The following is a 72089-nucleotide window of genomic DNA, read 5'->3' on the forward strand; positions in this document are numbered from 1 at the left end:
ACGGTGGTGTGTCCCCTCAGGATGGAGTGAACCAGCCCTGCAGAGTCAGTTTAGGTCTGGTCTGTCTCATAATTTAAAAGATCTATTAGTCAGTTATCAAATTACAGAGACCTTAGAGGAGATGATGACCCTAGTTGTCCGACTTGACCGACGAGTTAGAGAGAGACGACAAGAACGACAGTTCTGTTCTCAGATGGTGGTCCAGCCAGAGGCCTTTTCCAGGGACAACACTGAGGTCTCCACCGAGGAACCCATGCAGGTTGGCATGACCCGGGGTAATCATCGCAGACGTGGAGAGTACTTCTAATGTGGAGATCCTGGCCAATGGATCAACAAGTGTCCTAAAAGGGTCCTCTCTGACAAGTCTCCTAAAGCAAGACAACCTAAAGACCAGGTTACACCCTGATTTTTCTAAATGTAAGCTTTTGGTACCCATAACAATTTCTCTGCGGGTTAATAAGTGGAGGATTTGCTCCCCTATATATATATGCACAAGTGCATGTGGGTTTGAGCACCTCCTGCTAATACCACGCCATTCTTTTCAGTTTGTATATATAGAGATGCCTGGAGGTGTATAAACTCCAATTTAAATGTGCCTGTTTTCCATCTACAGGCTACATTTAGCTGCACCTGTGAGGCCTGGGCCATATCAGCCAGTCTTGAGTGGGACTCGCAGACTCCTCCCTCCTCCCATTGTTAGCATGGTTACATGCTGGAGGTAACTGGTGAGTTGTTTGTGAGTCGGCCTCATGCTCCTGTAATTTGCCCACTGGCTCCTGGTATTGCCCATACGGCTCAGGTAGGTGAGTGTTAGGTCCCGGGCTACTTGAGAAAACTTGGCGCGGTGCTCCTTCTCAGACATGTCCTACACTGTAGGACATGTTGGCTAATCTCTCAATTTTAAAATCAGTTTGAGGGTTTAGTAAGAAAGCAGAATGCACCTATCTTTGTTATTATTTTGTTATATTGATTATCACATCCACATAATTGCTATCTTGTGTAGGATGTCTATTGTGGTACTTGTGGTTCGCTGCGGGCATCCTTCACCGTATGCATTTTTGCTGGGGATCGTCATTAGCAACGGGTCACAAGTGCAGGATTTGCTTCCCTATACAGGGAGTGCAGAATTATTAGGCAAGTTGTATTTTTGAGGATTAATTTTATTATTGAACAACAACCATGTTCTCAATGAACCCCAAAAACTCATTAATATCAAAGCTGAATATTTTTGGAAGTAGTTTTTAGTTTGGTTTTAGTTTTAGCTATTTTAGGGGGATATCTGTGTGTGCAGGTGAGTATTACTGTGCATAATTATTAGGCAACTTAACAAAAAACAAATATATACCCATTTCAATTATTTATTTTTACCAGTGAAACCAATATAACATCTCAACATTCACAAATATACATTTCTGACATTCAAAAACAAAACAAAAACAAATCAGTGACCAATATAGCCACCTTTCTTTGCAAGGACACTCAAAAGATTGCCATCCATGGATTCTGTCAGTGTTTTGATCTGTTCACCATCAACATTGCGTGCAGCAGCAACCACAGCCTCCCAGACACTGTTCAGAGAGGTGTACTGTTTTCCCTCCTTGTAAATCTCACATTTGATGATGGACCACAGGTTCTCAATGGGGTTCAGATCAGGTGAAAAATGAGGCCATGTCATTAGATTTTCTTCTTTTATACCCTTTCTTGCCAGCCACGCTGTGGAGTACTTGGACGCGTGTGATGGAGCATTGTCCTGCATGAAAATCATGTTTTTCTTGAAGGATGCAGACTTGTTCCTGTACCACTGCTTGAAGAAGGTGTCTTCCAGAAACTGGCAGTAGGACTGGGAGTTGAGCTTGACTCCATCCTCAACCCGAAAAGGCCCCACAAGCTCATCTTTGATGATACCAGCCCAAACCAGTACTCCACCTCCACCTTGCTGGCGTCTGAGTCGGACTGGAGCTCTCTGCCCTTTACCAATCCAGCCACGGGCCCATCCATCTGGCCCATCAAGACTCACTCATTTCATCAGTCCATAAAACCTTAGAAAAATCAGTCTTGAGATATTTCTTGGCCCAGTCTTGACGTTTCAGCTTGTGTGTCTTGTTCAGTGGTGGTCGTCTTTCAGCCTTTCTTACCTTGGCCATGTCTCTGAGTATTGCACACCTTGTGCTTTTGGGCACTCCAGTGATGTTGCAGCTCTGAAATATGGCCAAACTGGTGGCAAGTGGCATCTTGGCAGCTGCACGCTTGACTTTTCTCAGTTCATGGGCAGTTATTTTGCGCCTTGGTTTTTCCACACGCTTCTTGCGACCCTGTTGACTATTTTGAATGAAACGCTTGATTGTTCGATGATCACGCTTCAGAAGCTTTGCAATTTTAAGAGTGCTGCATCCCTCTGCAAGATATCTCACTATTTTTGACTTTTCTGAGCCTGTCAAGTCCTTCTTTTGACCCATTTTGCCAAAGGAAAGGAAGTTGCCTAATAATTATGCACACCTGATATAGGGTGTTGATGTCATTAGACCACACCCCTTCTCATTACAGAGATGCACATCACCTAATATGCTTAATTGGTAGTAGGCTTTCGAGCCTATACAGCTTGGAGTAAGACAACATGCATAAAGAGGATGATGTGGTCAAAATACTAATTTGCCTAATAATTCTGCACTCCCTGTATATATGCACAACTGCATGTGGGTTTGAGCACCTCCTGCTAATACCACGCCATTTTTTTCAGTTTGTATATATAGAGATGGCCGGGTAAGGCCTTTATTGATTCCGGTTCAGCGGCCAGCTTTATTGACTTTGAATATGCTAGTAAATTGGGTATTCCAATGTTTGCTTTGCCTACACCTATCCATGTTATGGCTATTGATGCTACTCCCCTGATTGGTGGTACGGTGAGGTCATGTACCTCTGAAATTTCTCTAACCGTGGGTGTGTGCCACTCTGAGAGATGTTCTCTTTTAGTCCTGGAGAACCTACCAGTTGAGGTGGTGCTAGGGTTGCCTTGGCTCCGTTTACATAACCCCACAATAGATTGGTCCAAAGGAGAGTTGGTGAAATGGGGACCTAAGTGTGACTCATGCTTATCCGTGGTCCAGGCTGGGGTTTCAGTAAGGTCTAATACATTACCCTCAGTTATTAAGGAATATTCTGATGTATTCTCATCCTCTACTCCAGTGGTTCTACCCCCCCCCCCCCCCATAGACCTTATGATTGCGCCATAGAGCTAATAGAGGGTGGCAAATTTCCTAAAGGGCGAATTTATAATCTTTCTAAGCCCAAAAGCAAGGCTATGGAAGATTATATTAAGGAGAGCCTTGCTAAAGGGCATATTAGACCTTCAGTCTCTCCTATGGGAGCAGGGTTTTTGTTTGTTAAGAAGAAGGATGGTGGTCTTAGGCCTTGTATTGATTACCGGAGATTAAATAAAATCACTGTCCAAAATAGATACTCTCTCCCATTGATTCCGGATTTATTTAACCAGGTTCTGGGGGCAACCTGGTTTTACAAGATTGACCTGAAAGGGGCATACAATCTAATCCAAATCAAGGAGGGAGACTAATGGAAGGCAGCGTTCATTACTCCGATAGGACACTTTGAATATCAGGTGATGCCTTTTGGACTCAGCAATGCCCCAGCTGTGTTCCAAAACTTAATGAACGATATTCTTAGGGAGTTCTTAGGTAAATGTATTATTGTCTATCTTGACGACATTTTGATATTCTCTCCTGATTTCGAATCCTATGTGTCTTATGTCAAACAAGTATTAGAGACGTTGAGGGAGAATCAGCTATCCGCTAAGCAAGAGAAATGTGTCTTTGGTGTACAGGAGATACTGTTTCTAGGGCATGTTCTGACTCCTCACGCCTTTAAGATGGATCCTGGTAAGGTTTTGGCATTTAAGAAATGGGTAAGGCCTTCATCCTTAAAGGCCTTACAACGGTTTTTGGGTTTCGCCAATTACTATCGTAAATTTATCATGAATTTTTCTGTAATTGCTAAACCATTGACCGACCTTATTAAGAAACGGGCAGATTTGGAGAATTGGTCTACCAAGGCCATTTCTTCATTTGAAACATTAAAAAAGGCATTTAGTAGTGCTCCCATTCTGATCCAGCCTGATCAGGAGAGATCCTTTATTGTGGAGGTGGATGCGTCCGAGGACGGCGCAGGAGCAGTCCTTTCACAAGGTCCTGCTAGCCTCACTAACCGGAGACCGTGTGCCTTCTTCTCCAGGAAATTCTCTCCCACAGAGAGAAACTACGACATGGGGAATAGGGAGCTGCTGGCTATTAAATGGGCATTTGAGGAGTGGAGGCATTTTTTGGAGGGGGCAAGGCATCGGGTAACTGTTGTCACTGACCATAAAAACCTAATGTTTCTCGAGTCTGCTAAGAGGCTGAATCCCCGGCAAGCCTGACAGGCTCTGTTTTTTACCCGTTTTGATTTCTCTATTACGTTCAGGCCGGGAAGTAAAAATCTGAAGGCAGACGCATTATCTCGGAGCTTCCATGCTTTTCAACCCACTGAGGCACCGCCTGAATCCATCCTACCAGCAAACATCTTCTTAGCAGCTCTAACCCAAGATATCTTGGCTCGCATTAAGGCTGAACAACATCTGGCACCGGCATCCACCCCAACAGATAAGTTGTTTGTTCCCGTACAATTTCATCTCCAGCTGTTGGGTGAGTGTCACGATTCTGCCTTTTGTGGACATCCGGGTTTTGAGGGCACTAAGGATCTGGTTTCTAGATCTTATTGGTGGCCCACTCTGACCAGGGATGTCAAGTCCTACATGTCAGCCTGTGAGGTTTGTGCCAGGTCTAAGACACCTAGGACTCGCCCTGCTGGTAACCTACGACCCCTACCCATTCCTAGTAGACCCTGGTCCCATATATCGATGGACTTTGTAACTGACCTACCGCTGGCGGAGGGTAAGACTGTAGTTTGGGTAGTGGTCGATAGGTTTAGCAAGATGGTTCATTTTATTCCCCTGTCTAAACTTCCGAATGCAAAAACCCTGGCGTCTATTTTTGTGAGAGAGATTGTTTGTTTACATGGCATCCCAGAAAATATTGTTTCTGACAGGGGTATGCAGTTTGTGTCCAAATTCTGGAGGGCCTTCTGTCAAAGATGTAAAATTTCATTGTCTTTTTCTTCCGCCTATCATCCTGAGAGTAATGGGCAGACTGAACGCCTTAATTAGTCTGTGGAACAATTCTTGAGGTTGTATGTTGCTGATGACCAGCAATTATGGGTCAAATTCCTTCCGTTGGCTGAATTTGCTTTGAATAACCGTGTCAATTCTTCTGCTGGGGTCTCCCCTTTCTTTTGTAACCATGGTTTTCATCCCCGTTTTCATTCTGGGTTAACCGTCTCCTCCTCTAACCCTGAAGCGGATAAACTCTCCTCCGAACTGTGTACAGTTTGGGTCCGGGTTCAATCGAACCTAGAAAAGGCTCAAAGTTCTCAAAAACTCAAGGCCGATAGGAGACGTTCCAAGGGGGTGAACTTTCAGGTTTTCAGGTAAAGTATGGTTGTCCTCCAAGAATCTATCTCTCAAGGTAGCTTCTAGAAAATTTGCTCCTCGTTTTATTGGACCGTATAAGATCATGGAGGTGATTAACCCGATATCGTTTAAGTTGGAGCTGCCCGAGTCGTTCCACATTCATAATGTATTTCATAAATCTCTACTTAAAAAGTATTTTGAACCTGTTGTACTGTTGAAAGCCTCGCCTCCGCCGGTTCTTGTTAGTGATGCTGTCGAGTATGTGGTGTCTAAGATAGTGGATGTCAGGAGAGTGCGTAATTCCTTCCAGTACCTGATTCACTGGAAGGGGTATGGACCCTAAGAGAGTTCTTGGGTTCCCGCCAGGGAGGTTCATGCTCCTAGACTTGTTCGAAAATTTCATTTAGAACACCCTGAAAGGCCATCGCCTGAAGTCTTGGGTCCGGTGGCCCCTCGTAAAAGTGGGGGATACTGTCACGGGGAGCCAAAGGTGCACTCAGTCTCCCATCAGCCGCAGACCTGCTGCTTAGCTTCGGGAGCGAGGATTTTATACTTGCAAACATTATGGGGGCATTATAGGGATATTAACTCAACAGGGGGCACTAAGAGGGGGATTTTTTTGTACTGGCACACAGAACGGGAGCATTTTTGAACTAGTGCACATTATTAGGGGGGCATTTTTTGTACGGGGGCACATTACAAGGGACATTCTTTGTACTTGTGCTCATTTTAAGTGGCCAATTTGCCCCCCACAGTAATACTGCTCCAAAGTTTCACCAATAGTAATAATTCTCTGCCAGAGTGCACTTAGTAGTAATAATGTCCCCACTGTGCCCCAGAAGAAATAATTCTGCCATAGTACCCATAATAATAACAACCATGTTCCCCATAGTCTCCCAGTAGTAACAGGCGGACATAATGTTTTACACTTTTAGTGTCAGGGGTACTATTTCCTGGGCGCAGTTATTTGCAGGGCAGTGCCTGTGTGGTACTAGTGTTATCAGGGGGTGTATCTGTTTCTGCTGGTTAGTATTGGGGAGCACAGCGGGCACAGTACTGGGGGCACTATCTGTGTGGTACTGCCATTTTCAGGTGTCCAGTTTCTGTAATATAGTATTGGCGAGCACAGCGGGCACAGTATTAAATGAGGCAGGATGAGTTGTTCAGAAGGTAGGAGGATGGAAAAGTAGTAACCTAAGATGTCTTTTTGTCAAACTGCAAAGACGAGTGATGGGTGAAAAATTATCATGGCGGTCTGGTCTGAAAGGAGAAGATGAGGAAAGAGAACATCTACATCAGAGAAGAAGTCACTGGATGTAAGAGGTATGTGGTGCTGTATTGTGGATAGCACTGAATATAATCTGCATGCAAATATGTCTTTAGTGCTAGGTACAAATGTGTATGGAGTAGGTAAATCTACTGTAAGTGCACCCTATATGGGTGTATATTGTATATGTGATTATGTGAGTGTTGTGTCTCTATAGTCTGTTTAGATATGCATACCTACCAACCATCCCAGATCTGGCATAACTACTGTGTGGGGGGAACAATGGAGACTAGGCAGATAGACATTATGTGGAGTTAGAGGTGTGGGCCAGCGCTTTAAAAAATTTGTTGTGACGAGCGTTGCACGCCTCTGATAGTTTAGCTCCTTGGGCTTTTTGAAAGTTGGGTGGTATGTGTGTGTAGTGTATATATGGTGTATTTATGTATGTGTATCATTTATATGGTGTATTTATTTATGTGTATGTCTGTTGCATATACAGGTGAAACTCGAAAAATTAGAATATCGTGCAAAAGTCCATTTATTTCAGTAATGCAAATTAAAAGGAATTGCATTAATGCAGCTTAAAATTAGAATTTTGTGAAAAGGTTAAATATTCTAGGCTCAAAGTGTCACACTCTAGTCAGCTAATTAATCCATATCCCCTGAGCAAAGGGTACCTCAAAATTGTGACTTTGGGGTTTCATAAGCTATAAACCATAATCATCCAAATTATAGCAAATAAAGGCTTGAAATATCTTGCTTTGCATGAGTCTCTCATATGTTAGTTTCACCTTTTAAGTTGGATTATTGAAATAAATGAACTTTGCACCATATTCAAATTTTTCGAGTTTCACCTGTATATTGTGTATTTGTATATAAACATGTGTCGTGGTGCCGTATGCCTGCCGTTGAGTAGGGAACCTGTTGTTAAAAATGTTAATCCCACCCCTGGACATACCCCAAAAGACTTGCTGCTGTAGTTGCAGAGTGGCTGAATACAAATGCATGCCACAGTTTCCAAATTTATTTATTTTTTTGAAAACCATGCATCATTTTCTTTTTATTTCACACATACGTACTACTTTGTGTTGGTCTATCTCATATAATCCCAATGAAATACCGTGAAAAAATGTGGAAAAGTTCAAGGGGTATGAATATTTATTCAAGGTACCGTATACACATACATACAGCATTAGTAAACTTTGCAATCTATATATTCAATGTTTGCAGAGTCCTGTTGCATTGAATTTGGCACTACAAAGAGTTGCATTTTTCTGGTCGCTTTGATATATTTATTACAGGCTAAAGGTGTCAGTTGGCATTAATGGTTTGTTTTCTTTTCCTTTTTACTTTATTGGTGTTCTTTTTTTTCCCTACACAATAATTAGTGTCAACAGATATGAGGAACGCTGGGGTTAAATGCGGAATAATGTAATATAAATGTAATGTGAAGCTATGGTAACATACTAAACATTTGAAATTACATTTACAATTACAATATAGATTTAGGATTATGAGGAAGTTCAATGGCACTGTAGGGAGTATGTCTATGCTCCTGTGGAGCTTCAGCCATATCCTTTGTATTACCAGTTAGTGGCACATTTAAATGCCAAGTATTCAACACTTCCCTAATGGGCAGCTCCCAGAGATAGATTTAGTTAAGACAACCCAGAGGAAATTAAATATGGGATACAGGAAACGTATAGTTTCCCTGAAGAAGAGTTTATCTAATGCAACTCAGAAACCTATTTATTCCTTGTCTACGTCTGACAAATCAAGGATCTGGAGTTCCATACGGGGAGTCTCCAGCATCACTGTAATGAATGCAAATATTGATGTTACAGGACCTGCACAGCTATATATGTTGTCCTCTACCTCTTCCAGATACTGGCAACACAGGTATGGGAAGCATTATGTACTGCTCAAACAAATGAAGTATCCATAATAAATAGCCTGAACAAGAGCAATATGTGTAATGTTTGTTTACACAGTCATATAGCATTAAATAACATTAATCATAAGAATAGTAATATGCATAACCATTATTTTTATAGGCATGACCTACTCAGAGGCACTTTACAAGGGATACAAAATAAGTACCAAAAAAGCAACAAATAGTGAGCAATACTTCTACAAACATTGACCCTAAATTTACAGTATATATATATATATTTTTTTTTGTAATTGCCAGATGATAAGAGTTAAAAAGTACAGTAACATACAGATAGTCATCTACTTGTCACTAGTTTTATAGAATGCTATATACTATTGATTTTGTTTTACAACTGAGGATTATTATACAGTCAGTGGCCTGCCTACTTGTAATTGTATTTTTTTATGAGTATATTGACTTATTATGCTTTTTATGTCATAGCTTACAGAGGTCAAACTGTGTCAGCTTTCTTGCTTATGCAATGCTATCAAGGCTATGATGATCAATATGCCTGCACAGTAGTATTGCTCTCCACGCTACGAGCCAGGAGGTAGGGCATATTATTTTATGATATCTTAAAGGGAACCTGTCACCTGGATTTTGGGTATAGAGCTGAGGACAGGGGTTGCTAGATGGCTGCTAGCACATCCGCAATACCCAGTCCCCATAGCTCTGTGTGCTTTTAGTGTGTAAAAAATAATTTTATACATATGCAAATCAGAATACAACAGTATAGATGATTATTAGAGACCACCTGGATCAAACAGAAATTATAAAATAAGTGATCAATTATTAAAACTTAACATTTAATATGGTAAACATAGAAAATTGGCCCCACGATAATTGGATACAATAGATACAAAGAAGGAAACAATGCGGAGGTTCACCACGTCGGTAATAAATGGTACTAGCAACCAAAACACATTAATGAAACAAGAGGTGCTCGGCGGCACCAAAAGGTAACCATGTGGTCCTACCGCTCTGATGAGATGCTCCTTGGTACAACGAATGCCGAGCCGGTGTTAATAGATGTGCACACCGTTGCTGAAGGCAGTTGTGAAACACAGGGTTAAGGGTGCTAGGTTTGCTGGCCCTAGTAATGCCCTAGGGACCTACAATGACCTAAGTGACCTGACCACGGATCCCCGTGACCAGTCACACACAGAAACCTAACCCTGGAATTTGTGCGCCCTAGAAAGCCCTCGCCTGCCTGATCCCTACACGCATGTTTCGCTGAAAGGATGAGTAAAAAGCTCATCAGGGGAAACACGGGAGCTTGGGCTAAAGCTGTGCAGGGTACACTGACAATAATATCTAATGTGTGCTCTGCACAGAGGCAAAGTGTGACCACGATCCTGATGTGGAAAGGGTGGCCAAACTAACTGTAGGATAATAGGGGGGAAAAACTGATGCTAAGCCCCTCTCCTACTAACAAACTCATGGCGCATGGGCTGATGTAGTTTTTCCCCCCTATTATCCTACAGTTAGTTTGGCCACCCTTTTCCACATCAGGATAGTGGTCACACTTTGCCTCTGTGCAGAGCACACATCTGATATTATTGTCAGTGCACCCTGCACAGCTTTAGCCCAAGCTCCCGTGTTTCCCCATATGAGCTTTTTACTCATCCTTTCAGCGAAACATGCGTGTAGGGATCAGGCAGGCGAGGGCTTTCTAGGGCGCACAAATTCCAGGGTTAGGTTCCTGTGTGTGACTGGTCACGGGGATCCGTGGTCAGGTCACTTAGGTCATTGTAGGTCCCTAGGGCATTACTAGGGCCAGCCAACCTAGCACCCTTAACCCTGTGTTTCACAACTGCCTTCAGCAACGGTGTGCACATCTATTAACACTGGCTAGGCATTCGTTGTACCAAGGAGCATCTCATCAGAGCGGTAGGACCACATGGTTACCTTTTGGTGCCGCCGAGCACCTCTTGTTTCATTAATGTGTTTTGGTTGCTAGTACCATTATTACCGACGTGGTGAACCTCCGCAGTTTCCTTCTTTGTATCTATTGTATCCAATTATTGTGGGGGCCAATTTTCTATGTTTACCATATTAAATGTTAAGTTTTAATAATTGATCACTTACTTTATAATTTACATATGCAAATCAACCTGAGATGAGTCCTGTCCCTGACTCATCTCACGTACAGGACTCATCTCAGGTTAATTTGCATATGTATAAAATCTTATTTTTTTTTTACACAATAAAAGCACACAAAGCTATGGTGACTGGGTATTGCGGATGTGCTAGCGGCCATCTAGCAACCCATGTCCTCAGATCTATACACAAAATCCCAGTGACAGGTTCCCTTTAACACTATACATTAGATCCCATATTACATAGGGACAATCTCCAACATACAGCATGGCACTATACAGTAGTATGCAAAATATGTATGCCTCCGTAATACAAAGCCACGGGTCTGAGACCTTAGGCTCCACTCCTGGATTTAGAAGTAAATTATTGTAGCAAAACCACATTTTGAGAACATTGCCTACCTGCAACTACCTGCATCCCTTTGCAATAACATCTTTTCTTATGACTTGATATTGTGTTATTCCTTTATTATTCCTGCTAGAAGTTATGAATGAATTGACAGTCTGCAATAAAGTTTCCTCTGGTTGTTACCAGTTGGTAGTGTGTCCCTGTACAGTCTGACACTATCCAATCATTTCTGCCAGTGACAGACTGTGCAGGGACACATCCCAAACTGGTAACACCCATCAGGAATAATAGACATGTCATTAGAGGTTACAGGTCCTCTTTATCTGTCCTTAAGATGACTAAAGACTTGAAACTATTGCCCATGGCTCTCCTCTATGTCTATTGCTTGGAAGACATTGGATATGTTGGATTTCAACCATTTGTATACTAGTATTTTGTGCTAAGGCCACTGCAAACACCTGGTAGCTACTTATCTTGTTCTCCATATAGTTTGGCCATTTTTGGCCATCAGCACCTTGATATTCCACACCTGTGAGGTGGGATGGATTATCTCGGCAAAGGAGAAGTGCTCACTAATACAGATTTAGACAGATTTGTGAACAATATTTGAGAGTAATGGGTCTTTTGTGTATGTAAAAAATGTTTCAGATCTTTGAGTTCAGCTCATGAAAAATGGGAGCAAAACCGAAAGTGTTGTTTATATTTTTGTTCAGTGTATATCAGGGGTCAGTACAGAGATCTCGCCCATCATCTATTTATCCCCGTGACTGTGATGAGGGAACATCCTCTGCGTATAGAGGAAAGAAGATTTGAACACTCTGTAGTGCTTCCATGGGGTACCGTGCCTCCGTTACGCACCGCAGCTCCAGATTACGGACCCATTCAAGTGAATGGGTCCGCATCCGTGATGCGGGTAGCACACAACCAGCTGTTTGCGGGCCGCATCACAGGCCACGACCGGTAACGGCCGTGCGCATGAGGCCTTAAAGAGGGGCCTGGATGTATTTCTGGTGTGTAATAATATTACAAGCTATAGCTACTAGAGATGGGTTGTTGATCCAGGGAGTTAGGCTACATGCACACGACCATATGTGTTTTGCGGTCTGCAAATTGCGGATCCACAAAAAAAAACAATGACATCCGTATGCCACCCGTTTTTTTGTGTGGAACCATTGTAACAATGCCTAAAATGGGCAAGAATAGGACCTGTTCAATTTTTTTTGCGCGGCTACGGAACGGACATACTGATGCGGACAGCACATTTTTTGCGGACCCATTGAAATTAATACGTCCGCATCCCCCAAAAAATAGAACGACCACAGAAAAAAACAATGTTCGTGTGCATGTAGCCTTATGCTGATTGCCTGATTAGGGAAAAAAAATCCTTCCCATCCCCAAAGTGAGGAAAATTGGCTTCTACCTCACAGGGGTCTTTTTGCCTTCATCTGGATCAACTTGCAGGATAACAGGCCAAACTAAATAGACAGATATATTTTTTAGGGTGGGTTCACACTAGCGTTAGGGATTCCGTTATGGCTTTCCGTTATAACAGGGTTATAATGGAACATAACGGAATCCATAGAATGGAATGCAAAACGGAAGCCTTTAAGAGGCATTCCGTTTTGCTCTGTCCTAATAGAAGTCTATGGGAAAACATAACCGATCCGTCTGGGTCCCGTTATGCAAGAAAGAAAACAAAGTCTTTGGAATGCCTTTTAAAGGCATCCGTTTTGCATTCCGTCATAATGCAAGTCTATGGGCAGCAAAACGGATCCGCCCTTCCATCTTATGGATTCTGTTATAACCCTGTTATATTAGAAAGCCATAACGGAATCCCTAACGCCTGTGTGAACCCACCCTTACTATGTTACAAACTGCATTGTCATCCTCCGGACGATGATGGAGAAAAATACATCTACAGTAAATCGCTGATTCACCACTTTTTTGTCACTTCACTCCCCCCCCAAAATTTAATAAAAAGTGATACACACTTCAACATGGTCTCAATAAAAATTGGCCTGCAAAAAAAGGAGCCCTCACACTGCTCTGTAGGCATAATAATAAAACAAGTTACTGCAGTCTTAATATGGTGGTGCAAAAAACAACAACTTTTTTTCCCGTTATTAAAATGCAAAAAAAACTATGCAAATGTGGTATCATTGTAATCATACTGACCTGGAAAATGAAGGTAGCAGGTCAGTTTTGCCACATAGGAAACGCTGTAAAAACAAAACCCACAAAACTGTGGCGGAATTGTGTGTTTTATTTTTATAATTCCACCCAATTTGTAATGTATGCAACTGTAAATGGTGACATTAGAAATCCACCCCTCATATGCAGAGGTGTAGCTAGGTTTTCCAGCACCCAGGGCAAGGGTTCAGCATTGCGCATCCAACGATCCTCTCCCCCCCCCCACACACACACACTCTCTGTTGCAACAGAAATTTACACAAGGAACGAAGAGTTCAGCGGCTACACTAAGCCGCTCCTCTAACTTCACCAAATGCATAACTATACTCACCCAGTCCCACTTACCTAATGAAATATATCATAGGGTACACAGCGGTACCAATACACCTTGCAATAAATGAAAGAACCAACTGGTCCTACCACATCCAGGGTGTCGCTGGTGTGTTGGCGTGATGTCCACTGGATCCGGAACAAGGTCCCTGTGGTAATAAACGAAAAAGAATAATCACATAAGGAAGGCATGGTAACTGTCCATGTTAAGTACCTAGGAGGGGGCGCTGTGCTGTTCCTGTAAGACTGAGCCATCCCAATACTATAACAGAGTAATCTAGGACATTCCTTTCCCCTTAGTGCTACCACACAGTACTAATGCCCACATTGTGCCCCCTCACAGTAGTTATGTCCTCCTTGTGGCCCCTTTTCAGTAGTTATTCCCGCCTTTGTGCCCCTTCACAGTAGTTATGTCCTTGTTGCTGTCCCTTCACAGTAGTTATGCTCATCTTGTGGCCCCTTCACAGTAGTTTTGTCAACCTTTGTACCCCATCACAGTAGTTATGCCCACCTTTGTGCCCCTTCACAGTAGTTATGCCCACCTTTGCGCCCTTTCACAGTAGTTATGTCCTACTTATGCCCCCATGTGCGCTCTCCAGCTTCATTTAAAAAAAAAACACACAAATACTTACCTGTTTCCCAGATGATCAGACACATCTGGCGTTCCAAGCATTAGCAGCAGGATGTGGTCACAAATACACTTTGCACTGCTAGCTGTGCAGAAGGCTGATTCCCAGGCTTTCACTAGCAGCCAGAAGTGCGACGTGCAGCCTGCTGAGAGCGCCGAAGATCAGCTGAAAGGTGAAGCAGGGAGCGGATGGCTCCCTGCTTCACCTTGGAAATAAACCGCCCGGTGGGGGAGCCCCCCACCCTAGCCTCTGCCCCCAGGGCAATTGCTTCGTCTGCCCCTTCCTCGCTACACCCCTGCTCATATGGCTACATGAATAGAAAAAAAAAAAAGCTATGGCTCTGGAAAGGATAGGAGTAAAAAAAAAAAAAAAAAAAAAAAATGGCCCAGTCCTTAAAGGGGTTATGCGAGTTATTTTTTTGTTCTTTCTATGTTCCTAACTAAGCAAATGTAACAGCTTTCCAATTCACTCACTTTATCTCCAGTGGCTGGTTTCTCAGATTTCACTGAGGGTCACATGACCTGTGATGTCAGCTTCTCTCCCTGCTCTGATAAAGGTTGTTTACTAGCCTGTAAACAAGAAGTCACTGTGCTGGCCACGCCCCCCTTCACTGCTGTCTGCTCTCCCTCCTAAGATTCTTAACCCCTTCAGCTGCACATACTGGCTAGCTGCAGCAGTGACAATTCTGGGCGCAGCATCTGACAGACTAGAGAGAACATTGCACAAGAAGGTAGGGGGGGTCATCCTGTGTGTATTAGCAGTGTCATTATACAGCTGGGACTTGTAGTTCTACACTTACAAGTTGCTGTTGATTCCCCCAACACTCAGGTCAGCTCTTATATCCACTCCCTTAGCAGTGTCATTATACAGCTTGGACTTGTAGTCCTACACATAAAACATGCTGCTGAGTCGCCGGCAGACATGTCACTCAGGGCAGATCTTGTATCCACTCCCTTAGCAGTGTCATTATACAGCTTGGACTTGTAGTTCTATACATACAACATGCAGCAGAGTCTCCCAGCAGGCAGACATGTCACTCAGGGCAGCTCTTGTATTCACTCCCTTAGCAGAGCAGGGGGAGGGGCAGAGTTAGTTTTTATTGCATGTAAACAAAGGGCCAGAAAAGAACCTGGGAAATGAGAATATATATATTTTTTTTGCATAAAACTTGCTTAGCTTAGTTATATATTGCTGCCCATCAGATTTTCAGTGCTATATTTTTTTTCTTTCATAACTCGGACAACCCCTTTAAGGGGTTAAAAAAAAGAAGAAAAATTGTATCTGTCCTTTATACTTTCTTTTCTTTTATGATTCACTCTTGATTTTTAGTTCCAAAACTGTATCAGGAAACCTGACCAGGTGGCTGCACCCTAAGGCTTTTTTTTGTGCGTTTTAAAAGTTCTGAAGAAATGTATCATTCATCTTTTCAAAGTGATTGTCCTCCCATTAGAAAATTTATATGTAAATATATTTGGGCGGAGGCAATACTTTGTGCTGGAAGCATGCACTTTTGTATGTATATTGTTCTAAAAGGGGTATTGTAGTACAAGAAGTGAATGCACAAATCCTGTATCGTCCTCATAAAAAGTTCATATGAGCATGTCCACACCCTGCAACGAGCAGATCACGCTCAAAAGTGCACTTAAAACCGACTTTCTGTTACAACTTAATAGTTGTAGCCGGAAAAAAAAAAAAAATGTAAGCATGTTCTGCATTTACTAGAGCTTAACACCCACCAGCCTCCATTCTGACTCACCAGACATAAAAGTCTTCTTCTCTCATCTCGGTTGTGTTTCTCAGTCATTCAGACTGGTTTCCTGAACATGAAGACAATTTTTAACCTGCATGGAGAGGAGTGTTTGTCTATAACAATGGCCCTATCTAAGCATGTTTCATTAAAGGCTTAGCCGTGTGTCAGGCTTCTGTCATTTCTCTCTAAGAATGTGGTCATCCACACTAGACTAATGCTATTAAAACAACGTCCTTTATACACCCAGAAAATGTCTTTATATAGTAAATGTCTAATTTCTCTGACTGAAACTACTGTTAACCGACTATATTCTCTTACACATATAGCACACACGTGCTAACCTACACTGTGCACAGGAGATTGCTCACCATGTTGTTGAACGTTGCAAGGGTTGTCTCACAGCAAATGGCATTTATCGTGTAGAGAAAGTAAATACAAGGCACTTACTAATGTATTGTTACTGTTGTCAGAAGATGTGGATACAAGGACCATGCATGAGCAGGCAGTCCTCTGCTGGGTTTCTACCACCACCAATTTCAGTTTGAGCTTGGTTCACACCACATCCATGCATATCTCACATTCAATTGTGGTGAAAAGTCAGCTGTGATCAATACAAGTGCATGCCTCCCAACCTTTGGAAAACACAAAGAAAGACAATATGTGCTGCAATTTTTTTCATATTAGGCCACGCCTCTAATGCCGTAAAAAATATAACTATACACACCCAGTTCACTTAATGCCCCCACATAGTAATTATTCTTCCTTTGTGCCAGCACACAGTAGTAATGCACACATTATGCCCCCTTCACAGTAGCTATGCCCACATGTTCCCAGTAGTTACGCCCACATGTGCCCCCTTCACAGTAGTAATGCTCACATGTGCCCATTCACAGTAGTAATGCTCACATGTGCCCCCTCACAATAGCTATGCCCAGATGTGCCCCCTCACAGTAGCTATGCCCAGATGTGACCCTTCACAGAAGTCATGCCAGATATCTGCCCACTCACAGTAGTTATGCCGAATAATGAATATGCCCCTCACAGTAGTTATAGCCAGATATGTGCCCCTTCAGTGTTTACAGCCAGATATGTGCTCCCTCAGTTTCTATGCCCAGATATGTGCCCTCTCACAGTAGTTATGCCAGATATGTGACCCTTCACAGTAGTTATGCCAAATATGTCCACCTCACTGTAGTTATGCCAGATTATGTATACCACTCACAGTAGTTATACCAGATATTTGTCCCCCTCACAGTAGTTATGCCCAGATATGTGTCTCCTTCACAAGTTCCTCCAATGATCACAGCTCAGCGACTGGCGCTCCCTAGCAGACAGGATACTGTTACACATTGCGCTGCTGTGTAGGAGGAGCAGAGGCTGATTCCACCTATCCTCCTATACAGACCAGTAGAGTGATGTGGCAGGGCATAGTGTTGCTGCTGGGGAGCGCCGGCAACAGAATGGTGAAGCGGGGAGCGAACAGCTCTCTACTTCACCATTACAAGCAACTGTATTTGCACCCTCCCTATGGACACAGAGACAGCTGACTGCGGGACATACCTTAGCTGTTCTGGGACCGCAGGACAGCCACTGAAATCCAGTACTATCCTGCTGGATGAGGGACGGTTGGGAGGTATGCACGTGTATGCAAATTAAAAAAAACAACAATAAACTGCATTGTATATATTTGGAACCCTTTTGGGACCAGGCTATTTTATTATATTTTTTTAGTTTCATTCATGCGTTTTCTTCCTCACCATCCAAGAGCCATGACTTTTTTACTTTTCCGTTCACATAGCTGTGTGAGGGCTTGATTTTTTGCGGGATAAGCTGTACTTTTTTAATGGCACCCTTTTATTTATAATATTTTATAATAAGAATCGGGAAAACATTTCCTTTGGAGGTGGAATTAAAAAGTAAAATGCAATTTTGCCAAAGTTTTTATTTTTTTACTACTTTCAATGTGTTCTAAAAATTACATGGTGACCTCATTCTGCAGGTCAGTATGATTAGAGTGATACCAAAAAAATACAGTTTTTGCATTGCCATATTCTGACAACTACTTTATTGTTGTTGGCTTGTTTTATGTGGGGCGATTTGTAGTTTTCATTGTTACTATTTTGTGGAATATATGACTTTTTATCACTTATTTATTTTTTCCAGGGAGCAAAGTGATAAAAGACAAGATTTGACTATTTTGATATTTTTTTCTTTATAGCTTTCACTGTTCAAAATAAATTCATTTATATTTTAACAGTTTGGACATTTTTGGATGCAACAATGACAATTATGCTATCATTTTATTGTTTCAAATCTGCTGGGGATCGGCCGAACAGAAAACGATGTGCACAGAGGTTTTTCTCCTGTCAATTCTTGGCATCTTTTCCAGGTTGCAGCCGGATCTCTTTAATGCTAGTGTGAAACTAGCCTAAGAATTGCAGGGCTTGGCACACACAATGTCACCGCAGGAGGGGGGCAATTGGAGGTTTGAAGGAGCCCCCTTCCCCTGACTAACCTCTCAGATGCTACAGTCATTATTGACCACGGCATCTAAAGGGTTGAATAACCAGGGTCAGAGTTATCTCCGATCCTGGCCACTGCAGATGGGTATCAGCTGTATTACATAGCAAGTGCCTGCCGCATATGGAGTGGGTTTGGATTGTGAACTCACTCCGTAAACTCCTTCTGTATCTCAGTCGGACAGTTACAATCTAGTGCACAAAGGGCACAATGGGAGACATATACAGACATTTGATTTTTGGTTGGTGGCCTAGCGGACTATTTTAAACTGTCACCTCTTCTGACATGTTTGCTTTAGGCCTCTTTCACATGACCGTATGGCTTTTTCAGTATTTTCACAGTCTGTTTTTCGTGGGATCCGCTGTTTTATTTTTTGTTTCCGTTTCGTTTTTCCATATGGCATATACAGTATAAAGTGATTAAATAGAAAAAATTGGGCTGGGCATAACATTTTCAATGGATGGTCCCGCAAAAACTGAACTGATGCGGAAGACATACGGAGTACATTCCGTATATGTTCCTTTTTTTTTTGCGGACCCATTGACTTGAATGGAGCCACGGAACGTGATTTGTGGGCAATAATAGGACATCTATCTTTCAACGGAACGGAAAAACGGAAATTGAATGCATACGGAGTACATTTCATTTTCTTTGTGGAACTATTGAAATGAATGGTTCCGTATACGGAACGAAAAAAAAAAAAAGGTCCTGTGAAAGAGGCCTTAGTAACACCTTGCATTTCCTATGCAATAACTACGGTATTCTGGAGCATATTTTTTTATAACTCCGCATTGTGTCATTACTCAATTACCCATGTAAATATATGGATAAATTGTCTTGTCAAAGCAGTGTGTCCCTACAGTCTGCCACTATCAGCACTGATTGGACAATGTCAGACCGTGCAGGGACACCCCCCCCAGCTAGTGACACCCAGTTGGCAATTCATTCATAAGCGTCTAGCAGAACTTACAGAGGAGTGGAATAACAAAGTGTCCTAAGGGTACTTTCACACTAGCGTTTTTGTTTTCCGGTATTGAGATCCGTCATTGGGGCTCAATACAGGAAAAAAACTGATCAGTTTTAGGCTACATGCATATGACCGTATGTGTCTTGCGGCCCGCAAATTGCGGATCCGCAAAAAAAAAAACGAATGACATCCGTATGCCATCCGTATTTAGTTTTTTTTTTGCGGATCCATAGTAGCAATGCCTAAAACGGACAAAAATAGGACATGATCCGGCATTAATTTCCAGTTAAATGCATTAATGCCGGATCTGGTTTTGCGGTCTGCGCATGCGCAGACCTTTAAAGATGTAATACAAATAAATACTGGATCCATCTTTCCGGATGACAACCGGAAAGACAGATCCGGTATTGCAATGCATTTGTGAGACGGATCCGCATCCGGATCCGTCTAACAAATGCATCCGTTTGCGTTCGGATTGCTGGATCCTGCCGGAATCCTCTGCCGCAAGTATGAAAGTGCCCTAAGAAAAGATGCTCCAGAATTGATTGATCGATTTCATGAATGCTAAAACCAGAATGCTAGGAGAGCATACAGGTCCTTTCTTAGTATACTGTATGTGAAAAGTCATTTTAATAGTAAATGTTGATAGCACAAAGCATTAGTTGAGAGAATATGTCTCAGTAATGCCACCAGGATATTGTAAGTATTTTATTTTTAATATCTTTTATTTTTAAATTATTTGAGTTTTACATTATTTTCTAAAATCGAATCTGATGTATATTTACTTCAGATTTGACACCACAAATACTTGAAAAATGTAGGTCTAGTAGTTGTACCATATAAGGCATATAAGCACTTCCTGCCAACTCTATAAGTAGATGGCTTTGTTCCTGAACAGTTTTTTTGAAGGCTTATTAACCCCTTCCTGACTAGCGCCATAGATGTGTGGTACTGCAGGAAACGAGTTTCCGACCAGCATCATAAGAGTACGGCAGGCTGATTGAGCAGGCATAGGAGCTGTGCTTGCCCAATCAGTGGCAGGGACCCAGCTGTTACTGACAGCTGGGCCCTTGCTGTACCCGCTGGCATGGTTAAAACTCCAATGCCGGAGGATTCATTTCTTAGATACTATGGTCAGCATTGATGGTCAGTTCGCAGTGTTCGCCAGCGAACACATGTGGGCTGCCATCTTTAGTAAGGTAGACTCAGCCGTCCGGCGATGCACAGGTAAGCCCGTACCTGTGCCGGGAGCCGGTCTGAAATCAAATGCAGTAACCTGGAGCAAGCAGTTCTGAGAACAGCCGCCGGGGGCCTTCATTGAGCTGTTCTCGGAACTGCCTGCTCCCGGTGACTGCATTTTATTTCAGACCGGCTCCCGGCACAGGCACAGGTAAGGGCTTACCTGTGCATTGCCGGACGGGTGAGTCTACCTTACTAAAGATGGCAGCCCGCATGTGTTCGCTGATAATGCAATTGCAAGGTGCTGATTGCTGCTATGGCAGCTTGAGGCCTTACAAAGAGCTTGGGGCCTGTCAGCTACGGAAGCCTATGAAACTGACAGTTCCAATACGGTGCAAAACAATATTGCACTGCATTCGAGAAGGGATCAGACCCTGGAAAGTCCCCTAATAGAAAAAAATACAAAGTAAAAAAATTGTTTTATAAAAATAAAAAATTAAGATTTTAATTTAAAAAAAAGCCCCTTTCTCCTAATCTAGCAACTTTCAATTGAAATAAAAAAAAAAAAGCCAAAAGGCGATGTTTTCCTTCTGAACTCTGCAGCGTGCCCAAACAGCAGTTAACATCCACATTTATGGCATTTCAGTACCCAGAAGAACACGCCTAACAACTTAAATTAAAGGTGTGTCTCAGATGGCAAACGCTGGGCAGAACATATTGTGCACTGAAATGTGCGGAAAACTTGCAATTTTCACTTTGCACATTTCACTGCGCCCTAATTTCTGTAAAATACCTTGTGGCGTCAAAGTGCTCACTCTACCCCTTAATACCTTGATGGGCGGAGTTCACAAAAGGGGGTCTCTTCCTGGGGGTTCCATTAATTATTTCACCCCACAGCCTCTACAGTTGTCAGGACAAGATGTGTAAGTAACCACATTGAGCATCTAATGCGTATGGTGCTCTTTTACTTGGACCGCATGTACAGTGTTTCTATAACCAGGAAGCACAGTATAATGAGAAGAAGGCTACCTTTTCACACTGGCAAACGATGGGCACAACATATTGGGCACTGAAATGGCATTTTTGTGTAAACATTGCAATTTTTAATTTGCACCATCTGCTGTGAATTACCAGTAATTTTTCCAAAACACTTGTGGGATGAAGAAAGCTCACTACACCCCTTGGTAAATTCTGAAGGATGTGGTTTCTAAAATGGATTCACTTCTTGGGGGTTTCTTTTTTTGTTTAATCTCAGAGCCTCTTCACTTGTTGATTTCTGCAAAGGGTGAAGTCCACAGTGGGAATTTACAGTGTACACTGACATATTTGAAATCCACAGGTCAGTTTACATTGTGTATTTTTTTAATTTCGTGTGAAATTAGATTTAATAAAGCACAATAAAATGTGTATATTTGCCGCACATCTACAGCGGCAAATCCACAGTGTTCATGCCTTGTCTGAACATACCCTTAGGATTAATAGGTGGCATGGCAATTTTATTCTAACATATAACAGTGCTCCTTTCACTTTTAATTATACACTTTATTTGGCTTATAACATGTGAAGAAAAGTAATTTCTTAGCCCTTTATTTCTGCCTAATAGCAGAATAAAGCTGACAAACAGGTAGAGTGGAGCAGGCAGGATACACAAACAGTGGGTGAAGCCATCTGGAAAAAATGCTTACATAATGCGAGCCTACAGCTCCCTTAGTCAGAGCGGATTCTTTGCTACACTGTATATGTAATTAAAGTTTTGAGGTGGAGTCCACATATGAATACTGGATTCAGCATACACCTCCTCCGCTCTGGTTGTTTATGGTGGAATCACTCTCCTTTTTTTAAATAGCTATTTCCATTATTAGAGCCAATGATTGATGACAATAGATAAACTTTAAAGAAATGTGTTCCTTCTCAGGCCCAAAAGTGCTGATTTACTACACTTACAACAACCAAAAATGTGAAACTAAGAATAAATCAAGAAAGGCATCAGTAATTGCTTTTTTCAGGGTGAACGCAGATGAGGTATTTAACCTATGATCCCTTGCTAAAAATACAGTAAACTGTGTCTTCAGATCAGATCAGAACACTTAAAATCGATAGCTTGTCAGGAAAAAGTAATAATAGCAACATTGTCTCTTTAAGAAGTGTATTTTCAGTGAGTTTTGCTATATTTTATGCTGTTATATTATGTGTTGCTTAGATGTGTACTCAGTAGCACATACGCACTGTGGAGCTTCCATTTCTTCCTTTTCCCCTGTGAGAATGTTATATTGGAAAACAAAACAAGACCCTCTTAAACCAGAGGGTATTTACAAAGCTCACTTCCACCCATTTATGTAGCTCACTTTAATCCCCTTTCTGGGGTTGTCAGAGGAGGCATACACTTTCCCTCCCCCAGGACAATAATACACCCAGGAGTACTAGAGTTATAGCAGTACAGCAAATAGACAGAACCATCTATTTCAATTCACAGTACACGCAGCTGTTGCCTGCAACCTATTGAATCCATGGTTTTCTGTGTAAAGAGATTCCTAAAAGGAAATTTGGAAACATTTCATTATCATCAGTTTATGAGAGGCTTAACCCTTAGGCCTCTTTCACACGGGCATCGCGTGTGAGGGCTGGATAAGAAGCGGGTGCGTCGCGGGAAACCACGATTTTTTTCGCGTGAGTGCAAAGCGTTTTAATGCATTTTGCACGTGCGTGAAAAAAATCGGCATGTTTGGCACCCAGACCCGAACCCGGACTTCTTCACAGAAATTCGGGTTTGGGTTAGGTGTTGTGTAGATTTTATTATTTTTATAAGGGAAAATAATAGCATTCTTAATACAGAATGCTTAGTAAAATAGTGATGGAGGGGTTAAAAAAAATAAATAAATTTAACTCACCTTAATCCACTTGTTCGCGCAGCCCGGCTTCTCATCTTTCTTCTTTGAGGAAAATGACCTGTGGTGACATCACTGCGCTCATCACATGGTCCGTCACATTATTCATCACCATGGTGATGGGTCATGTGACAGACCATGTGATGAGCGTTGTGACATCACCACAGGTCCTTTTCCTCCTGATCATCAAAAAAGAAGACAGAAGAGAAGTTAATGAGGTGAGTTAAAAAAAAATATATTTTTTTTTTAACCCCTCCATCACTATTTTAATAAGCATTCTGTATTAAGAATGCTATTATTTTCCCTTATAACAATGTTATAAGGCAAAATAATAAAGATCAGGTCCCCATCCCGATCGTCTCCTAGCAACCATGTGTGAAAATCGCACCGCATCCGCACTTGCTTGCGGATGCTTGCGATTTTCACGCAGCCCCATTCACTTCTATGGGGCCTGCATTGCGTGAAAAATGCACAATATAGTGCTTGCTACGATTTTCACGCAACGCACAAGTGATGCGTGAAAATCCCCACTCATGTGCACAGCCCCATAGAAATAAATGGGTCCAGATTCAGTAAGGGTGCAATGCGTTCATGTCACGCATTGCACCCGTGCGGAAAACTCGCCCGTGTGCAAGAGGCCTTAGAAATGCAATAAAGGGAAATGGAAGAAAAATAAGAAATCTTATAATTCTTGGCATAAATAAAGTTTACTTTATTCTATGGGTCATTAAAGAGTTTGTCAAACTTTTGTCAGACCCCCACAAAGTGGATGGAACCGCAGTGGTGATCATACTTACCTGGTTCCCGATGCTGGGTTCCAGCTCCACTGCTCCACTACCAGCTCTGCAGCTCTGGGGTGCACTCACTTCAAAACCCTGTCACATGTTGTATGATCACCATCATGGGTACAACCACTCTGTGGGGTCTGAAAAAAAGTTGGACCCCCTTAAGAATATGACAATACTAAATATTGAGGTTTTTTTATGCGTTAGTACTTTCGCTCAATAAAATCATTTTATGGGGGAAAAAAGAGTTTTATGTCGCCACCTTCAAAGAACCTTTTTCCAGGATACATATATGTTTTTGTTTCTTTTTATTACATTTTTTAAGGGAATGGAGCAAGGCAAAAACAATAAATCTGCCACCCAAGTTTAGGATTTCTTTTTACAACATTTCTCATGCAGTATAAATAAATTGTATTAAACAGGTCATTACAATTGTGGCATTACAAATATCTATACAAAAATAGCAAATATGTTTTAATAGTTTACTATTTTTAATAATACATTTGTTTGAAAAACATGTTTTTTTAAATTATGGAAATATATTTATTTGTTAAAAAACTTTATTTGAATTAGTCCCACTAGGGGACTTGAAGCTGCAGTAACTTTATTGCATTTGTGCTTTAATGATTTGCAATACTTAGGGGTGACATTTATTAAATCTGCAACGCCAGTTTTGTGGTGTAAAAATGCAATGTTGCATATAACAAATGTCTTACATTTTGCAACTTTTGGTGACGATGCATGAGAAGTTGGTCAGGTTTTGTCAGTAGATCACGTTTAAATCACATTTATGAAGTGCGACTTTTTAAATGTCCCCAAAAAGCCACAGCCTGTAGCAACTCCAGGCCAGGTAACCCCCAGGCGTACTGTCACTGAAATAAGCACTACAACATTACACTTCTGTAAAAATCAGTGCACCAAGTAAGCATAGCAACTCCAATCCTAAAACTAACTTCAAATACACCTATATTGATTATTCCCCCCTTAGTATCTAGAGATGAGCAAATCGATTCTAAACTAAATCGGGTTTTCACAAAGTTTTAGCAATTTGCTCCGAATGAATTGTGCAAAATGGCGCTAGCCATTTTACATTTAAAATTCAGTACACTAGTCAGGGAAACAGATTAGGGAGGATGAAGATGGAGGATCACATTACCCCAGGGAAGGTCCTAGCAGCCAGGCTTTCCCACAATGCTTTGCATTCAGCCTGACAGCCAGTTAGAAAGGAGGACATTGACTGGTCTAAAAGGTTCAATGTGATCTCTGAAGCACAGGCTCCTATGTGAGCTCAGCCACTGATGTGACAGAACATCTGTCCTATCTGCAATAGACACACAAGACAGCCATTTTAGTATGTTGCAGGGATTGTGAAGAACATAAATTTAGTTAGGTAGATTGAATTACTAGGTAGAAATTTAGGTTTTATCATTAGGGACAGCAAAGGGGCAGTTAGCTGTGTTTCTTACAGTCAAGGCAGCTGGAGCTGTTCATGACTTCATGTGTCTTCATTTAGTAGACTAGCAAGGGAAACAAGGCAGGGAAGAAGATGGGGGATCACATGACACAGAAGAGGACCCGGCCATGGGGCTTGTCCAGAATGCTTTGTAGTCAACTCGACAGCCAATCCGGAGGGAGGATATTGGTTGGTCTATCAAGCTGCATGTTAGCTCTGAAGCATAGATGCTATTGTGAGTTCACCCACTGATGTGATAGGAAGGTGTCTTCCATGTTTCTGACAGACTTCAATTAGTCACACAAGACAACCATTTTATGGTCTTGCAGGAACAATGTAGGGATTGTGAAGAAGATATATTTATTTAGGAAGATTGAATTACTAAGTAGAAAATCAGGCTTTATCGTTAGGGATGGCATAGAAGCAGTTAGTGTGCTGTGTATCTTACATTCAGGGCAGCTGGAGCTGTTCATAACTTCTTGTGTTGCACTGTACAAGACATACATATATAAATACAGCACCAGAACCAAGGTCGGTACATATATCCAGCACCAGAACTAAGCTCAGTACATAAATACTTTCTGAGGAGTCTGAAGAAAGCACAACTCCCAAAGCAGCTGCTAGTCAATTTGTACAGGTGCACCATAGAATCTGTTATCACATACGGCATCACAGTGTGGTACTCCGGCTGCTCTTCTGAGGACAAGAAGACCCTCAAGCGCATCATCAGAATGGCTGGCAGAATCACTGGTACTCAGTTACCATCACTGGATGACATCTTCACTGCTCGCTGCAGCAACAGGGCAAAAATTATCTGCGGGGATCCAACTCACCCCGGCCACAGCCTTTTCACTCCCCTACCCTCTGGTAGGCGTCTGTGAGCCCTACATGCCCGCACCACTAGGCTGAAGAACAGCTTTTACCCCAAAGCAATCAGTCTCCTAAATGCTCAGAGATTATTGCCCCTTCCTAGGATAGAAACTACCACAGGCTGAAAGTGACTGCTGCATTCATGACCCCATGATCATCTCTTGTCTGCAGTGGTGTCTGAATCAGTGTGTATATATACTCATAAGCACTTCCTACTTTGCTCTTGATATATGCTGTGAACTGTGAATAGTAATGCCTTCTAGTGCAATGTTTTTTTTTCTAGTGTACTGCTTTAGTTTAAATGTCAGTTCTTGTTCCCCTGTCCATGGCATCTAGGATTGCTCCAAACAACATTTCATTGTATTGTACATTGTATTACATTGTATTGTACAGTGACAATAAAGGCATCTTATCTTATCTTATCTTATCTTAAATACAGCATGAGAATCAAGCTCATTACTTAAATTTAGCACTTGAAAAGCAAATAAGTACAGCTCACCTGTTGACTATTTTTTAGATGCACTGAACCACTATGGACTTAGGCCTCATGCACACGACCGTGCCGTTTTTTGCAGTACACAAATCGCGGATCCACAAAAAACGGAAGCCTCCCGTGTTGCCTTCTGCTATATGCGGAATGGGCGCCCGCAATATAAATGCCTATTCTTGTCCGCAAAGCGCGGACAAGAATAGGACATGTTATATTTTTTTAGCTGGGCCCGCGGAATGGAGCAACGGCTGTGGACAGCACACGGCGGTCGTGTGCATGAGGCCTTAGTCTGTGACACATATAGAGAAAAAAAATATATACTGGATATATAGCTGCAATTTTTACTGGAATTGGATGCTAGAATTGTTATCCTCTATAAATTCAGCATTAGAACAAAGCATGGTACATAAATACAGCACCAGAACCAAGCATACTAAATATACATAGCACTAGCTCAAAAGTAGGTCAATACAGATACCATTTGCATAGTCAGATCTGCTCTTGCCATATAAGTTTGTAAAGTGTGAAACTACAGCTACCAGTATGGCCTTAACAGGTGTAAAGGCAGGGGTGGGATACACATTTTTAACAGGTTCCCTACTCAATGGCAGACACGTGGCATCACAACACATATTTACATATACGTCCACCATATATCTGCAAAACACATACACATAAATATACAATATACATGATACACATACATAAATACACCATATATACACTACACACACATACCACAAAACTTTTAAAAATCCTAAGGAGCTAAATTATCAGACAAGTTTTTTTAAAGAGCTGACCCACCCCTCTAACTCCACCCAAAGTCTATCTGTACATGTCCCATCCTGCCTAGTCTCCATTGTGTCCCCCACACAGTAGTTATGCCAGATCTGGGATGGTTGGGAGGTATGCATATCTAAACAGACTATATAGACACTACACTCACATAATCACATATACAATATACACCTATATATGATACACCATACAGTATATAACTTGCATATAGGCGACACTTACAGTAGATATACCTAAACCATATACATTTTATACAGTAGATATACCTACACCATATGTTTTTACATCCAGTGATGTCTAATCTGATGCAGACGTTCTCACACAGATAGTGCCCTTCAATAATTATTGGCACACAGTGCCTTAAAATAACTGTGCCCAGCAAATAGTGTCCCTGATACTAATAGTGTAAATATTATGTCCTCCAATCACTACTGGGGGTCTATGGGGAACATGATTACTATTATGAACACTAAGGGAGCATTATACTTCTGGGGCACAGTGGGGACATTATGTCACGATCAGTGTGGGGAGGAAACTCCACACTGAACACAGAAGGGAAGGGGAACAGTAACTGGGCCTGGAAACTAGGGAAGAAACAGGTCACCTCCTAGACAACCCTAATCCGGGCCCTGACTACCCATCAATATGAAAGGACCTTGAAGGTAGGAATATTCCTAAGCAGAATACCAAGGCCCTGATTTCCCTATATGGCCCTGGAATAAGTATAGGACCAGAGACAACCCATTCCTCCCCAGATGGACGAAGGGAAGTCTCTGTCTCAGTCCCAGATACAACAACAGGAAATATAACAAATACAAACAAACGTGACACTTAACTTCTGTAGAGAAGGAAGAATAGGAACACCAGAGAGGATCTCACACCAGCTCAGCCAAACCCAAATGAAGCTATCAAAAGCATAGTCAGAAGGGTGGGGTGAGACTATAAAGGGTAGACGTGTCGACCACTGAGCAACAGCTGAGAAAAGGGAAGTGGTCATTAGCCCTATCAACACTGATTTAAGAGAAATCAAGGAGGCTGTTAGATTCCTCCATGCTCAGCCAATCTCCTTGATTTCCTGACATCAATCACCTGAGGGACCATGACACATTATTGTTGGTTCACTGTAGGGGCACTATTACTACTAAGTGCACTCTGGCAGATAATTACTACTTCTGGCAGGACTTTGGGGAGCACTATTACTGTGAGGAGCAAACTGGCCACTTAAAATGAGCACCAGTACAAAGAATTTCCCTTATAATGAGCACCAGTACAAAAAATGCCCCGTTTTGTGTGGCAGTACAAAACAATTCCCCCTTTTAGTGCCCTCAGTTGAGCTAATATCCCTATAGTGCCTCCATAATGTGCTTATATAATTTGCCCCATAGTGTTCCCCCCCCTCAAACACCATAACGCCCCCATAATGTGCCATTATAAGATGCCCCCCATGATGTGCCAGTATAAATGCCCCGATAGTGTCCCCCATGTTGTGCCAGTGTAAATGCCACAATGGAAGTGCTCATCTCCAGCCACAGCCAGAAAGCATCGGATCTAGATTCAGCCATTAACACAGTTCTCCGATCCGGCTGTAATTTTAACAACCGGATTTAGAGAACCGGAGGGAACAGGCTGAATCCCATGCCTGTATAAAGGTAATGTTAGAAGTTGTTTCACAAAAGAGAATGCATCATCACACAGTAGACCATACAAGCTACTACAGCACCGATTAGAAGCAGTCAATGAAAGAATAAACATTTACAATTGGTAATTTACAGGTGATATCTCCTCCAGAGTTCTTCTCTTTACTTTTCTTTCCATCCGGTTCAGACCATCATGATGACTTCTCCCGGTCACAACTCGCCTCTGCAGAGTTTTCTACCCAGATGCCTGCACCCTATATTGGAACACAAACTTTGATTAGTGCCACACACTGTGCCTTGAATTTAATAATAGCACACACTGTGTCCCTGAATACAATCATGTTACATACTATGCCTCCTAAAAATAAACCACCACACACAGTGCCCTTAATGGTAGTATGGCCTATAAATTGTGCCATACACTCTGTGCCCCCATGTATAGTACCACATCCTCTGTTGTCCCTTGCATATATTGACTTGTGCTTTGTGCCTCTCTGCAGTATATAGTGCCACATGTTCTGTTTCCCCTGTATATAGTGCCAAGTTCTGTGTACTTTATATACTTGATATAGTGCTACTTGCTCCTGTGCCCCTCTTTATATAATACCAGATTCTGTGCCCTCTTTATATAGTGCCATGATCTGTGCTCCCTTTATTTAGTATCTCTTGCTCTGTGCCCTCTACAGTACCTCATTCTATATGCCCCATAGTCCCTCTAGACTGTGCCCCTATAGTGCCACATGCTTTGTGCCCCCTATGGTGCCTCATGCTTTGTTCCTCTATACTGCCTCTTGCTCTAGACTGTTCCCCCTACAGTGCCTCTTGCTATGTGTCTCTAAAGTGCCTCTTGCTCTGTGCTTCCCAATCATGTCATTGCTCCGTGCCCCCAATTGTGCCTTTGCTTTGTGTCCCTGTGCCCTCCTATACATACTCAACTGTCACTGGTCCCAAGAGGTCATTAAGCAACGCAGGTCTGTCCTCTTCTGGCCAGGCCTGCATGTGCACAACTCTATAGGTAGGCTTGAGTGAATCGAATCATAGATCCGAAGTTGATTTGTTCAAGAACTTCCTTGTTAATGCATTTTCCATATATCATTAAAATGTATTGGCTCCATGTAGGCAAAATTCGGACAAAGTTGCAAGAGACTTTGGTGAATTACTACTGCATTCCTATCTGCGTATTTAAAACCAACAACTGGCTGGTACCTCAGTAACAAAGCCCACTTTAGCTTTCTATTTAAAAAATCAATTATATCTGCGCCCTATTAATGCAAATACTGTACAATTGAGTTCTGGGGCGCTTGGAAACCATTTGAATCGACCCTGTGACTGGGGACCACATGACACAGACCCCTAAGGCCGGCCCTATTTATGAGTAGATGAGCAGATCACCACAAAGGAATGATATTTCTATTTTTTTCCCAAAAAATCTACATAGGTGTAATTTTCATAAACAGTATATATTTATTTTCCACTAAGTATTTTTTTCCTATGAACTTTAAAGGGAACCTGTCACCATGAAAATATAATGTAAGCTATAGGCAGCAGGTTATAGAGCAGGATGAGCTGAGCAAATTGATGTACAGTTTATGGGAAAAGATTCAGTAGAATGTATACATTTATATTCTTTTCATTCTGGGCTTTGACGTAAAGGAGGCGGTCCTATCAGTGATTGACATCTAGCTCTGTATGCAGTCATAGAAGGAACGCTGTCAGTCACTGATAGCTCCGCCTCCTTGACTACAAAGCCCAGAATGAAAAGAATAAAAATGTGTACATTTATAAGTTCTACTAAATCTTTTTCCATAAAACTATATATCAGTCTGCTCACCTCCTCCTGCTGTATAACAAGCTGCCTGCAACTCAGACACTATGTTCAACGTGATGGGTTCCCTTTAAAACTGAACAACTTTCTTATAAACATTACCAGTCACGAGATATCAAAGCTTAGTTTACCATAGTCACTAATGTCAATTATGGCTTAGTAGCAGCCAATATATTGTCTAAATGTAAATATATATATTATATTATCTTCAATGTATGACATACTTATGTTTTGTGAAGTTTAGTTCCACTCCAGAGTTACTTTTTATGGTTTTATAGCAAATGCATCAAGATTGCAAGTACTTTATTAAAGTGAATATTTGCACATTAAATATTTCAGTAAGTGCAGTTTTGGTTTTCTTGCTTTTCACCATTGCACATAATTCTAGTTTGGTTCCCCATTTAAACCATTTTATCTTTAGTTGACTGTTTTTATGTGGCTTGGCTAAATTACAAGTTTAGTTTTCAGTTAGGGAATCTGAGGTCTCTTTTAAGAATTGGCCTTCTAATCAGCTGTGCCCAGTATAAATTGCGTAACTTAGTTTTTAGTCTTCAATTATGACAAAAACAATTGCAGATACCACACATTTCATTAGCAGTATTTTTTATTTTTATTTTTTTAACTACCTAAAGGTAGTCAGTGTGAGACCCTTTAGGGTAAATGCACACGTTCGGTAGTTATGTGCGGACAATCCGCACTGAAATCCGCAGGTTTTCGCAGGGAAATCCGTGTGGTTAATGCGTATCAATTGGTGTGGATTTACATGCGGATTTGGTGCAGATTTTACTGTCCTTATTGAAGTGAGAAAATCCGGACAGGAAAAATTTAATAAATTGACATCCTGCAGATTTTAAATCCACACTGTAGGTCAAAATCCGCACGGAAAAAAATCTGCATCTCATGCATGAGAATTTCAAATTCTCATAGAATACAATGTACATGACGTACGGTGCAGGATTTTCCGCACACAAATTTGCGCTGAAAATTTGCGTGCAATCCTGATCGTGTGCATTTAGCCTTAAAGAGGTATTCCAGTTTTGCCATTTTCTGCATCAATGGACAGGAAACAACATATGTTATCACTTACTGATAGTGATGTGTAATATCTGTAATGCTTAGTTTTCCTGCACTTCATTGCAGCTACATGACATTTTCTGCTGTGTAGGTTCCCTATCCTGATGACATCATGTCTACATCTGAGGTGTGGCAAGGCTTGTAAGGCTCTTAACTGTCGACACAACCTCATCAATGACCTTGCCTCTGAGGACAGGTGTTCTCTTGGACCCTGCCCTGTAGACATGATGTCAGCAATGATGTGTCTTGGGGCGGGGTTTTTCCAGCAGGTCTTCAAGCAGGCTTAGATCTGTGATGTTTGAAGTAGAAGGGGAAGGAGAGGTAGAGACCTGATGCTACAGACACTCCCCGTGAGTCTTGCACAGGGATGTACACACAGGTGACCTAATGTATAATAAATATACGCTTCTGGCATTAAAGTCGCAAACTGCGTGTTTACGACTTTTTCAACGCCACTTGCACTCAAAAAAATTTGTGCAAGTGGTGTTTCTCCACCGCCTTCACCACTTTCCCTAAAGTGGGCGGCCTTGCCACATTTATCATCTGTTACACCAGTTTTCTGAGAGCTGAGGTCATTAGAATATTTGTAGCTGGACATCTGGTTCGTAGCCCAATGTTGTGCAAACGCCTTCTGCTTGTGTAGACACTGTTTGTCACCCTAGGCTTGGGATGTGATGTCTAATTTCAGTTAAGAATGGTTCACTGAAGTACACCATTCTTCTAATCAAAGGATCTGTCTGTGTAGAGATTTGCATCTCTGTGCAGCTCTTGTTGTCATTCCAGTTTGTCATTGTTCACCCAACTACCGGGCCACACAACATTAAACAGTACTGACATCTCAGCCTAGGTTTGTAGCAATTTTCCGGAGTGATAAATCAAGGTCTCTCAGTTCAAGGATTCTGGCCCTCTAAGGGTCTGTTCACATGATCCTGCCACATTTTGCGGTCCGTAAATTGCGTATCCGCAAAACACGGATGCTGCCCATGTGCCTTCCGCAATTTTTCGGAATGGAACGGACGGCCCTTTATAAAAATGCCTATTCTTGCCCGCAAAATGGACAATAATAGGACATGACTGATATTTTTGCAGGGCCACGGAACAGAGCAACGGATGCAGACAGCACACGGAGTGCTGTCCGCAATCTTTTGCGGCCCCGTTGAAGTGAATGGGTCCGCACCCGAGCCACAAACAGTGCGGCTCGGATGCGGAACCAAACCACGGTCGTGTGAATGAGCTCTTAGTTTGTCACACGTGGCAAAAACTGGCCTGTCAACAAAAAGGAGTCATCACTCATCACACAATCCCACACAACTTGATTTTTGAGGTTCAATGTGGCTAAAAAACTTTGATTTCAATCTGGCTTTTATGCCCCTCTCACATGCGACAGATTGGAGCTAGGTGCTTAAAAATTTGATAATCTGTAGATCTTAACAATACCTGCCACTTCTTCAATTTGCACAACCTTATGACGTGTCCTTCTTGGTGTTGCAAATACAATGTTGAGGAGTGTATTTCCCATTCTCCTGTTTGTATCCTTAAAGGGTTTGTCCAAGATAATTGCATAAATAAATAATAATAAAATAATAGCCTAAAATAAAAATTTATGTTATACTCACCCTTTCTTTACCGCCCTTCTCTGTGGCACTAGTCCGATCTTCCTGCCAATACTTACAATCTGAAGCAATGATGTATCTGCATGTGGTACGTGACCGTTCCAGTCAATTGCTCTCATTAGCAGTTTGACACCGAGGACAGCAATTGGCTGCATACCTGCATGGCACTGTGCATGCTGCAGGAGTATGGCACGTGACAGCTACAGACAATCTTTGCCCCCAGTGTAATGCCTCATTCACAGTGTTTGGTCTCATGCACACGGCCGTTGGGCGGCCGTGGACGTATTGCGGCCCACAAACGGCGGGTCGGCAATCCACGGCCACTGGCCGTGTGCACCCCGCATCACGGATGCGGACCCATTCACTTGAATGGGTCCACAATTCCAGAGATGCGGAATGGGGTCACGGAACGGAACACCGGAAGCACTACGGTGTGCTTCCGTAGAGTTTCTTTCCGTTGTTCAGAACCTGTCATGTCATGTTTTTTTGCGGTGCGGACAGACCACAGACCCATTCAAGTTGAATGGGTCCGGCCCGCTGCACGTATGTTGCCCATGCATTGGGGACCGCAATTAATGTAAATTAATGCCGAATCCGGCATTCCGGCAACTGATCCGGAATTTTGGATGGAGATAATACCGCTGCATGCTGTGGTATTTCCTCCGTCCAAAACGCAGTTTATTGACTGAACTGAAGACATCCTGATGCATCCTGAATGGATTGCTCTCCATTCAGAATGCATGGGGATGAAACTGATCAGTTCTTTTCCGGTATTGAGCCCCTAGGACGGAACTCTATGCCGTAAAAGAAAAATGTTAGTGTGAAAGTACCCTAAGGCTCCTTCGTGCACCACTCATTGCACCACTCATAGCACCCTCCACTTAACCTTAATGTTTAAGTGTCTGGTCTAGGGTTTACATTCATTTTAGGCTACTTTCACACTGGCGTTTTGGTTTCCGTTTGTGAGATCCATTTCAGGGCTTTTTCAGATCCGTTTACAAGCGGTTCAAAACAGATCAGTTTTGCCCTAATGCATTCTGAATGGATAAGGATCCCTTCAGAATGCATCAGTTTGCCTCTGTTCCGCCTCCATTGCGCTCTGGAGGCGGACACCAAAACGCTGCTTGCAAACGGACCCGTCCTGACATATAATGTAAGTCAATGGGGACGGATCCGTTTTCACTGACACAATGCAAAACGGATCCGCCCCCCATTGACTTTCAATGGTGTTCAAGACGGATCCGTTTGGCCAATGTTAAAGATAATACAAACGGAGGCATGCGGTTGTATTATCGGTGCGGATCCGTATGTGCAGATCCATGATGAATCCGCACCAAACGCGAGTGTGAAAGTAGCCTTAAGGCCTGATCTATGGATAGATATGTCATTTTTACTTAGAAATGTGTGTGATTTGCCACTGTTATTCCTCCTCCTTATCTTTCTTCTTGTCAGTAGGATGCATGTAGTCTATTACTGACTGTCAATGATTTCTGGATAACCCCCTTCCTTTTGTCCAGGGGGATGGTAACATACAGTTGTCTATTTATTCTTACATTTCCAGGAGGAATAACTGAGAAACTCTACAATGTATACAAACACAAATATTCACTGAAACAGACACGTTAGGAAAGGTGGCAGCTCCACAAATTGTTATGTATTGAGCCTGTAACTGTGCCCCTGAAGTCTGGTGTGCGTGCAGTATGTGGTCACAGTATGGTGGTATTATTGGTGATAATTATGCTTGTTTAGTTTTAGTGTACTAACTGAAAAAGCAACATCTTCTCTTCACTAATTAAAAAAATAATACAGTGGCTCACCCTCCTTGATCTCTAGATTCAGGTGCACTGTCTATGGCACATCCACTGCCAAAATGTTAATTAAAATAGTATATCAATCTGGTGACAGGCACTCTAACATCCGGAATTATATGCAAAATCATATATATTATATCAATTTATTTAATAATATCGCAATACAATAAAAACGATGATAAACATGATTAAAAATAATGTAAAAATATAAACATTTTATAGTTGATTATTTCCTCTTGAGTCTAATAATCTCTCTTATCAATCACATTTTATTTATCTATATGCAATGAATTTACAATTAAAACAAGTAACCCTCTTGCTTTGTTAGTGGAAAAAAATTGATTAAAATAGAAAATCTGCCAAAAAAGTGAAATTCTGAAATTTCATCTCCATTTTCCATGAATTCTTGTGGAACACCTAAAGGGTTAACAAAAAAACCCTCAATATTTATTGCTCTGATTCTGTAGTTTACAGAAACACCCCATATGTGGTCGTAAACGGCTGTACAGACACACGGCAGGGCACAAAAAGAAAGGAACGCCACATGGTTTTTGGAAGGCAGATTTCACTGGGATAATTTTAAGCTGCCATGTCACATTTGAAGACCCCTGATGCACCCCTAGAGTATAAACTCCCCAAAAATACCCCATTTTGGAAACTACGGGATAAGGTGGCAGTTTTGTTGGTACTATTTTAGGGTACATATGATTTTTGGTTGCTCTATGCTGTATTACACTTTTTATGAGGCAAGGTAACAAAAAAAATAGCTGTTTTGGCACCATTTTTATTTTTTGTTATTTACAATGTTCATCTGACAGGTTAGATCTTGTGGTATTTTTATAGAGCAGGTTGTTACGGATGCGACAATATCAAATATGTATACTTTTTTTGGTTGTTTGTTTCAGTTTTACATAATAAGGCCTCTTGCACATGACCTGATGGCTTTTTCAGTATTTTGCGGTCCTCCGCATCGCCAATAAAGTGGGGAAACTGTAGGGAAGATGGAGTGTAGTTTGGTGGGTACTCTGTACCTTCTGGAAAGAACTTTGAACCCTGTTTTCCTGTATGTTGCTTGCAATGGAGATCTTATGTGTAAATGTGTGTAGTCATTCTTTCTGTTCTGGTGTCTCTTTCCCAATTAAGTATGTAGGTTGGAGGCGATTGGTTAGGCGGTGAGATCAACAGACCATACAGTCGAGATGTTGCGTGTCAGATTACGCCTCTTGTCTCGCAAATTTGTTCAAAGTCGGTTTTGTCTTTTATATGTAACCACTGGTGGTAGTGTGGTGAGATAATGTTGTAATTGTTGGGAATGCCAAGGTGTCAGTAAGAGACTGAGGGGAGAGCCATGAATCAGACTCAATGAAATGATGTGCTCTAAACTTATTGTCCATTAATAGTCTCCGTAACGATCCGTGCTCTAGCACAGGGGGGAACATGGGATTGCCCAAAATCGGGTACATCGGTGAGGGGGACGGAGAGATGCCTGAGATTTCCAGGATAGAGGAAATATTGTGCGATGAATTTGCGCTTCTAGTGGTGTGTGGGACCCCAGCCATGGCGTTGTATCCAGTGAGGTGGGTAGGAAGGATTGATCCACAGTTATCCATTGTTTATTCGACTGGTGGTGACACCAGTCTACTACTCTCAGGAGGTATGTGGCTTTGTGGTAGGCAATGAAATCTGGCAAAACCTAGGCCTCGAAGTTTGGGTCGGAAAAGGACAGAGTGGGCTATTCTCTGGGTTTTCCCTGCCCATATGAAGCGTGTGAGGGCCGATAGTAAAGTATGAAAGAATAATCTGGGGATGTGTATGGGCATGGCTTGTAAGAAATAAAGTATTCTAGGTAGAATATTTATTTTAAAAATGGAGATTCGTCCGAACCATGTAAATGTGCCCTTGTGCCAGAGGTCTAAGTCCGCTTTTATTGCCCGAAGAAGAGGGGGGTAGTTCACTGTGTAAAGATCAGATATGTTGGAAGTTAAAAGTATTACCAGGTATCTAAGTGAAGATCTCATCCATTTAAATGGAAAGTTATCTGCCATTTCTATGGCCAGTCTCAGGGGGATCGTAATTTTTAATGCAGATGATTTTTGAAAGTTTATCTTAAAATTTGATAATTGCGAGTAGTGTTTAAGTTCTTGAAAAAGTTTTGGAATGATATGCTGGGGTTGGTGAGGAAGAATAGTAGGTCATTCGTGTAGGCGGCTACTTTATGTGAGGTTCCCCGAATTTGTAAACCCGTTATGTCGTGGTTAGCTCTTAAATAGAGGGCATTGAAAATTGGCCGTTAACCTTAACCGATGCTGTGGGGTTAGAGTATAAATTGTGGATACGGGCCATCCCTGTCTCACCCAGTCCCACATGTTTCAATGTTTCAAACATAAACATCCAATCTAGCTGGTTGAGAGGAGAAACATGGGCAACTTGGATGTAATCGCATGGAATATCATATTTATTGACCTAGTGGTGTTATCTTGGGCCTCCCTCATGGGCATGAATCCAGTTTGGTCTAAGTGAATGATTTGTTGCAGGTATGGGATGAGGCAGGCAGCTAGGATTTTGGAGAATAATTTTAGATGGAAATGGATTGGTAACTTTGACATTGAGATGGATCTTTCCCTTCCTTGGGGATGACAGTGATATGAGCCCTGAGTGTGCCAGGAGGAAGGATGCGAGTTGAGTCAAACGAGTTAAAAGTGGACAAACACTGCGGGGACACTATAACAATGATAGATTTATACTACTACAAGGGCAGGCCGTCCAGGCCGGGCGCTTTGCCTGTTTGGGAATCCTTGATGGCCGATGTCAGTTCAACAGCCTATAGGGGGGACTCTAGGGCAGCAATTGCTTCCGTGGAAAGGCGACTAAGATCCGAGGCCGATAGATATGTACGAATCATTGTATATTTGCTTCTGGGTTCTGAGCTATGGACGATTGTAAGTTGTATAGTGATTGATAGTATACTCTAAAAGTTTCAGCTATCTTTTGGGACAGTGTCACCCATTGACCAGTACTATCCGTCAAAAAGGGTACATAAGAATTTTTTCTGGCCTTGGGTAATGCCCGTGCTAGGGTCTTTCCGGGTTTATTCCTCTGATCATAATAGGGTCTGCGACATTTAACTGAGGTCGCTTTTGCTTTAGACATAGACAGGGATCGTACATGTTACCTCAATTGGATAGGTTCCACTCCTACTTGTGTGTCCAGTGTGGATTTATGTTGTTGTTCTAGATTGTATATTTTGGATTTGAGGTTGGTGAGTGCCGCTGTTCTTTCTTTTTTGAGTTGGGTCCCCATCTTTAATGAATGTACCCCTGATAAAGCATTTGTGTGCCTCCCAGTGAGGGGGTCGCTCTCTGGAGCTACGTTAAGAGAGATGTATTCAGTCAGATCTTTCCAGATCACATAAACTAACCCCTCAGGTGAACACCATAAAAAAATAAAAAAAAGTGTAAAAAGCCATTTTTTGTCACATCACAAAAAGTGTAATACCAAGCCATCAAGAGGTCATACGCAAGGGGGGAGGGGGCATGGCTTCGGCATGGCAGAGTGAAGAGGCACGCACTCAGAGCTCCGTGACCAGCATCAGGAGAACCATAGGGGAAAGCGCCTCTACCACCACTAACGGGCCATGTCAAAGGGGAGGAGGCCCAGGAATCAGTCCGTGGCCCCTTCTGAACAGTTCATCGGCAGGTACCTGCAATCCAGACCACCAGAGCCGACGCACATAGAGGCGGCAACAATGGCGGCCCCAGCAGCAGCGCTACACCCCTCAGCTGTGCTGTTCACTCCAGCAAGCACGTGCCACAAGCCCGCTCAGGACCAGGAGGAGATGCGCTTACCTCCACCTCTTGCATCTACCCCACTGCATAGAGGGGACCACCAGGGCAAACAAGGGGACAGTGGGACCGCTCCAACACATCAGGCGTCCGACAACAGAGATGACCAGCAGAGAGAAGCCAGGCCAGCAGCCTGGAGGGTTAGTTTATGTGATATTTTTATACAGCAGGTTTTTTATGGATGCGGCGATACCTAATATGTATACTTTTTTTAAATTTATTTACGTTTTACACAATAACAGCATTTTTTAAACAAAAAAAAATTTTTTTTAGTGTCTCCATTTTCTGAGTGCCATAGTTTTTATATTTTTTGGGCGATTGTCTTAGTTAGGGTCTCATTTTTTGCGGGATAAGATAATGGTTTGATTGGTATGATTTTGGGGTGCTTATGACTTTTTGATCGCTTCATATTATACTTTTTGTGATGTAAGGTGACAAAAAAATAGATTTTTTTTACATTGATTTTATTTTTATATTTTTTACGGTGTTCACCTGAGGGGTTAGGTCATGTGATATTTTTATAGAGCAGGTCGTTAAGGACGTGGCAATACCTAATATATATACTTTTTTTTATTCATTTAAAGGGGTTGTCTGGGTTCAGAGCTGAACCCAGACATACCTCCATTTTCACTCCAGCAGTCCCCCTAAATCGCTAAATCGCGCAGGGCAAAGGCATTTTTTGGAGATCCAGTGACATACCGGGGCTCTCCATGGGGCTGCCAGGAAGCCTGGTGACGTCACCGGCACTGATGAGCGGGATTTAGCGCTGCCCTAGCCAGTAAAACGGCTAAGGCAGCGCTAAAACCCGCCCATCAGAGCCGGTGACTTCACCAAACACACTGCCGGGTGGAAGTTTACGCCCTGCAGTGTGTTATGATAAACAAAAGAGCCCGTGCCCTACGCAATGTAGCACAGTGCAAGGGAGTGCATCGGAGCATGAGATGCTCCGATGCTAGCCTCAGGGGGGCTGCCTGGGTGAAAATAAGGATAAGTCAGGGTTCAGCTCTGAACCTGGACAACCCCTTTAAGTTTTACACAATAATATAATTTTTGAAACAAAAAAAAATTAATGTTTTAGTGTCTCCATATTCTGAGAGCCATTAATTTTTTGGGCGGGTAGGGTATAATTTTTTTACGGGATGAGTTGACAGTTTGATTGGCAATCTTTGGGGTGCATATGACTTTTTGATTGCTTGCTAATACACTTTTTGTGATGGAAGGTGACAAAAAATGGCTTTGACACTTTTTTTGTTACTGTGTTCATCCTGAGGGGTTAGGTCATGTGATATTTTTATAGAGAAAGTTGTTACGGACGTGGCAATACCTAATATGTATACTTTTTTTTATTTATTAAAGTTTTATGATGATATCCTTTTTGAAACAAAAAACTAAAAAATTTTTTAGTGTCTCCTTAGTCTGAGAGCCATATATTTTTTTTGGGGGGGGCAATTGTCTTAGGTAGGGTCTCATTTTTGCGGGATGAGATGACAGTTTGATTGGCACTACTTTGGGGTGTGTATGATTTTTTAATCGCTTGCTATTACACTATTTATGATGTTAGGTGACAAAAAATTGCTTTCTTGACCTTTTTTTTTTACGGTGTTCACCTGAGGGGTTAGGTCATGTGGTCTATTTTTTTTTTTTACTTTTTTTTTACATTAAACACAATAAAAGCATTTTTGAAACAAAAAAAATCATGTTTTAGTGTCTCCATAGTCTGAGAGCCACAGTTTTTTATTTTTTTGGGAAATTGTCTCAGGTAGGGGCTCATTTTTTGTGGGATGAGGTGACAGAGTGGTACTATTTTTGGGGGGCATACACCTTTTTGATCGCTTGGTGTTGCACTTTTAGTGATGCAAGGTGACAAAAAAAAGTTTTTTTTTTAACACAGTGTATATTTAATTTTTTCAAAGTGTGTTCACCTGAGGGGTTAGGTCATGTGATATTTATATAGAACCAGTTGATACGGACGCGGCGATACATAATATGTCTATATTTTACTTTATTTTTGGGAAAAGGCACTTTTTACTTGAAACGTAATTTTTTATCTTCTTTTTTCACTTAATTTTTTTGTCCCACTATGGGACTTCAACATTTCAGAGTCTAATCCCTGTTTCAATACAGCACAATACATTTGTATTGTGCTGTATTGAACTGTCAGTGTCTTACGCTGTAAGACGCTAACAGTTGCCTAGGAGACCCAGCCCTGGGGCTTGATCTCCTAGACTTCCGTAGCTGGCAGTCCGCATAGGGTCTGCCATAGCAATCATCGGGTCCCCGTCACCGCAGCACGGGGACCCGATGGGGATCTACAAGCTGCCGCAAACCCTCTGTATGCCACAGTCAGTGTGACCACGGCATACAGGGGGTTAATCCGCCAGCATCTGTGTTTTTACCGATGCTGTCAGTACCAGCCGGGCCCCTGATGCTGATTGCGGCAGCGCCTGTGGGGCAGCTGGTTAACCCTTGGACAAGAATGCTAGTCTTAGTGCATTAAGTATCGGCCAGTTAGGCCTCATGCACACGACCGTTGTGTGCATCCGTGACCGTTGTGCCCTTTTCCGTTTTTTTTCGCGGACCCATTGACTTTCAATGGGTCCGTGGAAAAATCGGAAAATGCACCGTTTGGCAGCCGCATCCGTGATCCGTGTTTCCTGGCCGTGAAAAAAATATGACCTGTCCTATTTTTTTCACGGCCAACCGATGCAGGTCACGGTCACGGATCACGGACCTACGGACCCCGTTTTTGGGGACCTTAAAAAAAACGGTCGTGTGCATGAGGCCTTAGGATAAGCATTCTCGTCCTAGGTCGTAAACGTGTTAAAATCTGCAGCATTTCAATTGTTTGTAAGATTCTGCTCCTTCTGTAGAGTGGTTTTCCCCATAGACTTCAAAGGGGTTGTTTACATAAACAGAAATTGCTCAACAAAAAAATGCACAAAAATTCACCAAAACCACAATTAATAGTGTGGATTTATGTGCATTTTTGTGTAGTTTCTGAGCAGGTTTTCTGCATACCAATCTGCACCATGTGCAGGTAGCCTTCTTGTGTTGATGGTGTGACTTACATAGTCAAGGGCCCGTCGAGAGGTGTGACAAAAGCAAAATTTGCTGAAGCAGGAATTGTGTGCCACTATTTTTCCGCAATCTGTGTGATATGTGGCTGGTCGGGTTTGTGTCAGGACTGCTTTTAAGACCCAGTCAGCTCCTGCCTTTAAGTGAAGGAGAATGCTCATAATACTATGTAAGGTTGTATCCCTGTCTAGATATAGCATAAACTTGAAGACTGTGGTAGAATGAGTGGTAGCTCCGGTTACAATACAGCACTGGGACAAGATATTACTGTCATTAGTGATAACTGAAGTTGGTTATTATTAGTTCAGGACAGGCAGTGGAGAGCATGCAGTGCCTCTACAGGTTGAAGGAGGAATTGCATATGGAATGAAAGGGTAAACCACCACCAGATAAACAATGTAATAATTTTTTACAGATTTTTTTGGGGGGTATTTTGTTAATACTAGGACTACTGCAGTACACAGCTCTGTTACTGATACATTATGCTATTATAAAATAGCTCAAAATATTTCAAGCAAAAGTTTTACATTCCCCACCCTGTTATGTTCTGCCTCCCAAAATGCAGCACAGCTGCAGCCTACAGTTTCTAAAAATGGATTGAAAGGGAAACTGGCCAAACCAAACTCTGAACCACTGACATGTGTTACACTATACCAGTGATCTAAGAGGCAAAACCTGGACCCTAACAAAGCTTCTGCAAATTGAGCTTTTTATTTATCCCCTCGTATTATTTTATTTGTGCCACACACTTTCACAGTTAAGAGGTAACATATGTTTCAAGAAAACGAAAAGGGGAACTATAAGTGAAACTATTTTAAACCTTGAAAGTATTTATAATACACATAACGAAATAGAATATATATACAGTATATATTAGTATATTCTAACAGGTACCTTTACAATAATTTACTCTCTACAAAAATGTATTGACATGCACTAGTTGCACAAATAAAAATGTTAAATACCATGTGTGCAAATATTTCATTCAGACACACCTGCTAGGGCAGAATACACCCTGCAAACTAATTTGCATAATAACTGAATTGTCACACAAATACAATAAAATAAATGGTTTATCACCTATGTCACAGTTTGCTATTTAAAGGGATACCTGTCATTTTTTTTAAATCAAATATTAGCAACCTACAGTATATGTGAAAATTCTATGTATTTTTTGTTAATAAAAACCCCCACAATGGTTTTCTGGATATCATTTTTTGAAGTCACTCAGTGCATTCTACTTCCTGTCCTGGCTCCTTAACTTCCTCTTTTGACTGGTCTTTTAGCATGGCAAACAGTCTTGTTTAACTTTTTCATCCAAGCCGTTCACTGCGGTCAGAGAGCCCCCCCGTGACTCAATTAGAACATCATATATTGCACTGAGAAGTTCAGTGCGCTTCTGTGGGCATCTTTATCTAGACCTATCAAGAAAATAGAGCTGTCATACTATCATCCTGGAGAGAACATCGAAACCCGGCGGCCTACAAAAATGCAGGCCTGCTTTTACCATAGGAAAGGTGCCAGGGGTGTAGGTAAAGGCTCATGGGCCCTGGTGCAACAGTTCAGCTTGTTCCCCCCTCCCCTCAGTGCTCTGTGGCCAGGCGCAGGACCCTGGGACAGCCTTCGTGCTGCCTGAGGCAAAAATTGAAACAGCATCCCCCCATGCCAAATTCTTGACCTAACCCCTGCCCTCCAGCCAGAGGTGTAACTTGACCAGCATGCACTTTATATAATACCAGTGTCTTCTTATGTGGCCCCCTCAGGCTCCTGGGCCCGGTAGCGACTGCTACTTCTGCACCCCCTATAGCTACGCCCCTGGCCGGTGCACCTTTTCCTCCCTCGCCTTCTGCAGGGTTTACCAATGAAAACAAGGGTGGGGTATAGTCTGAATAGCTGAAGAGGGAGAGAACCCAACAATGCTTCTCCTTCTCCGCAGGTCTTACTGGTAAAGTACCTGCTAGATAGGATCACATGACCAGATCTATGCAGGTCCTCAAATCAGAGAAAGGAGCTGCAACACTCCACAAAGCAGAAGGGGCTAAGCTACTATACATGTGTCTGGAGTGTGGTCTGTATATTTTTAGGCTGTCTGTTTTGAGGTTTGAGTCTATATTTGTTTAGAGAGTCTGACCTGCATTTGTATGTATTCTAGTGTACATATTTATTCAAGGGCCTGGTCTGCAATTCTGAATTTTTTAATTTTTTATTTTTTTAATTTTTTTACAGCATACACAGGACTATGGCAATATAACATTTACATTTTTTTTTGTTTTACTACCTTAACAAAGAAAAAAAATTAAGAAACTGTTTTGCCTCATCATATTCTGGCATCCATTACTTTTTTATTTTTCCAGCTGTGTGAGAGCTTTCTTTGTGAAAGGTAACCAGTTGTTTTGGTACTTTGGGGGTACATACAGCTTTTTTTAAGGAAGGTGAGGTATAAATATTGTGATATTTAACTTTTACGGAAGTGGTTATACCAACTATGTTTTTTTTTGTTTAGAAAAGGGAAACGTTTTTTTTTTATGTAAGCAAATTTTTTTTGAAAGACCAGTAAACTCTCCTGACATGTCTGGTTTAGTAACTACTTGCATTCCCCATGTCATAACAATCTAGAGCATCTATTCTTATGACTCTATGCTGTGCCATTCCTTTATTATTTCTACTAGAAGTGTATGAATTAATTGCTGGCAGCTTGCAGTAAAGGTCCAGATGGGTGCTACCAGTTGGGCGTGTGTCCCTACATAGTCTGACACCAGCAGTCAGACACACCCACTACTGGTAACACCCAGCAGTATCTTTACTGCAGACTGCTGGCATTTGATTTATAAGTTTCTAAAAGGAATAATATAGGAATGGCACAACATAGTCATAAGAATAGATGCTCCGTAATTGGCATTACATGGGGCATGCAAGCACTAAAAACGTCAGGAGAGGCAACATGTCCTTTTTAAGCTTTTAACTTTTGAAACCCACTATATATAGATTGCATTACACTTCTGAGCCCATTCCATACACTCCTCTGGGACATGTTTGGGCGTCGGGTCTGGGCCCTGTGTTTATTTAGAGGGTCTGGTGTCTGTATTTTTTTTTTTAGATAATCTGGTATTTCATGCATGGAATATTGTAGTGTACTATACTATTCCATACCTATTTGTGGTATAGTGACGTATACGAGACGGACAAAAGGGGCCACCCACAAAACCAAATATATGATAAATAAGAATCTCCCATTTATTTTCCCCCAAAAAATTGTGAGAAGCAGTAGGTTACATTAAAAATTGAATGTAGAGACTTTATATTTCTCCTTTTTTTCTAAATAGAGCTTGGAAACAGAAGACCTTTATCTTCCTGAATAGGTCCACAGTCCTGTAGTCACCACGTAGGAGAGCTCACTACATATGGATATATAGAGCATTGGCCTCAGTAATATATTTGTATTCTGCAGTCACCTAAACTCCACCTAGTGGTAGCTAGAGAAAAATTAGTATTTAATTGTGAAGGGATCTATAAAGGGAAGCATTTAAATTTCACAGTCTCTAAGAGAACAAAACTCTGACCCCATAAAGATATATTATGAAATCAATTACAGATTTGTATAAATTAAAAGGTGTTAAAAAAGATTATTGGTGAGATTTATCAAAGCTGAAGAAAAGAAAAACTGGCTTAGTTGCTCCTAGCAACCAATCAGGTTCCACCTTTACTTTTTCAGAGCTCTTTTGGAAAATGTAAGGTGGAATCTAGTTGCTAGGGACAACTAAGCCAATTTTTCTTTCCACCAGTTTTGATAAATTTCTCCCATTCCCCCTTTCTAAAAACACAAAATTTTGGTTTTTAAAACATAGTCAATTATGGCATATCACTAGGATATACAATAACATACTGATTGGTGGGATTTCCACCTATGGGAACCCACAATCACAAATGTAATGGGGCAGTAGTGCTAGCCACTCCAATTTTGTTTGGTCAGGAACATAGGAACATAGTTGTATAAAGGAGCCCCAAACTCTATGTTCTAGAGATTAGTGGTCAGCCCTCCACCAACAAGCGTGTTGTGGCCTATCTTAGTGATAATATTTGAGCACCCACATATTGAGATATCATAATCAAGGCATGTACCACTACTTCTTGTTTTTGTAATGTGCAGGGACAGCGATACTGACCATTTTTGTAATATACTTGAATTACTGAAATCGTACATTTCTAGGCCAATTTTGTGCCTTAGCAATGCTCCCTGTCCTCTGTTTACTAACTGAGTCATGCGCCACACTGATTGCTGCTGTTTATATATAAATATGGAGGGAAGAAGTGAGGGCAGCAGCAATCAGTGTGGAGCATGTCTCAACAGTTAGTAAACAGAGGACAGAGAGCATCCCTAAGGCACAAAAGTGGCCTAGAAATGAACAATTTCAGTAATTCAAGTATATTACAAAAATGGTCAGTATCGCTGTCCCTGCACATGAAGAATGACAGTTACACATTAATTCAGTAACTTTGACCCAACAAGCATATTTCATACTTTACCAGCTGGAACTTATGGCATGTCTGCTTTTTCAGTAACCCTATGTATCTAGGGATAATGCACATAGATACAAACCAGGTGGAAGCAGTCATGGAAAAATGTGATCAGTTTTCGTTCCCCTTTTTTCTTACATCCAGATATGTACATGGTTTCAGAAATCAAATGTATGCCTTAAACTAAAGGATGTTTGCTGATATATATTGCGGGGACTCGCTCTGGTAGACCGGATTAGCGGACGCAGTACAGAGGCAACAACAGGTTCTTTAGATCTAACAGTTCAGTGTTTTATTCACACTTTAGGCAAGTGACAAAACAAGCAGTCATATTCAAACAAAAAGTCACCTTGCAGTGTTGGTGGTAGTTCACACCATGCAGTAATTCTGCCTCAAAAAGTCCTTGAGCATAGCAGCACCAACCTGTTTTCACGCCAAACAGGTGGCAAGCTTTCATCCAGACACAAGGCTCCCAGATCCCAACACAGAGACCCCGATTCTGAGCCCAGCTGCCTATTTAAGGACAGTCAGGTGCTGCCAAAACCCGGAGTGGCACTTAAAATTCGGTCCGGTATTTGACCTCACCTGGCTGTAAATCAGCCCAGCAGCACATGCTGGGAGGAAAATACCTGTTTTCCCAGACCAAACCTCTCACTGTGTCACTATATATATATATATATATATATATATATATATATATACACACACAGTATATAATGTAAGCAAACTAGACCTTATGTAATCACCCTGAAATGTTGTATACAGATATAAGTAGGTTTCTGCATTTGCTTGGCGAGTGGTGCCTGCCACTGTAAACCTGCTGTCTACGCTACCCACCTCCACTGTATCACAGACTGATCATAAACCTATTTTACAGAGGCAGCTTGAACAGGTTTTCATGCTAATTTCATTGAAGCACAATGACTCCTGTAATTCAATAAAACACAGTTTCAACAGGATCTGATGCTGTGTTCAGTATCTGGATAAGAGTCCTGCCACCTGTTTGTACCACATATATACGGAAAGAAAGGGAATAGGTAGTGTCCTCTCTGTGTACGTCTAGGAGCACAATATGCTACAGTAATAGTGTTGAGGCAGATGGTAGTAATACAGAATAAGTGCAATTACAATATCTGCAGGTTTCTGTGGTTTGTATCAAGTCTAAAGTGATAAATGTCACCCTACTGTATTCTATTATCACTGCATTATTTAAAAAGGAACCTACACCCATATGATTTCATTATACAGGTATGATTACACTCAGGGACATAACAATGACTCATGGGGCCCCATGGAAAAACTTGTAATAGGGCCCCACTCCACCATGACCACCTTCAGTAGCATGTTCAGAACAAGAGAAGCTTATGATTATGTTGATTTCCCCTAAAGTGCAGGAATAATGCACACAGTGCTGTCACAATAGTAGGGCAATGTGCACAGTGAAGTTACAGCACAAGCATAATATGCACAATGATATCACTGCAATAAAGCTCACAGTGATATCACAATAGTATGATAATACGCATGATGATGTACAGAAATAAATCAGTGATGTCACAGCAATGCACTCTTCCATTGTCCATATCCACATATAATTGGGCCCAATGACAGCAGTTATACCTGCTACCCGTGATTATACTGGGTATATCCCTTCATATTATACATTTTTCCTGAAACCCTACCAATGATGAGATTAGTTACAAATCTGCACATGACAAGTGTATTGGACTCCTCCAGTACGCATAATTTGCATAGAGACGACTTCAGGGCTTTAAATAATAAACCAACATTAGATATATAATAAATATATGTACTGCATAAAATAAGGTATTTTTTACCCAGCAGCCCCCCACCCATCCTACAAGCTTCGATTCAAAGCAGGATGACATACTTAGGAAGGTGCACTGCATATGGTTAAAAAAAAACACGTAAACGCCATAGACAGCTGCTTCCCACACAATAAAACCTATATTGTACTGCACATAAAAAAAAACCACGAATCGCCACAAAGTGTTCAGCATGAATCAGTGCACTGCTGCCAGGACCTGTGTATAACACAACGATTCGTATGTCAAGCATGCCGAGGTCAAAACTGTGTATACAGGGTGGATTGTAAAGCTGCAGCAGAGGCATATCATAGGTACATTACAATGGGGGCAGGAGGCTTCTGCTCGGGGAGCACATCGAGAGGCGTTGTGGAGCAGAAGATGAAGCGATTGTTTTTCCATTCGCGGTGTAACACTACACAGCACTGCCTTGTTGCTTAGAGGGAGATGAATGTTAATCTGTAGCGACAGTTTCCCCCTGATATTTTATGACACTGATGTCCGCCCCTCCTATAACGCCTGTTCACTGTCTTGCTCTGTAACAAGAACCACCGCCTTCGCACATTCATTCGCTGCTTATATACATGCATAGAAATACCCCTGAAAGAGGATACTGTAAACAAGACCCTGAGATGTGATGTATGTAGCATTCATATTCCACACTCGTCTGCTACAAGAGAATCGGTTTATTGTTTACTATCATTTATGATTACTGTACATTATATACATATATAGCTTTTCTTTTTTCAAAGCACAATATTATTATATATAATAGATAGATGATAGATTAGATAGATATGGATTAGTTCTTGTCAACTACTCGTCCAAATATAGGCTAAACATGAGTCATAACCGTATACAGTGGCATTAAATAGGATGATATTGAGCTGCTGCTTGTCTGCTTTAGTTGCCAGGTTTAACGCTGCCCCCTCCTCCACCTAACAAATTTCTGAAGCTGCTATGTAAGCAGAAACATTCCTTCCTTCCCTGGGAGTTTGGTGTGGTTACTAACATAAACACCGTGGAGAGTATTCCCTCTCACCTATGTATATTCATGTCTCCTCCCTGGTTTGTACTACTTCCTATCACAACCCACACAGCTCACAGAATATACAGTCTGAAAATCATCATTTGTTTAGAAAATAAATCACATATGCTACAACAGTGCCAGTGAAGTATACAATGTACAGAGAGAATTGTGTCCATGTGTAATCCATACTACACAGGAACATGCATCTGGAATAATAATATTTATATAGCGCCAACATATTCCACAGCGCTTTACAATCAGAGCAAACAACATGTACAAACAAAACCAGACGTTACATAGCAACAAACAAGTCAACAAGTGAAGCAAGGGCCCTGCTCGCAAGAGCTTACAATCTATGATATATCTGGATAGAAACAAACAATGATATAATAATGATAATTCTCAAAATATATTTTTAAATATATTTTAGTAATAAGATATTGACTATATGAAGGTCATTTTTGAAACTTGGTCCTCTTCTGAGAAAACACATAGGTGTTCATGTGCTAATGATTGGGCTTAGAATGTGGTGGAAAATATGCAACAATTTGGCTTATTTCTGGTGCATATTTTTGCATCAGATTTTAGACATTTTATAAAGCAAAGGAGTCTAGAGGGCATGGTTAGCGGGAAACAGGGCTTGGTTTTAGAAATGTAATACTGTGCGCTGCTGTAAAGTTAGACAAAACTGTCTAGTCGTGCCCCCAAGACTGTCTAGTCATGCTTAGGCCTCTTTCACACTACAGTATGTTGAATTCAGTGTTTTGCGTTCCGTTTTTCACGGATCCGTTGTTCCATTTTTTGCTTCCGTTGTGGTTCCGTTTCCGTTCCGTTGTTCCGTTCCGTTTTTCCGTATGGCAAATACAGTATACAGTAATTTCATATTAAAAATTGGGCTGGGCATAACATTTTCAATAGATGGTTCCGCAAAAAACGGAACGGATACGGAAGACATACGGATGCATTTCCGTATGTGTTCCGTTTTTTTTGCGGACCCATTGACTTGAATGGAGCCACGGACTGTGATTTGCGGCCAAACATAGGACATGTTCTATCTTTTCAACGGAACGGAAAAACGGAAAGACGGAAACGGAATGCATACGGAACACATTCCGTTTTTTTGCGGAACCATTGAAATGAATGGTTCCGTATACGGACCGTATACGGAACGCAAAAAACGGACCGTATACGGAACGCAAAAAACTGTAGTGTGAAAGAGGCCTTATGCTGTCGTCATTTTAGAGAGGATTAGTAAATCTGCCCCTGTATGCTACCAAGCTCAGTATAATGACCACCCGTGTCTGAATGGGGTCCTTAGGGCCCACCAGTGTTACGGATTCTGGGGGCCCACCTTAGGGCTCCTGCACACTAACTTATTTTTTTTTTCCCATGTCTGTACGGTTCACTTCACTTCAATGAGGCCGCAAAAAAAAAAAAGACTCTGTGTGCATTCTGTGTCTGTATGTCCGCATGGCCGTTCTGCAAAATGATAGAACATGTCCTATTATTGTCGACATTACAGACAAGGATAGGACTGTTCTATTAGAGGCCGGCTGTTCTGTTCCGCATAATGTGGAATGCACACACCTGGTATCCATGTTTTGCGGATCCGCAATTTGCGGACTGCAAAACATCCAACGGTCGTGTTCATGAGCCCTTACAGTGATAACAGAAGTAATAAAGATGAAGTATGATGGCAGACATTCACAGCAAAATGCACAAACATACACATATATGGATATCCTGCACTTAACGGTACTTTCACACTTGCGTTTTTCTTTTCCGGCATAGAGTTCCGTCACAGGGGCTCTATACCGGAAAAGAACTGATCAGTTTTATCCCAATGCATTCTGAATGGAGAGTAATCTGTTCAGTTTGCATCAGGATGTCTTCAGTTCAGTCGTTTTGACTGATCATAAATCACAGAAAAAAATGCACCAAACGGATATGCCACTGACTATACTAGCTAGTCATAAATGCAGATATTAAAAGCTGAGACTTTTGCCAATATATTCCTGTCATGAAGATATCGGAGCCCACATGCACCATGTCACGGCTCTCAGCATGGCAAGGGGTCCTACCACTACGCTACCTATGGTGTGAACAAGGTCTGAAGGTGATGTAATCCAGCTCACAGCCAAGCTTCCACACAACCGCCTAGCAGGACAACTAGTGCAATGTGAACAAAGCCAGACTGTGAGCCACACCCATATCAGACCATGTGATGGAGGCTACCAGGTGCAAAGGAGAGTGTTTAAATGCCAGGTAAAGGCACATGCACTACATATAAAACAAGACAAAAACACAGAAATATAGTGGCAAATCTGGGGGAGCTGCTCAACCCCTAACACTGTAGCGTGTTTTTCATTGGGGGAGCAGCCCCACCGCATGTGGACCGCAGCAAACGACTATCCCCAGCAAAAAATATTTTGCATACGGTGGAGGATGTCGGCGCGGTCCACATGCACCACAAAGGCATCCTACACAAAACGGAGCATTGTGCGGATGAAAATATAATCATAAATCACAGAAAAAATGCACCAAACGGATATGCCACTGACTATACTGGCTAGTCATAAATGCAGATATTAAAAGCTGTGGTGCATGTGGGCTCCGATATCTTCCTGACAGGAATATATTGGCAAAAGTCTCAGCTTTTAATATCTGCATTTATGACTAGCCAGTATAGTCAGTGGCATATCCGTTTGGTGCATTTTTTCTGTGATTTATGATTATATTTTCATCCGCACAATGCTCCGTTTTGTGTAGGATGCCTTTGTGGTGCATGTGGACCGCGCCGACATCCTCCACCGTATGCAAAATATTTTTTGCTGGGGATAGTCGTTTGCTGCGGTCCACATGCGGTGGGACTGCTCCCCCAATGAAAAACACGCTACAGTGTTAGGGGTTGAGCAGCTCCCCCAGATTTGCCACTATATTTCTGTGTTTTTGTTTTGACTGATCAGGCAAAAGAGAAAACCGCAGCATGCTACGGTTTTATATTCGGCGAAAAAAACTGAAGACTTGCCTGAATGCTGGATCCGGCATTTTTTCCCAAAGGAATGTATTAGTGCCAGATCCAGCATTCAGAATACCGGAATGCCAGATCCGTCCTTCCGTTCTGCGCAGACTGAAAAAAAAGGTGAAAAAAATAAATGCCGGATCCATTTTGCCGGATGACACCGGAAAGACGGATCCGGCATTTCAATGCATTTTTTCGACTGATCAAGCATTTTTAAGACTGATCAGGATCCTGATCAGTCTTACTAATGCCGTCAGTTAGCATACATTTTGCCTGATCTGGCAGGCAGTTCCGGTGATGGAACTGCTTGCCGGATCTCTCTGCCGCAAGTGTGAAAGTACCCTAAGTCAGTCAGAAACAAGACACATGCAGCGCACACCAATCACTCATTGAACACATGTGGCACACAAGACACTTATACATGGGTCACATGCCACTGATGCATATGTCACATGCTGCACATACACCACTGATACATAGAACATATATGGCACACACCAATCACACATAGGAAACACGCAATGCACACACCAAGACATTTATGCCTTACCCTATTAAGTGTAGCACACTAAAAGGTGTTAAAGGGGTTGTCTCACTTCATCAATTGGCATTTTTCATGTAGAGAAAGTTAATACAAGGCACTTACTAATGTATTGTGATTGTCCATTTTGACTCTTTTCCATCACATTATACACAGCACGTATCCATGGTTTTGACCACTCTGCAATCCAGCAGCGGTGGCCGTGCTTGCACACTATAGGTAAAGGTGTTGGCCTATGAGCACTTCCAGCCTTTCCCTATAGTGTGTAAGCACAGCCACCACTGCTGGATTACATGGTGGTAATAACTTAATGATTTTCCTAGGCTACGACGTAAAGTCATAGTTTTATTAAAAACATGGAGGCGAGTATCGCTATCTCCTTCTTTACTGTCCACCAATAGCAGCAAAGGAAAAATTTTACATACAGGAAAGACCATAGTAACCAAGGTCCCTCCCCCTACAGCCCCTATAATAGGCAGCTCTTCCTGTGGACCTTTCTCTTTCTTTGAGATCCTGGTGCCAACATCACGAAACACTGTAATGAAACTCCGAACTGCAAACTGGAACGGTCAACTCCAACGCCAACGAAGAGCATCCAATGAGCCAACATGGCCAAACCGTGGTAGAAAGATTAACCGGAGGTACGGCATCCTAGGACAGATCGACATTCAACCTGAAAAAGAGAACAGACCATAGATCCAGGTGAAACATATGTGTCAAGACCAACAGCGTCCGGTAATCCCAGTACTCAAATCAGACATAATAGGGGATCGAATGACGACCATAGCAATAAATAACAATAATAATAATAACAAAATCAACAGTACAACAAGGACAATAACGAAAAACCCACTGCAATAATAACTTCGAGGGAACCCAAGGGCGGGAACAGGTTGGGCAAAACTCGCCTCCGTGTCTTTAATAAAACTATGACTTTACGTCGTAGACTAGGAAAATCATTAAGTTTTACAGCAAGACACGGAGGCTCATATTGCAAGTTTAAAGTCGATCTATAATAGAAGAAAACAAATGAGACGGAGGACGAAAATAAAACTCCCTAAACGTGGTGACATTGGACCAGTCAGCCAAACGCATAACGTCTTCCAACCGGGCCCCTGAAACCGCCAAAGAAGTGGCAGAGGCACTCCTGGCGGAATGCGCAGTGAAGACGGAAGTGTCTATCCCAGCCAGTGACATAATCCACTTCAGCCAGCGTGCCAATGTCGGACTAGAAACTGGTCCGAAAGGATGGCGAATGGAAATAAACAGTTGTGACACCGCAGAAGACCGATGGGCCCTAGTCCTGGACTCGTATTCTCTTAAGCAAGCAACAGGGCACAATGCCGGAGTAGAAGGAAAACTGGGATAGGAGACAGACCTGATGTTGGTCTTGGTGCGACGCGAAATGTTAAAAGTGACACCCTCAGGGGTAAAAGAATGAGCGTCGTAGTCGAGGCCCCGAACATCCGAGACCCTCTTGCAAGAAATGAGGCAAAATAGAGCCAATAATTTAGCGGATAATTGTCTCAATGAAAGAGCTGAGTTATCAGGCCAAGAGGATAAGAAGGATAGGACCAGTGAAACGTCCCAGGTGGTCGAAAAACGAGGCCAAGGAGGGCCCACCAACTGAGAACCTCTCAACAGGCGAGAGACAGAAGGATGTTGACCCGCAGGGACGCCCTCATAACCTTGATGGGTGGAGGAAATAGCCGACCTGAAGAGGTTGATGGTCCGGTAGGCCTTGCCTGCCTCGAAGAGTGAGGTGAGAAACTGCAGGAGGTGAGCTACAGGCGCCGAAACGGGATCCAAGTCCCGTTCCAAGCACCAGCCAGTCCAATTTCACCAGGCTGCCCGATAAGACTTTCTGGTGCCGGGAGCCCAAGCATTGTCCAGTAGGCGTCTAGTCGCCTCCGAAATGCCATCGACAGCTCCAGGTGTCCGGAGATCCAGCACGCCAGCAGCCGTAGGGAACCGTCGAGGAGAAGTGGGTGGTGAAGACCCTGAAGGTTGCGAAGGAGATCCGTGCGATTCGGGAGAAGAAGGGGTACCTCCATTAGGATCTCCAGCAGCGAAGGTTACCAGACCTGAGACCCCCAGAACGGGACCACCAGCACCAAATCCGCCCGATGGTGACGAACCTGGAGGAGAGTCCGTGGGATCATCGCGAACGGGGGAAAAGCGTACAGGCGGGAGACAGACCAGTCCTGGAGGAACGCGTCCACCGCCACTGCTTCCGGATCCGGACGCCAACTGTAAAACCGGGTGAGTTGCTTGTTGAGCCGTGAGGCAAAGAGATCGATGGTCATCGGGCCCCATATTTCCGAAATCGCCGAGAACACCTCCGGATCCAACTGCCAATTGCTGCCGTCTGACAGGTAGCGAGAGTTCCAATCCGCGCGAACATTGCTCAGCCCTGGCAAGTACTCCGCCTGCACCATAATGTCCCTGGAGAGGCAATACAACCAGTACTCCTTCGCTAAACGCGCCAAGGTTGCCGAGTGAGTATCGCCCAACCGGTTGACGTAGCGGACAGCCGAAACATTGTCCATCCGCAGTCTGATGCACGCATTGGCAATCCCATTGGAGAAGCTCTTGACTGCGAAGGAGCCGGCCAGAAGCTCCAAGGCGTTGATATGGAGACAAGCTTCCGCCACCGACCAAGATCCTCCCGTGGAGACTCCGTTGCAATGAGCGCCCCAACCCTGGAGGCTCGCATCCGACTCCACGGTGAATTCCGGTTGGAATCCGAAGATTGCTCTGCCATTCCATGCCTCCAGATTGGCGATCCACCAGCGCAATTCCTCCTGGGCCTCTGTGTCCAGGACCACCACGTCCACAAAGGAGGCACTGGACCGAAGATGTGCAATCTTCAGATGCTGGAGGGCACGGTAATGCAGTGGAGCCGGAAACGCGGCCTAAATCGAAGATGCTAACAGTCCGATGATACGGGCCAGGTGTCGCAAGGACAGGTGAGGAGTGGCAAGAGCATGTCTCAGCTCCTTGCGGATCGCACGCAATTTCGTCATAGGAAGACTGAGGGATTCCCTGACCGAATCCACCATGAAGCCCAGGAATTCCATCCGCTGTGATGGGATGAGGCATGACTTCTCCGTGTTGAGGAGAAAACTGAGATCCGTCAGCAGGTCCGCTGACCACCGGAGATGTTCCAGCAGCCCCGAACTGGATTGGTGCATCAGAAGGATGTCGTCCAGGTAAACGATGAGGCGTACGCCCCGACTCCTCAACCATGACACGACCGGTCGCAGCAGTTTGGTGAAGCACCAAGGTGCCAAAGACAATCCGAATGGGAGACAGGTGAACCTCCAGATCTCTCCTCTCCACCAAAACCGGAGAAGATCCCTGGAATGTGCAGCTACTGGGACCGTCAGGTAAGCATTCTTTAGGTCCAGCTTTACCATCCAGTCCCCAGGCGTCAACAGGTCCCGAAGGAGGTGAATCCCTTTCATCTTGAAATGACGGTAGCGCACCACCGTGTTCAGAGCACGAAGGTTGATGACCGGTCTCATCTGACCTCCTTTTTTCTGAACGAGGAATATGTTGCTGAGGACACTCCGCTCTGAAGGAGGGGCCTACTCTATCGCCTGCTTGTGGAGGAGAGACAACAGCTCTGCGTCTACCAGCGTGTAATCTGGGCGCGATAACGGTATGGGCGGGGGGGGGGGGACAAGGCTCCGGGACCCCGTGAGCTCTATGTGGAAGCCCCTGACCGTGGTCAAGACCCATGGATATGACGTGATGAGTCCCCAGGCATGGGAAAAATGTTGGAGTCTGCCCCCTACACAAGGGGCCGTAGAATCCCCAATCTGGGGAGGACTTACCAAAAGGTCTGCGAGAGTTGGGGTTGCCTCTGAGGGGTTGCGCTGTTCCTGGAAGGGAGGTCGCTGTCCAAAGGAACCTCTTCCTGCCCACGGGTCTGAAAGCTACTGCCGGCCCGATTAGAGACCCGTCCCTGAAATACCCTGCGCATAGATGACTGGGCCTTGTCAAGCGCGGTGAATGTTCCTACAAATCGACCCATATCCTTTATAAATGAGTCACCGAATAGGAGACCCTGGGCGTCCTTACCGTCTTCTGTGAGAGCCAAATTAGATAATTTGGGGTTGATTTTAAACAATATGGCTTTGTGCCTTTCGATTGCCAAGGAGGTGTTGGCATTCCCGGCGATGCAGATCGCCCTTTGGGTCCAACCCCGCAACTCCTCAGGGTCAATAGGGGAGCCCTCAGTCCTAGCTGCCTCAGCTAGCTCAAAGATCTTGGCCAATGGGCCGAAGACATCCAACAGTTTATCCTGGCAGCTGCGTAGAGCTGAGTCCAGGCCCTTTTTTGGGTTCCAACCCGTTTTGGCCAAAAACTGTGACATTTTGGGATCCACTAAGGGAGTGTCACACACCTTGTTGGGGACTAGTGGCCTGGGGCATTCAGCCCTAAGTTTACTCCGTGCTTCCCTGCTTAGAGGGTGTCGCACCCAGTGCTCCAAATATCTTCCCACATGCTCAGTGGGGAGCCACTCCGCCGACCTAGGATGATGCAGGGTGTCTGGGTCGAACATAGGTTCGCCCGCTGAGTCTAACAATGTGTCAGACCGGTTAGTGGCGGAGGAGGATGCTACGTCCTTGGCCAAGGAGGCCGCAGGAGCGGAGACTGAGGGGCCCTGAATAGGGGGAGAGACATCCTCCTCTGATATATAATCCACATCCGCAAAAGCCTCCTAGTCCGATGCTCTGTCAGAGTCAGACTGATTAGGGGATTGTGCTCTAGCACATTTCCATGCTCGCGCCCGTTCTGCCTGGCGTGATGAGGCCCTCTTACATGAACTGTGCACGTGATCTTGGGTGGCAGGATGCGCACCAGTCAGGTTCTCCTGTGGAACAGGAGGTTCAGTATAGGTAGGCTGCGGTGTAGTCTGGGTATCTAGCAGAACTACTCTGGAAGGCTGAGAAGATAGCGCTGAGTAATGCTTTGTGACAATTTAGTGGACATGGAACCCATGGCCGCCATGATGGCATCAGACACAGAGCACTGAAGTGCCAGCGCCTGTGTATCCTCCTCAGTGGCCCTCTGATCCTCAGGAGAGGAGGGGGGGAATATTGCTGGTGGGAGTCTGGGCAGAGTGGGACATGATCAGGAATGAAAAACTGGCAGGCTAAGACAGAGGAGGCAAATAGGGCTCTGCAATAAGCTAATCCTAGCACTGCTAAACACTGAGATACCGCTAAATAGACAGGTACCCCCCAGACGGAGAACGGCCAGCCAGCAGGAGCAGCGTGCAGGATGCAGGAAGCGCTGTGGGGCGGAAGAGACGGGCGAAAATGGCCGCTGAGACCTCGCGAGACTATCGCGTCATCAAGGAAGATGGTCGCCGAGATCTCGCGGCCGACCGGGGAGCGAGGCCCGAATCGCGACAAGGTATGGCGCCGCAAAACAGGGGGGGGGGGGGAGGCCCGCCTCCTAACACAGAGGAAAGCGGCGGGGACCGAGTGAAAGCGCGGTAAGGGGGAATGGAGGAAAAACAAGTGGGGCAGAAGCCGCAATGGGAGGCAGCAGAAAACTGCAAAACCGCAGAGGTAGAGACAGGGGAAAAAGCTAAATGGGGATAACAAAATGGGCAGAAACCCACAAGGGAGCGCTGAAAGAAAGGGTTAGTCACCCTAGAGGAAGGCAGCGCAACCAAACCATAACCTGTATAAAATAAATACAGCAAAGTCACAAGAGAAGTATATAGGTGTACTTAACTGGTGGCAGCAGCAAAGAAAGAGGAAGGTCCACAGGAAGAGCTGCCTATTATAGGGGCTGTAGGGGAGGGACCTTGGTTACTATGGTTATTTCCTGTATGTAAAATTTTTCCTTTGCTGCTATTGGTGGACAGTAAAGAAGGAGATAGCAATGTGAGCCTCCGTGTCTTGCTGTAAAACCACGGATACTGTGCTGTGTATAATGTGATGGAAAGGAGGCAATATGAACAATCACAGTACATTAGTGTCTTCTATTAACTGCATGATAAATGCCATTTACTGAAGTGAGACAAACCCTTTAACCCCTTCAAGCATAAATGTCTGTCATGAAATTTACCAAATCTTAACCTCCTCATATTGTACATAATCTACATTATAATTAAAAGGGTTGTCCTACCATAATGACCTATTGCCTATCTACAGGATAGGTAATAAATATCAGATTGCTGGGGTCTTGCTGCTGGAACACCCACTGATCATGAAAAAAGGGGTCCTGAGACATTCAATTACATTGCCACCAATCTTAAGACCACGTTCCCTTGATCATGGGGGTCACAGCAGTTGAACCCCATTAATCAGACAGTTGTCACCTGTTGTGTCATAGCTGTTGGACCTTTTCACATTCCCTATCCTTAAAGGTTTTCTTTGGGTGTAAAAAAATAAAAATAAAAACAAAAAATCTGGCCCAAAATATGTGTCAAACTAAAATGGAAATGCTCACCTGTTAAAGGACCTGTGTCCCCTTTTCCAGTTATGCTCTATCCACAGGATCGGGGATAACTAAGTGATCCGTGGGGGGCTGAACGCTGGAGCCCTCACTGATCCCCCTTCTTGATTGAGTGGCAGGTCAAGCATATGCCCTGCCACTCCATCCAATCTCTATGGAGTCGCTGGAGATGCCAGAGTACAGCGCTGGCTATTTCCAGTGGTTCCAAAGAGAATAAATGGAACAGCAGGGCATATGTGTGGCCTGCCACACCATCAAAAAGGGGGAACAGGACCCGTTCCTAGGATCAGTGGGAGTAGCAGAATCGTACCCCACTAATCATATAGTTATGCCCTATGGTGTGGAGAGGATAACTTGAAAACCTGGACAACCCATTTAAATCCTCCACCACCAGTATCTCTTTACATGGCAGCAGTGATTCCTGTCAATACGGAATATCATCACTACCGCCATGTAAGGGTACTTTCACACTTGCGGCAGGACGGATCCGACAGGCTGTTCACCATGTCTGATCCGTCCTGCGGCTATTTCACCGGACCGCCGATCCGTCCCCATTGACTATAATGGGGACGGGGCGGAGCTCCGGCGCAGCACGGCGAAAGCCGCCGGACTAAAAAGCCTGACATGCAGTAATTTTAGTCCGGCGGCCTTTCGCCGTGCACCGCCGTGCTGCGCCGGAGCTCTGCCCCCGTCTCCATTATAGTCAATGGGGACGGAGCGGCGGGGACCTAGTGGCTACAATAATTATCTCTCCTGAGAAAAAAAAGAAATAATTACTCCTCCGTCTTATCTCTAGGCGCAGGAGACTGGGGCCTGATGCCCACGTTCCCAGAAAAAGAGCAAGGAGGAGTTGTGGCCAGGAGCCCAGCAACATTTATCTTCTTATACGTTGGTTTTCTGGCGTATAGAAAAACAGATATCTATGCCAGCTAGGGGCTGGCATAGATACCAGTGTAGGCACATGGGACAGCTGGTGCTGCACCTAATTTAACCATTGTACTTTTTATGCACTGAAAGTTGATTAAAACTATCAATTAATCAAGAGATCAGTTATACCCTGAATAAACATGACCATGTTTAGTATTAATCACCTATTGTGGACATAGGAGTGTGTTTTAATGTCCCTTACTTGGACTTTGACTTCTACAGTTGTTAAGAGGAAAATATTTGCTAAAATTCTGTACACACCACCTTATCATTGCAATATGTGCACAAGTTTTGCCTTCATAGGTAGTGATGGACGAACATCGGCCAGGATAGTTCACAACCGCGCATTCGCGATCAAATGTTCGCAAATTGTCAGCCACCAAATACTTACTGGAAGTGCACAAATAGTCCCACAACATGGACAGTGACATACCAGAGGGGGATCACTGGCAAAAATTCCTACAAAAAAGATGTATTTTCATCAGGGGCCATTTTTATGCGTCTTAACGGGAAACTCTCAAAAATTTGCCCTGCTGGAGCCTAGAGAATTTTTATTTTAGAACTTGTGATGATGTGGCTGGAGGTACATTAGGGGGTCACTGGATACAAATTTTACTGTCAGCCAGTACAGGCCCCAAAAATTAGGCATTCACCTGACAGATAAGAACTTGTGATTATGTGGCTGGAGGTACATTAGGCGGTCACTGGATACAAATTCTACTGTAGGCCACTGGAGTAGAGGCCCCAAAATGAGGCATTTACCTGACAGAAAAAGCCTTTTATGCCGCTGCATATACATAAGACAAGGACCAATCATTGCTCTGGGTGGTGGCGGATATGTATGAGCTGTCATGAGGAAATTCAATTACATGTGGTCGTCACAGGTATTGAATTCATCCGAGATCCATGCCTCATTCATTTTTAGAAATGTGAGGTAGTCCACGCTGTCGTGAGCTAGGCGAGTGCGCTTATCGGTCACGATCCCCCCTGCTGCGCTGAATGTCCTCTCGGACAGGAAACTTGACGAGGGGCAAGCCAAGAGTTTCATGACAAATTGTGCCAGCTCTGGCCACAGGTCAAGCCTGCACACCCAGTAGTGCAGGGGTTCCTCGCTTCTCAGAGCGTCCACATTGGCCGTTAACCCAATGTAGTCGGACACCTGTCGGTCAATGCGTTCCCTGAGGCTGGATCCGGAGGGCGGCTGTCGATGGGTTGGCTGCAAGAATGATCTCATATCCGAAGTGACCAACACATCTTCAAACCGCCCTCTTCTTGCAGGCGCAATAGGATTGGTACCCGCACCTGTTTCGCTATGGGTGGAAATTCCTCTGCCAGCGCCCACAGCAGCAGAATGCAGCATCTCCGGCAGCGCGAGGCCTGGAAATGCTACATTCTGCCAGCCCTCTGTGATGCTGGTAACATGTCCGTCATTTTGTGTTTGTACCAGGGGTCTAAGTACGTTGCCACCCAGTACAGGGCCTTGCCCTTTATGATTTTTATACAGGGGTCCCTCTTCAAATACTGGAGCATGAAGGTCCCCATTTGCACTAAATTGGAAGCAGTGGAGTGCCCTGGCTCCTGCTCATTGCCCAAGAGAATGTCTCCTCCTCCCATCCACGGACAACACCAGGAATCCCCGAAAATTTTAAAGTCCCCCTCAAAGCCTGCTCTTCTTGCTCCTACTCCTCCTCTTCAGACTCTTGCTGACTTGTCTCAGATGGAGTAGCCCCCCCTGGGAATTGATTCAGCATTGCGACTTCCTCATCTTCCTGCTCTTTGACTGCTTAATTAATAACACAACGAAATGCACGCTCCAGAAAAAAGGTGTAAGTCACTGATGGCTGCGACTGACTAGTTTGGTGATCTCATCAAATGGCCACAGAAGTCTGCTTGCGTCGCGCATGAGCGGCCACTGGCGCGGTGAAAAGAAACCAAGCTCCCCAGAACCTGTCCTGCTGCAGAGTTCGTACAGGTAGTTGTTAACAGGACATTGCTGCTGAAGCAGCCTATCAAGCATATACAAGGTGGAGTTCCAGCGCGTCAGGCTGTCACAAATCATTTGTCTGACGGGCAAGTGGTGTCGCCGCTGAATGTCATAAAGGCGAGCCATGGTCATATAAGATCTTCCAAAATGGCCAGAGATTTTCCTGGCCTGACGCAAGACGCCCTGGACCCCGGGGTATTTGGGAAGGAATCGCTGCATGACTAAGTTCAGGACGTGTGCCATACACAGCACATGTGTCATTTTGCACATTTTGTTTCAGCGCGCTCATAAGATTGCCACCATTGTCAAACACCACTTTACCAACTGTCAAATTGAGCGGAGTTAGCCACTGATAGGCCTATGACCGCAGAGCTGAAAGCAGTGTAGGACCCGTGTGGCTCTTGGCTTCCAGGCACAACATCCGCAGCACAGCATGACGTCTAATCTGGGACGTCGAATAGGTTCTGGGGAGCTTGGGGGTGCAGCGGAAGAGGTGGTAGCAGTGGAAAAGGAGGAGTCAGCCAAGGAGGAGACGGAGGATGGAGTAGGAGGAGGAGAAGAAGAGGCAGGGCTGCATGCAATCCTTGGCGGTAACACCAAATCCACAAGGGAGCCACGGGTTACATGCTTGATGGCCGTCATAAGGTTCACCCAGTGGGCAGTAAAAGTTATGTACCTTCCCTGTCCGTGTTTGCTAGACCACATGTCTGTGGTCAGACGTATCTTGGCACCGACACTGTTGTGCCAGAGATTTATTCACTTGCCGCTGAACGTGGCCATATAGCTCTGGGATGCCCTTCTGAGAGAAATATTTCCTTTTGGGGACCTTCCATTGCGGTGTGCCAATGGCCACAAATTTTCTAAAGGCCTCCGAGTCCACGAGTTTATATGGCAGTAGTTGGCGGGCTAGCAGTTCCGACAAGCCAGCGGTCAGCTGTTGGGCAAGAGGATTATCCTGCGTCATCAACTTTTACGCTCGAACATTTAGGCCACGGAAGCCTGCCTTCTGTCAGATGAATGTGATGATGGCATGGTGGAAGGTGGAGTGGGGGACAAATGGGAGGAGACAGAAGAAGGAGAAGATGCAGTACGTGGAGCGCCAGGAGTGTGTCTTTGTGGGTTCTGGCGGTGTTGCTTCCACTGGGCTCGGTAATGGGAGGCCAGGTGCCTTAAGGCGGTTGTCCCTAGGTGAGTGTTGGGCTTACCACGACTTATGCGTTGACAGCACAGGCTGCAGATGTAAACACTATTGTCAGCAGCTGACACGTTATAAATTTAAGCCCACACTGTGGAGCCATGTGCCGGTGTCCTGGGAGCGCCAGAAGTGACCGTGCATGGTGGATGGCTCGCTCCAGATACATTTTTAGTCTGCTTTTTGCCTCCTGTGCCCTGTGAGCTCTGCCTGTATTTCCTCCCTCTCTGCTGCTCTGTCTCTCCCTCTGAACTCCCCTCCTCTTCCTCTCTTGTGGGCACCCACATGATGTCCATTGACACTTCATCATCGTCACCTTCACCACCACTGACATTAGAGATCTCGGAGTAGGCAGCAACAGCGGGTGACCTCCTTCCTTGGGCTGATCTGGGTACTGTCATCAGACCACTGGGTGGCAGCCGTTGCTACCTCCTCTTCCTCATCCGATGTCAAGAATGGCTGTGCATCGGTAAGGTCTGGGAATGGATAGGAAAATAATTCTTCTGACTCGAGTGGAAGGGCTATGGTGGTGGTGTATTTGAGGGTGCACACAGCAGAGAGTGAGAAGGGTGCAGATACAGAGGATGAGGCGGGTGAGAAGGGTGAGTGAGCCACTCAACCAACTCTGGTGCGATCTTTGAAGTAAACGCACGCGCCTTCTCCAACTTCCAACTTAGTGTCACGAGGGTATCGAGAACCACGCCTGACTCCGTTATACCCGGGGTCAGGAAGTCGCAGCGGTTGGCTGCACGCTCTATTTAAGATAGGGCTGTTTTCCTTATGGTAGCTTTCTGGGTTTGCTTTGCAAACCCTTTTGGCTCACTCAGGGATCTGTAGCTCCTTCTCCTCAGCTGTTCCTTGTCCAGCACTCCCAAACCTCCTTATATTCCTCTCTCACACTTCTCTGGTTGCCAGAGATAGAGCTTCCTGCCTGGACATCTATTCTGACCCACTGGAGCTGTGTTGCTGCGTTCTCGGATGGTTGTTTCAGAACGCTACCCTCCGGATCCCTGTTGGACCTTTGTGGACTGCTGTGGTCGCCCACCTGGGTGTTTGTGTTCATTTGTATTTGTCTGTCCTCTCCCTGGTGTTTCCCTCTTAGTGCAGTGGTGCGGACTAGCGATCCCACCAGCCCGTTCACTATCTAGGGCTCATTTCAGGGAAAGCCAGGGTTTAGGCACGTGATCGCCGCACGGGTGAGGAACCCGTCTAGGGACGTCAGGGCAGTCAGGTGCCAGCCGCAAGGTGAGTTAGGGGTCACCACCTTTCCCTCTCCCTTGGGCAGGGCTTTCCCTGTTTTCCTCCCTGTGTGTGACGCCGGTCATTACACTTAGGCTCCGGCCTGGTGCACCTGCCCGACCCCTACCACCCCTGCGGAACGGCCTGCCTCTTCCTCTGCCTGTCATTTAGAAAATGACCCTGGGCCTAATGCCCTAGAGAAGAGCAGTATTTGTGGAAGCAGGTATATCGCAAGTCTCAATCAATATTTGGTGGAAATAGGTATATCAATACCCCTTAATCAGTATTTTGCGGAAGCAGGTATATCGCACCCTCAATCAATATTTGGTGGAAGCAGGTATATCGGACCTCTTAATCTGTATTTTGTGGAAGCAGGTATATCACACCCCTCAATTATTATTTTTTGCCACAACAGTTATATCACACCACCCTGTTTATTTGGGGCAACAGGTATATAGCTGCCCTCAATCAGAATTTTGTGGAAGAAGGTATATCACAAACCTCAATCAGGTATATCACACCAATTGCAATTAGTTGTTTCAATAGCGTTTGTCCCTCTATACACTACGTGCAGAATTATTAGGCAAATGAGTATTTTGACCACATCATCCTCTTTATGCATGTTGTCTTACTCCAAGCTGTATAGGCTCGAAAGCCTACTACCAATTAAGCATATTAGGTGATGTGCATCTCTGTAATGAGAAGGGGTGTGGTCTAATGACATCAACACCCTATATCAGGTGTGCATAATTATTAGGCAACTTCCTTTCCTTTGGCAAAATGGGTCAAAAGAAGGACTTGACAGGCTCAGAAAAGTCAAAAATAGTGAGATATCTTGCAGAGGGATGCAGCACTCTTAAAATTGCAAAGCTTCTGAAGCGTGATCATCGAACAATCAAGCGTTTCATTCAAAATAGTCAACAGGGTCGCAAGAAGCGTGTGTAAAAACCAAGGCGCAAAATAACTGCCCATGAACTGAGAAAAGTCAAGCGTGCAGCTGCCAAGATGCCACTTGCCACCAGTTTGGCCATATTTCAGAGCTGCAACATCACTGGAGTGCCCAAAAGCACAAGGTGTGCAATACTCAGAGACATGGCCAAGGTAAGAAAGGCTGAAAGACGGCCACCACTGAACAAGACACACAAGCTGAAACGTCAAGACTGGGCCAAGAAATATCTCAAGACTGATTTTTCTAAGGTTTTATGGACTGATGAAATGAGAGTGAGTCTTGATGGGCCAGATGGCTGGATTGGTAAAGGGCAGAGAGCTCCAGTCCGACTCAGACGCCAGCAAGGTGGAGGTGGAGTACTGGTTTGGGCTGGTATCATCAAAGATGAGCTTGTGGGGCCTTTTTGGGTTGAGGATGGAGTCAAGCTCAACTCCCAGTCCTACTGCCAGTTTCTGGAAGACACCTTCTTCAAGCAGTGGTACAGGAAGAAGTCTGCAAGGTAAGAAAAACATGATTTTCATGCAGGACAATGCTCCATCACACGCGTCCAAGTACTCCACAACGTGGCTGGCAAGAAAGGGTATAAAAGAAGAAAATCTAATGACATGGCCTCCTTGTTCACCTGATCTGAACCCCATTGAGAACCTGTGGTCCATCATCAAATGTGAGATTTACAAGGAGGGAAAACAGTACACCTCTCTGAACAGTGTCTGGGAGGCTGTGGTTGCTGCTGCACGCAATGTTGATGGTGAACAGATCAAAACACTGACAGAATCCATGGATGGCAGGCTTTTGAGTGTCCTTGCAAAGAAAGGTGGCTATATTGGTCACTGATTTGTTTTGTTTTGTTTTTGAATGTCAGAAATGTATATTTGTGAATGTTGAGATGTTATATTGGTTTCACTGGTAAAAATAAATAATTGAAATGGGTATATATTTGTTTTTTGTTAAGTTGCCTAATAATTATGTACAGTAATAGTCACCTGCACACACAGATATCCCCCTAAAATAGCTAAAACTAAAAACAAACTAAAAACTACTTCCAAAAATATTCAGCTTTGATATTAATGAGTTTTTTGGGTTCATTGAGAACATGGTTGTTGTTCAATAATAAAATTAATCCTCAAAAATACAACTTGCCTAATAATTCTGCACTCCCTGTATAGCTGCAGTATCGCAGCAGAACCGCATGCAACTGCTGCACAATACAAATAATGCACTATAATATACTTTCTATGTTAGAAAGTATAAGTATATCACAGCCCTCAGTATATCGCACCTACCAGTCCTTAAAATTTTGTGGCCCTATTAGCTAGCATTTGGTGTCCCTAACAGCCTGTCCCTGCTCCACAAACCAAACTCTCCCTACACTGGCAAAAAACAGAATGTAAAATGACAGCCAGATCGGGTTCTTTGATAGGGTGGGGGTGTGTCCATGTGCTGAAACTTCTCAACTGGCTGTCCTGTCCCACCTGATGGATGTGTCATGGGTCAAAGTTCAGCGCAATGCAAAAGAATATGACACCGGCGGACATTGCCATATGTTCGCATGTTTGGCAAATCGCGAACATGCAAAGTTCTGTGAAACAACCGCCAGGCGAACCACATGGCCATCTCTATTCATGGGAACTGAAAGTTCCTGATAAACTTGGGGCAGGACGGGGATGTACTGTAAGTCCTCTGAACATTACTGAATTCACTGGAAAAAATGGTATCAGGAATCAATATATTTGGACAGCAATGGGTTATTTTAGAGCAAACTTTCAAATTCTGTACTGATTTGATTATATAGCTACATGGGAGGTTGAGTGTTTGTATTACAGAGCCAAATATCGTCTTTCTGCCTTCAAGCAAAGATTTGAATGATAGAATTCTGCTTGCAGGCACTACTTGGAGTCTAGAACCTTAGTGCTTAAAGGCTATGGAAACTTTCGGGGCAATATTTTAAACTCATTGAGGTCTAAAAATACTTTTTTCACTAAGTCTTTATTTAAAATATTCAGCTGTTTTTTAAAATACAGAGGTTAAAAATGAGTCTATTTGCAGAGTATCACTTCTCAGTTCCGTCAGTTGACGGCTCATGTTTAGCCTTATCTCTGATCCTTTGACCTCATATTGTTTGACTCTGTGGCTATTCAGAGTATTTGGAGCTCGGTATCAAGGAAACAGAGGTCAACATAAATTCATATCTGACTGCATAAAGGATTCATTCGTATAGTGGCACGTCCCCACTGCAGGGTGCAAACCAGCAGTAGCAGCTGGACAAGACCAGGAAGGGGTGACCATACTGAGATTTTTTATTTTAAGCAATTATAGGGCTTGTCCGAGACTACTCCTTTAACACTGGCATTTTAATGCTTCATTTCTGAGGAGTTGCTTAGACCTGTCCCTTTTCCATTTGCAATGCTGAGAGGAGTGAATAGGGATATTTTTCACACTTTAGAACCAAATAAAGCACTTGATAACAGAGAAAATGATTAAATTACATTTTTTGTGGGGCTCATGCAAATAAAAGCGTTTCTAAGTAGATTAATGGAATCAAGCTGGTGGTTGACTGCAGAGTTGATGAAATGTCCTCTTTATCCACTGTTCATAGAGTTCTCTAGAAATGTCATAGAACAGTAGCCACAACTACTGATAAAAACAACTGCACTTTAATGTAACCTGAGCATTTTCTCTTCTGCCAAACTGAGACAGCAAGTACATAATACAGATGCTTGATCATATTGCCATGTACTAAACTAAGTAACGTGTAAGAACACAGCCCAGATGGCCCACATTCAGCTGTGTAAATATACTACAATGCACTTCTATATGAAATGTATTGTAGGCTTAAAAATGTTAATTATGATCACTGACCCCTTAAGGATCAGGACAGTTTTAGTCTCAGAGACCTGAAGAATGTGTCAATCACGTCAGCTCAATGTAGCCGCTGTAGGCATTGTTATATTATTTATTTATTTTTGCTTTCTCTTAAGGTACCATTCAATGGTCCAAAAATATTTGTATCTCACTTACCGGTATATTAATTTTTAATTTGCAATGGAAAACATCAAAACATTTAGTAGTTGGCACTGGTATTGGTGTGGATGTGTACAAGGGTTTAAAAAAGGCTTTTGCATCACTAGATCATTGTCCCGTACAGGGCACTGTTTACATTGGCTGAAGCTGAGACATCCCATTTTGGCACATACCTCTACAGCACATTACTGACCAATAGCAGTCACATGACATATTTACAAGCATAGGACCTTACTTCCGTCTAGGAGAAGCAATTTTGCCATAGTGTGCCAAAAAGTTAAAGGCTCTCACAGTTATGTGCATTTTCCTTAACCCCTTCTACCCCGGGCCAGTTTTCACCCTCCTGCCCAGGCCATTTTTTGCAAATCTGACAAGTGGTAATAACTTTGGAACACTTTTACTTATCCAAGCCATTTGGTGCCTGCCTGATCACCATGACGTAATAGTTCGTCAAAATGCGGCAAGTGACTTGCCGCCATGACGTACTATTATGTCATGTGTCGGGAAGGGGTTAAAGGTATTGTCAGGATTAGAAATACATGGCTACTTTATACGAAAAACAGATCCACACTTGTACACAATTGTGTCTAGTATTGAAGCTCAGCTCTATAGAAGTGAATGGGGCTGAGGTATAATACCAAACACAACCTGTGGACAAGTGTGGTGCTGTTTTTGGAAGAAAGTAGACATTTTTGTCTAGTCCTAGAGAACCCATTTAGGTAATTCCAGATAGTAAATAGGTTTTGTAATGAAGCCAGTTGTGCACAAGACCAAAAAAGTAGACAATACAACAGCCTGGACAATATGACAGCACAGCGACAAACACATCCCTAACACAGCAAGAAAGACTGTAGAACTACAGATCACAGAATAGACAAAAACACACTACACTAGAACAAGATACAACTGATTAACTATAGATCTCAGAATACAGAACAAAGTATAACATTTCTGGAAGGAAATGCATTTAGCAAATGTTATACTGAGCAACCAGAAGAGTGAGGGCTGGATATATAAAGGCCCAACAAGTAGCTCCCCCACCCTAATTATCCATCTCAAACTAGGAGATAGTTATATAATTACATAGTACTGTTGTTCAAATGCCTGTCAAGTTCAACCAAGGAATGGGACGGGATGTGAATGAAGGGGTATGGAAACCAGAATCTTACACATTTGCATAAGTGGTAATGGTATTTACTTTTCCAAATTCTTCTAAGCCTTTTTTTTTGTCCACTGTTCCTGCTGTGAACATGTCCTGAGGAAGACTATTCCACAGATTCGCAGATTTTATGGTAAAAAAAGACATCATCTCTGGAGGCTAATTTTTTTTATTTTCCAGATGTAGGCAGTGCCCCCTTATTTAAAGGAATATTACATGGAACAGCTTTTCACCATATTTTTAGCAGAGGTTATTTATGTAAGTTAATCAAGTCCCCCCTTAGACTCCTCTTCTCAAGACTAAATAAATGTCATTCTTTTAATCCTTCCTCATAACTAAGACTCTCTATGCCCCTCAGTTTAGTTGCTCTTCTTTGTACTTTTTCTAGCTCTAGGATAGTGATGGCGAACCTTTTAGAGACTGAGTGCCCAAACTGCAACCCAAAACCCACTTATTTATCACAAGGTGCCAACGCGGCAATTTACCTTGAATACTACAGTCCAATATAGTATATCTTCCATGTACTTTATCACTTAGCTATAATACCCTGCCTACATTCAGTGCGCTGCCTGTGTAGTCCATAGTGCACCCTGTGCTGATGAATGGCAGGAAAAGTCTAAGGCATATTAGACTTTTTCCAGGGCATGGGTGCCCACAGGGAGGGCTCTGAGTGCCACCTCTGGCACCCGTGCCATAGGTTTGCCACCACTGCGCTAGGACATCCTTTATATGAACTGGTGCCCAGAACTGAACTGCATATTCCAGATAAGTCTGCACCAAAACTTTGTAAAGTGGCAATATTACATTTCTGTCCTGCAAGTCCATGCCTCTTTTAATACATGACAATTTCGTGTTGGCCTTAGAAGCATTCTATTGACATTGCATATTGTCATTTAGTCTATGATCTACAAGTATAAACCCCAAACCTCTTTTACAAGTTTTACTGCCCTAGAACATATGTTGCAAGTTGATTATAAATACCCAGGTGCATAGTTTTACATTTATCCACACTGAATCTCATTTGCCAAGTGGATGCCTAAACAAGCCAACTTTTCATTTATAGACCTGTTTGATAAACTGCACAGTACTACATCGCTTGGTGTCATCTGCAATCTCAGATTCAGATGCAAGGCAGTTGCATAGCAAGTGCCCAAACAAAGTTAGCTACTAGGTGAAAAGGAAACAACCAGGAAATTCCTGTTGCTCTTAACTGTTCTAGCTCAAAAATGTTGTAGAATTAGGAGACCTGGAGAAACTCGCTAAGAAAGTCAAGTGCTTATTACAGTGAAATGAACAATAGAAGTAATTGGGAGCAACA

This window comes from Bufo gargarizans, chromosome 5 (genome assembly GCF_014858855.1).
Source record: "Bufo gargarizans isolate SCDJY-AF-19 chromosome 5, ASM1485885v1, whole genome shotgun sequence".
Classification (NCBI taxonomy): Eukaryota; Metazoa; Chordata; class Amphibia; order Anura; family Bufonidae; genus Bufo; species Bufo gargarizans.